The 72089-nt window shown below is 43.9% G+C and overlaps 1 protein-coding gene across 1 annotated transcript; it reads right to left on the bottom strand.

The window, feature by feature from the left end:
- Positions 1-17259: 17259 nt before the first annotated feature.
- LOC126185067 (uncharacterized) lies at positions 17260-45115 on the bottom strand. The gene is made up of 3 exons (XM_049927832.1): positions 45022-45115; positions 26729-27079; positions 17260-17597 (listed from the first exon to the last, which is right to left on the bottom strand). The coding sequence occupies exons 2-3, from the start codon at positions 27074-27076 to the stop codon at positions 17427-17429; spliced, it is 519 nt and encodes a 172-aa protein (XP_049783789.1). The 5' UTR covers positions 27077-27079; positions 45022-45115; the 3' UTR covers positions 17260-17426.
- Between the last annotated feature and the right edge of the window lie 26974 nt (positions 45116-72089).

Below are 72089 nucleotides of genomic sequence, written 5' to 3'. Positions count from 1 at the left end.
GTCGAGATTTTACTTTACCTTTCTCCTTATCTTTCGGTCCGCGTAGGGTAGCCGCGCGGTCTTGGGCGCCTTGTCACGGTCCTTGCGGCTGCTCCCGTCCGAGGTTCGAGTCCTTCCTCGAGCATGGGTGTGTGTGTTGTCCGTAGCGTAAGTTAGATTAAGTAGTGTGTAGTCTTAGGGACAGATGACCTCAGCAGTTTGGTCCCATAAAACGTTACCACAAATTTCCAATTTTTCTTTCGGTTGAAGTGGGATGCTGTGATGGTGTAGGAATTATTTGAGGGCATTATGGGTTTCCTCGGAATATATTAAGTCCCGTGTTCTCAGAGATTATACCTTTTTCAAAATCGTCACAGAAGAAGAGTGATGTGTGGTATGATGGCTGCTGAATTTTTTTTAGTTCTTCACTGTAAGTTTCTAATTCTGGGGAGTTGATGGCGACTGGATGATTTGTAATACATTCCTTAACTGTTTTATGCCTTCCTGTAGATGAGAATATACGTAACTTATGAAGTATGCTCTTCTATAACATGTGCCGGTTGTGTTATACCAAGACAACGATTGCAAGTGCATTTGAAGTTGCTAGTCATAGGGTGGCTGCTTATGATAAACCGTTTTCCTGAAACTAACGATTATGGTTATTTTCGAAAAGCGTGAATTATTTTTGCTTCTGACTGCAATATCTACCCATGGCTTTTATCTTCCGGGCCTTATTTTCGTCACTGAATACCAGACATTCAAAACTTCAGATAGCTAAGTTGCCCGGAAAAGTAATCGGAAAAGTAATTGCAAGTACAGGTTTCCCACATTTTCACCAAGGTAGTAGGTCTGTTGCACGCCTTGCTGTTATGTCCATAGTATTGTATGTATTGTATTGTGTGTTAACCGGGGACCTAGAAACGACAGAGAGGCTCCGTCCCCGCCGCAGCCGCAGTGGTCCACAACCCCACTACGACTACCACAGTCCACTCACCCCTCCGCTGCCCCACACCGAACCCAGGGTTATTGTGCGGTTCGGCCCCCGATGGACCGCCCAGGGAACGTCTCACACCAGACGAGTGTAACCCCTATGTTTGCGTGGTAGAATAGTGGTGGTGTACGCGTAGGTGGAGAACTTGTTTGCGCAGCAATCGCCGACATAGTGTAACTGAGGCGGAATAAGGGGAGCCAGTCCGCATTCGCCGAGGCAGATGGAAAATCGCCTAAAAACCATCCACAGACTGGTCGGTTCACCGGACCTCGACACATATCCGTCGGGCGGATTCGTGCCGGGGACCAGGCGCTCCTTCCCGCCCGGAAAGCCGTGCTTTAGACGCCACGGCCAACGGGAAGGGCCTATGTCCATAGTACTTCTACTCGGAAAATAGCTATTGAATTTGTAATGCATAGGCTTACTTTAAGCCAAATCAATACTGTCATTGAATTCTCGGGCAATCTTGGAGAGCTGAAGATCAGTACATAATATTTCTTCAATTTTTATACATAAATATGCAAGTATCTACATCAGTCAATAGCCATGGTAGAAGTGTTGATCTTGTCCGATTTGATCATAATTATTTAATCACTGCGAATTTTTGTTATTTATATATGTTCTGTTTTTTGTCATTATAAAAAATCCTTGAGACATTATGAGTTCTGAGAGGTCCACCGACAGTGGTGCACCCAACTACAGCACTGGACACAAGGTGTCGTCTTTTCAGACGAGTCCCGGTTCTGCATACCGCATCATGATGGACGTATCAATGTGTAGAGGCTCTGAGGAGAAACAACAAAGCAAGATTGTATTCGCTATCGTCATACACGTCTAGCACCTTGTGTGATGATATGGAGTGCTACTGGGTACACAATACGATCATCTGTGGTTCGCACAGCTAGTTGTTTGGACAGCAAGCATTACATTTCTAGCATGTTAAGGGCGGTGACTGCAGTCTATCTTGGATGTCTTCGTGACATAGTTCAACAAGATAACGCAAGACCTTGTGTTTCTTGTTCTGTCCTGACTTACCTCGATACAGAGGATGTTCAGCTGTTGTCCTTGCTAGCACGATCACTGACCCACTGAAAACATCTGGTCATTTGTTGCCGAGAGACTGACACGCCACCACTCACCAGAGACCACAGACGAACTCTTTCATAGATTTGACGCAGTATGGAATGATGTACCTGCATCTGTCATGCAAGCTTAGCTCGACTCTGTGCCCAGCCTGGTTAGAGCCATTGTTCCTTTCAGAGGTGGCAACTCTCTCTACTAAATATCGACCCTGTGGACCCCCAGATCACTTACACATTTAATCATGAATTCTTCCTAATATAGTGTGCGTTTGCCCCATGAAATACAGGCATTTCCGAAGTCGGATGGCTTTCGTGCCAGCCGTACCGCAGATATTTCCACAACGAAGGGGTATCTGTGCAGAGGCCAGATGCATGTGGTTCCTGAAAAGGGGCAGCAGCCTTTCCAATTGTTGGAGGGGCAACAGTCTGATTGATCTGGCCTAATAACATCAGCCAACATGACCTCGCTGTGTTGTTACTGCGAACGACTGAATGCAGGGGAAAACTGCAGCTTTACCGAGGACATGAAGCTCTGATTTATGCTTAAGTGATAATGGCATCCTCTTTGGAAAAATATTCCAGAGCTAAAATAGTTTCCTCATTCGGATACTCAGGAGTATGTCGTCATCAGAGAAACAAAACTAGCATTCTATAGGTCGGAGCATGGAATGTTAGATCCCTTAATTGGGCAGTTAGGCTAGAAAATTTAAAAAGAGGGAAATTGATAAGCTTAAGTTCCAAATAATGGGAATTAGCAAAGTTCGGTGTCGGTGGCAAGAGAAGCAGGGTTCCCCGTCAGGTGAGTACGGGATTATAAATACAAAATCAAGTAGCTGTAACGCAGGAGAACGTCCAGTGATGAATAAGAAAACAGGAATGCGGATAAACTCTTGTGGGCAGCATAGTGAACGCATTAGCGTAGCTAACATGGAGACAAGTTAATACTTCCCACAATAGTACAAGTTTGTATTTCAACTACAGGGGTGGAAAATAATATGGAAATGCATGCATGAACATTGTACTCAATGCGTTCCAAGTGTCAGTCGTGGCCAGAACACAGTTCAGTGTAGTTGTGAGTGCGTTATTCCGGAGCTCAATGCACGCGATCATAGGCAAATTGTTTATTGCTCGTATGGTGTGTGCTTCCGATAACCAAGACAACCGAAGTGTTTGATGTCTCAGGAGGTATCGTATCAAAGATTTATACTGCATACAGGGAAGGCAGAAAAAAATCATCCGCTAAGTCACAACGCGGACGAAAGATCGTGTTGAGAGATGGTGACAGACGGTCACTGAAAAAGATTAAGACGAAAAATAAGCGGACAACAGCTGCAGAAGTCATTGCAGAACTGAATGTCGCACTTGCGAACCCTGTCGTGGTAAAAATAATATGAAGGGAACTCCATATTCTGGGAATTGTAGGGTGAGCTGGAATTCCAAAATCATTCATTAGTGATAAATGACGGGAATTTGGTGGTGATTTGGGCAGCCATATTGTGGTATACCATGGACCACATTGTCACTCAGCAAGGTCGCATTACTGCCAAGGATTATGTGATCATTTTAGCTGATCAGGTCGCTCACATGTAAAATGTTTGTTCCCCAGTAGTGATGCTGAGTTGCAAGACGACAGAGGACCTGTTCACACAGCTCGCAACGTCGAAGACTGGTTTTATGAACACGAGGATGAATTGTCGCATCCCCCGGCAACCACAGCGACGTTACCTCAATATTATTGAACCTCTATGGTCTGCTATCCACCTTCATCATCGCTATGAGAACTTGCTACTATTTTGCAGAAAAATGACATAGGAGTCCCTTGAAAACTGTATAGGATCCTTATCTATCCAGTCAGAGACGACTGAAAGCTGTTTTGAAAGCTAACGGTTTTCCTTCACCATATTAGGCATGGTAATGCGTTGTGTTTTTCGTGTTCCCATATTTATGTCCACCCCTTTTAGCTCCGAAGATGATGAAGAGATTGAAAGAATGTATGATGAGATAAAAGAAATTATTCAAGCATTTGAGAGAGAGACAAAATTAATTGTGATGGGTTACTGGAATTCAGTGGGAGGAGGACGAAGAGAAGGAAAAGTAGTAGGTTAATATGGACTGAGGGGAAGAGATGAAAGAGAAAGTCGCCTGGGAGAATTTAGCAAAGACCATAAAGAATCATGAAAGACGGTTGTATACGTGGGAGAGACCTAGAGACACTGGGAGGTTTCAGAGTGAATATATAGTGGTAAAGCAGAATTTAGGAACCAGATTTTAAAATGTGAGACATTTCCAGCGTATGATGTGGCCTCTGATCATAATTTATTGGTTATCAACTGTAGATTAAAATTGAAGAACCAGCAAAAAGATAGAAAATTAAGAAACTGGGACCTGGATATGTAGAAGGAACCAGAAGTTTTTGAAAGTTTCAGAGGAATCATTAGGCAACGACTGAGCAAACAGGGAAAAGCAGTACAATAGAAGACAAATGGGTAGCATTGAGAGATGAAAAAGTGTAGACAGCAGTTGATCAAATAGGTAAAAAGACAAAGCTTAGGAGAAACCCGCATATATCACAGGATATAGTTAATTTAGTTGTTAAAAGGAGTATATATGCTAAAGAGCCAAAGAAACTGGTATACGTGCCTAATATCGCGTAGTGCCCCGCGAGCACGCAGAAGTGCCACAACACGACGTGGCATGGACTCGACTAATGTCTGAAGTAGTGCTGGAGGAAACTGACACCATGAATCGTGCAGCGTTGTCCATAAATCCGAGAGAACGACGGGGTGGAGATCTCTTCTGAACAGCACGTTGCAAGGCATCCCAGATATGCTCAATAATGTTCATTTGTGGGGAGTTTGGTGGCCAGCGGCAGTGTTTTAACTTAGAAGAGTGTTCCTGGAGCCACTATGTAGCACTTCTGAACGTGTGGGGTGTCGCATTGTCCTGCTGGAGTTGCCCAAGTCCGTCGGAATGTACAATTGACACGATTGGATGAGGGTGGTCAGACTGGATGTTTACACACGTGTCACCTGTCAGAGTCGTAGCTAGACATATCACGCTCCACACCATTACAGAGTCTCTACCAGCTTGAACAATCCCCTGCTGACATGCAGGGTCCATGGATTCGTGAGGTTGTCTCCATACCCGTACACGTCCATCCGCTCGAAACAATTTGACATGAGACTCTTCCGACCAGGCAACATGTTTCCAGTCATCAACAGTCCAATGACGGTGTTGACGGACCCAGTTCAGTCATCAACAGTCCAATGACGGTGTTGACGGGCCCAGGCGAGGCGTACAGCTTTGTGCCGTGCAGTCATCAAGAGTACACGAGTGGACCTTAAGCTCTGAAAGCCCATATCGATGATGTTTCGTTGAATGGTTGCCACGCTGATACTTGTTGATGGCTGGTTCAAATGGCTCTGAGCACTATGGGACTCAACTGCTGTGGTCATTAGTCCCCTAGAACTTAGAACTACTTAAACCTAACTAACCTAAGGACATCACACACACCCATGCCCGAGGCAGGATTCGAACCTGCGACTGTAGCAGCAGCGCGGCTCCGGACTGGAGCGCCTAGAACCGCACCGCCACCGCGGCCAGTACTTGTTGATGGTCCAACATTGAAATCTGCAGCAGTTTGAGGAAGGGTTTCACTTCTGTAACGTTGAATGATGGTCTTCAGTCGTCATTGCTCCCGTTCTTGCAGTATGTCGGAGATTTGATGTTTTACCGAATTTGTGATATTCACGGTACACTCATGAAATGGTCGTACGGGAAAATCCCTACTTCATCGCTACCTCGGAGATGCTGTGTCCCATCGCTGGTGCGCCAACTATACCACCACGTTCAAACTAACAATTGTTGATAATCTACCACTGTAGCAGGAGTAACCCATATAACAATTGCGTCAGACACTTGTTGTCTTATATAGACGTTGCCGACCGCAACGCCGTGTTCTGCCTGTTTACGTATCTCTATATTTGAATACGCATGCCTATACCAGTTTCTTTGGCGCTTCAGTTTATGAAAGTGCAGCAAAGGATGCAGGCGAAAGGGAATACGAAAGCCTAAAAAATGAGACTGACAAAGAGTGCAAAATGATAACACAGGGTTGGTTAGAGGACACATGTAAGTCTATAGAAGCATGTATAACTAGGAAAAACATAGATACCGCCTACAGGAAAATTAAAGTGGCCTTTGAGGCAAGGAGAAGCAGCTGTTTGAATACGAAGAGGTCAGATGGAAAGCCAGTACTAAGCAAAGAAGGGAAGATCAAAGGTGGAAGGAATGTGTAGTAGGGCTATACAAAGGAAATGAACTTGAAGGCAATATTATAGAAAAGGAAGATCAGGAAGATGAAGGTGAGATAGGAGATATGATAGTGCAAGAAGAATTTGTCAGAGAACTGATAGACCTACGACGAAACATGGCCCCTGAATAGAATACATTCCCTCAGAGGTGCTGATATCCTTGTGAGAGTCAGCCTAGACCAAACTATTCTACCTATTGTGCCAGATATGTGGTAAAAGGGAAATACCCATAGACTTAAGAAGAATGTAATAATAATTTAAGCTCAAAAGAAGGCGGGTGCTGAAAGGCGTGAATATTACCGAACTACCAGTTTAATAAGTCATGGTTACAAGATACTGACACGATTTATTTATAGAAGAATGGAAAAATTAGTAGACACCGATGTTGGGAAAGATTAGTTTTGAAAGGGAACGTGCGAGGCAGTACTTACCTTATGATTTCTCTTGGAAGATACAACCCTAAAGAGAACAACTGAAATGACTGTCGGAACGTCGGCATTTTTAGTTGTTTCAATGTTTCATAACTACCTGGCCTAATGCCCAAAATGATTTTATTTATTTATTTATTCAAATAGCCGTTTTACAGGCGCGGTAAACCAGTATTTCAGTTGGCGAAGAGTTCTCGGGCCTCCAGCCGGGTGGCTTCCTAGTCTCTTCCCGATTTCTTTTATTTCAAGCTCCATTTCTTCTGACCTTTCCCGCTTCTCTCCTCATAAACTGAATTTCTGTGGTAGTAATACCACTTGGGTGTTTGTCTTGTAATGCCAAACTTTCCATACCATACTCTGTAATTGGTCCCATAAATGAACTGTAAATTTGCATATTAGTTTTCATACCTACCTCTTTTTCCCTATTACTGTGTTATTCATCTAATAGTACACTGAGACTGATTTCTTAATTGTGTTTATAACCTCTTGTTCCATTACTCCATTATTACTTTGTATAAGAAAAGCTAAACGCCGCCCGAACAGGCCATGAAGGCCCAACGGTACCGATTGGCCGCCGTATCTTCCTGAGCCCACAGGCGTCACTGGATGCGGATATTGAGGGGCATGTGGTCAGCACATCGCTTTCCCGACCGTGTGTCAGTTTACGAGGCCGTATTACTTTGTATGGTGACAAGATATTAAAAATTTTCTACTTTTTATGAGATTATCGCTATTGAGTTCTTCTTCCTGCCTTGTTTTGAAACCCACCTCACTTGGTTTTTGTCTATATTCGCTGTCATTCCCTACCTCTTCGGTTCCTCATGCCGTTCCACTACAACCTGCTAAAACCTTTGTGGTGTCTAAGTCACTAATACTATATCATCTGAAGTGAGCAATGTTCGCAGGTAGACTGGTGTAGTCTATACATTCCTAGCTTGTTCTGTAGTTTTGACGCTTACACTTGTTTTTGTTGAGTTTTATAGAAAGATGTTAAAGATTAATGGGCTGAGGCTTTGTTCCTTTCTCCATTGTAAATTCTTCTGATTTTTCATCGTCAATACGAATCACTCCTGTCGGTCGTTCACACGCCCTCTTCACGGCTATCACCAATTTGATTGGTAACCTCTTTGCTACCAGTGCTTCCCACAGCTACTGCGTTGGCACAGAGTCATATGTAGCTTTAAGATCGAGAAACGCGAGATAAAGCTCCGGTTCATCGTCTATGGTCTTCTCCATGATGGTTCTTACAATGTAGATGTGGTCTTGCGATAAATTCTGTCTTAAGGAAAGAAATTTGTGAAACGATTGGCTCAAATGGTTCAAATGGCTCTGAGCACTATGCGACTTAACTTCTGAGGTCATGAGTCGCCTAGAACTTAGAACTAATTAAACCTAACTAACCTAAGGACATCACACACATCCATGCCCGAGGCAGGATTCGAACCTGCGACCGCAGCGGTCGCTCGGTTCCAGACTGCAGCGCCTAGAACCTCACGGCCACTCCGGCCGGCTATGTGAAACGATTATTCCTGTTCGCACAAGTAGTTTTCTGTCTGGATTTTGGTCTTTTTAGAGTGTCTGTTAACAAGACAATGTCATCTGCGAATGCCAGGCAGTCCACACAGATATCATCTTTTTGACTTCCCCATTTGATGTGTTTCTTGTTGGATTTTCTCCACAGTCCGACAACCTTTCGCAGGGGGCAGCTTAAAAGCAAAGGTGATAGTCCATCAGGCGAATTCTCCACGGAAGTTGACTTTAGAGGAAACATTTGTTAATGAGGCTTGACTAGTGTTTGTAATTTTTGGATCTAAAGTGTATTTTTTCATAAGATCGGCGCTGGATTTCCTGTTATGTAAATTGAAGGTGGAGGGGGCGAAAGGAATGGAAGGGGGTGGACTATTGATGTCAGCTGCATCGGGACTTCGTGTAGAATCAGGGCGACGATTGAGAATGTGTGTCGGACCGAGAGTCGAAACCGGAATCTCCTGTTTACTAGACAGTTGCGTTAATCACTGCCCCACCCGGACACGGTATTTACCGCAGCTGCGCGGACTATCTCGGCACACCTCTCGGCCGACCCACATTCCCTCCGAGCTGCTTGCTGCTTTGAGATTCCCGCAGGAGCTCGGACGTAATTGTGCATCCGCGCTGATAGTGGTGGATTCATTACCTATTGAAGAGAATTAATTATATTCTATTACCATTTTCTATTCTTTCGGATGTGTTTTGTTACACTGCCAGACAAAAAAATGAAGCACTCAGAAGAGAAGAGGAAACGAAATGAAACATCACAGCTTGAGTGAGTATGTGATGTTTTTTCAGTAATGACAAAATTCAAAACGGAGTCAAATTACAAAGAACTTGGCAGTATGAGCCCACTTACCAGTATAACGTTCCAGCCCCTCTGTTCTGGATGCAGGCACGGAGTCGGTTGACAAACGTTTTATAAAACTGTTGTACCCTCTCTTGAGACAAGCTGGCCCACAACTGTTGTAACTGGTCCTTGGTTTCATGTATACTGGCAGTGGGAAGGTGTTGATATCCGAACTGGTCCCAGACATGTTCTATAGGGGGCAGATCTGGGGATATTGTCGGCCACGGAAGTACCTCAGTAACACGCAGGCAGTTTATGAAGACATGTGAGACACGTCGACGAGCGTTGTCCTGTTGAAAAATGGCACCGCGATGCTGTCATACGAGAGAAGCCCATGAGGGCTAGGATGTCCGTGACATACTGTAATGCCGTCACTACCAGACGTGACATAAAGTCATACCCGATGGCTTCCCATACCATAACGGCCGGAGTAATATCTCTTTGTCTCTCTAAAACATTGGAGGAGTTGGACTTCTTTTCACGTAGGCGCTATACTCGCTGACAATAGCCACCCGGGGTAGCGCAGAACCGACAAAATGTTACGCCATTCACCAGCAGTCCATGAGTCCATGTTATCTAGTCATGGCACCACTCCAAACGCTGCCGTTTGTGTTGCGATGTCGTATGGAGTCCGTTACTTATTCTAGGATGGCAAGCGCAGATGTACCTGGTGCACAATACGACAATCCTCCCTTGTGGTGGTCATACGTGGTCGACCAGAACCTTGACTACGAGTATTCCTCTCATCACGTTCCCATGCAGTCCAACATCGGGCACTGTCACACCCGAATGCCCAACAAATCTGGATACTGTACGATTGAACAGCCGGCCAAATGAAGAACCACTATGAGGCCCCTTTCAAACTCAGTCAGGTCTCACACTAGTATGCCGTGTCTCAGTGTCCACCACAGTGACTGCCCAACATCTAACGCTGTTCACGCATCTTATATACAGTGTGGGGTAAATAAAAGTGTCCCGGACGTGTGGATATGATTTGACGTGAATTTGTGGCAGCGTTAACGGAGGAGGAAACGACCTACAATTACTTCCAACAGATTGGAGTAACTGCCCATACAGCCGGCCGAACCTGGAGAACATATTTACACAGTCTTCACGCCTGATAGAGTTATTAGCAGAGATCAGACTGGTCGTGGCCCTAGCTGGCCACCCAGGTCATCTGATCTGTCAGTGAGCGATTACTTTGTCTGGGGAGCCCTCAAGTCTAAGGTGTTGCGCAGCAACTCTCATAGTCTTCAAGAACTGCAGCATAACGTTCCGGATGAAATTGCAGCAATTCTAACATTTCAACTTTGATATGCCTCCAGCAACTTGCTGACCAGGGCTCAAAAGTGTCAACATATGAGATGTCGTCACTTTCAGCATGTACTAAGGTGAAGTTATTACTGTATTTTCCTTTCTCTGCCGTGTTTCTTTGTACCCTCGAACTCTGTTCTCCGGGTCATTTTTATTTGCCCTACTCTGTACCTTACCAGGTCTGGCGGTAACATTAGTGACATCCTAGTCACTTCGAGCCGTCGGGAATTCGGAACTGGACCGTAAAAGCCACTACATGTGAGCCCCCAAGTGCACCAGGTCCATGTTCTGTTCGGCTGCAGGAACGCAGATGATTTGCAGAGCAAAGACTCTCGTTTAAAACGGTTCTGGCAAATGGTCATGTCTGCTGCACATGGAGCTTGTAGGTACTGGGGAGACAAAAGAATGCCTCTAGCGGAAACGTTCTTGGTGTGGGTGTGATTCTTTTTAGTGTGGGAAAATTGCTTATTACAGAACTACTACGAAAGTAGTTTTTAAATAGTTCGACTCATGAGAAGAAGAATCTGTGCTGGTCGATCAGACGCATGAAATCAACCACAGAAAAACTTGTGTAGCGCTAGGGAGAAATCTACTTATTGTAGGGGGCTTAACTGATAATCTTCAGAAGAAAGATTTCGATGTGAGCTTCGCCACAGTTTGGAGGTCATCCTGTACTTTGGTTCTGAGTGCACTGACTCTTAGAGTAATAACCAGAAGCAATCTGCCCAGATATTTTCTTACGATAACTGCAGGCTACGAGTACATACTATAGTCTCATTGATTATTGTTCTTATTAAATGAAATCCAACTGTTTTAAATTACATTCAAATAATTTGTTCTTATCAAAACGCCGTAGTCTATGCGAGCTAGTTTCTATCAATTCCAAAGGTTGTAGGATGATTACTGTAGGATAATTATTAACTTGTGTTCGCACTACCCGGTCGCTGTAGACTGATATACGTTCATAATCTCTTCTTAGATGATTCTATAGCTTTCAATATTTTTTCCAACATTTGAGAATAGGAGCTCTCGAAACTATCCAGTTTTAAAGTATATGGCATATTGGTTGTTGTTTGGAGATATTTTATATAAAAATAGCCGAGTACTCAGTGCTTTCTTGGTATGTATTTATTCTAATCTTCTGTAAGTCCATTTCCTCCTTTCCCCTTTCTCTGTCCATCTCCTCCTCTGCATCTCTCACCGTCTCCTCCTCCCTCTTTCTCTTTTCGCCTACTCCACACCCATCATAATCTCAGTCTACCTCCTTCTGACGCTCACTCTGTCCATCTGCTACAGCCCCTCTCCCTGCCCATCGGTGCCTCCTTCGTCTCTCTGTCCACCTCCTCCTCCTTTCTATACATCTCTTCTTCCCCCTCTCTCTATCCATCGGTTCCTCCCCCAAGTTACTGTCCGTCTCCTTCTCCCTCTCTCTCTGTCCGTCTCCTCTGCTCTGTCTGTCTCCTCCTCCCTCTATCCATCTCCTCCTTTTCCCTTTTTCTATCTCCTCCTCCCCCTCTTTCTGTTCATCTCCTTCTCTTCCCTTTCTGTCCCCATTTCCTCCTCTCCCTCTCTCTACCCACATTCTCCTCCCCATATCTGTGTCCATCTCCTCCCCTTATCTCTCTACATCATTACGTTTTCAACCCCATCAACACAGCAAATTCGTCGTTCCTACCCCAACAATATTTCTTTCCAGATAGTAAGTAACATGTGTACCAACTTCGGTTGAAACGGATCCTCGAGTTTATGAGAAGCTTTTTACCAGCGGATTTTCCCGGGTTCGGAAATATCAAATATATTTGACCAATATTTGACATATTTCTCACATACTTCTACACGTATTTCACATGTAGCCCTGTTGAATTTCGCCGTGCAGTGTCGTTTTCAAGCAGCTCAGTTTTTATGGCGTCATATCTTCCGAACTGTATGTCGTACAATGATATAATTTGACAAGTACATTTAGTGGTATATGTAGATACTTCTTGGGAAATGTGTTGTGAATAGAGTCAGTAGCAAAAAAGTAATAAATGAAAAAGTCATGCCTGACGCGGCAGTATTACTACATGAACAGCGAAAATATAGTAAGCGGTAAACTTTTTTCCTTTAACCATTTTGTGAAGGGTGTCTGCGAGGATAGGTCTCTTGAGGGTTTGAAATTATGTATGAAGTTGTTTGCAAGTCACTAAGTGCTCTCGTTCCGAAATATTGGATGAATACATTCTGGCTATTTGCGCATCATGAGCTACGTTTCATTTTTACCCCATCCCTTTCAGCGATAGGTGGTTGTTGACCCCACAGTGATTCGTTAGAGACAGAAAGTGTTATATGTATCAAGTTTGGTTGAAATCGATCCAGTGGTTTGGGTGGAGATGTGGAACATAGATACATTTTTACAGTATGTTTGAATTTCCAAAGATCTGATTTTCCATAAACCAGAGTGAACATTGATATGTGGTGGCAAAAATATCACAAATTGCTTAATTTCTGACTGAATTATTCAATTTAAAAATAAAAAAATTGCGATTTCAAGGTTTCGGCATTTACTGGATGTAAGGTACATTGTATAAAGACTCTTCATTTCACTAGGAAGATGCGCCTCGAAATGATGGCAGTGCTATAGTCTCGGGAAAAGGAAGTAGTAGTATTCAGTTTATTAGTATGGTCTACTACCATGCATTCTTTCGAAATAGCGTATCTTAGAATGTTTCTTGCGTAAGCTCCATTTCTAATCGACACTAGTACTTGCTGGCAGCAGGTAAAAAGTGAGTGGGTTGCCTACCCCACTGGTGCCTAAAAATCGGTGGGTAGGAGTCTGTTCATAGCGATGTCTTTCAATTGCCCGACAAAGATGCGCAGGTGGCATCGATGGTGTTACCAGACTAGAGTTCTTTGAGGAATCCTTTGGCATTTTATTTGATAGCATGTCAGTGTTGCAACCACCTTCTTCGACAAACACTCTTTTCTGCTTGAGATCAAGTTCAGATTTTGTCGAATGGTTATGAACGGTCACTAGTGGTTCCATCCTGTATACCAGACCAACAACTGCCATCATGATACACTCGAAAGGGATGAGATCACATTCAGTGCGGCTCCAAGCGCATAATGTCCTTAGAGAAGAGTTGAATCGTCCAGGGGTGTCAGCAGTGTCAAAAGTTGTCAAGAACGTCGTCCTGTTGCACATCGCACGGCAAATTGTCGTTATCGATCGTGAAATGTGTGAAATCGAATACCCCAAGAGACACCTCCTCAGGCCTTCTCTTGTCGATTACGAGCAGCGGTGTGGCCGAAATATTTCCCTCGCCCACACATAAGAAAACCGCGTGATTTCGACGTTGGTCTGTATAGCAGAGGCTTCACGAGAAGGGGTAAAATGTAAGGAGAGGTGTGACCGCGTTTTGATGGTGTGACACGTCCACAGTTGTGTTGGTCAGAATTGTGGTGCCAATGTTATATCATTAACCCACTTCACACCTCACACGAACTTCTGATTTTTCCTTGCATGTGTTGACACCTTATTGTTTGAAGCGTCAACGAGCCCGTGTGTGACGTCGCAGGGCGTTTCGCCTCTACACCATTACAGAGGAAGGTTGGAGGCACCTTCGAGTTAAAGTTCAGGTTCATTGTAATCGGTAGGAGCACAGGACGAAGGAAGTGGAGACCGTTCGGTCTACACCTAACAGAAATATGAAGAAGGAAGCAAGCAGAGAATCGAGTGTGTAAGGAAGTGACTGCGACTTGTTTTAAGGGACCATAGGGACATTCAGCTGAAGTGACTTAAGGAAATCACAGGGAAACCGAAATCATGAGGGCTGCTCAGAGAATTAATTATCCTTCGAATTACGAGTATAGCAACTTAATCGCTATGTCACCCCACTCTTCAGCGGAGATGGTAACTGATAACTGAAGACCGGAAATGGGAAACGCAGAAAGTGACAAAACTAGATATTTTATCTGTAAATCCACTGACGGGCTATGGCTAGTAACTTGAGATACACACATCAAAAAACGTTTTGCATCGCCTCGGTTCCCAGAAATCATGAAGATAGACGTCGAATGTGGATATTTTATCACAGACACAGTTCCTTTGACTGTTCAGAGATGTCACTAACCACCCAAAGATGTAAACAACCATGCATGAGCAGCGCATATTAGACGGAGGGGGTCCGACAGCCGATCCGTGCCAGTCATTCCACCAGGAAGAAGGTACACGGCTCGTGTTGTCTATAGTTCAGCCATGCCTAGACGATCAATACCGCGGTGCAATCGCGTCCGCATTGTTACTTTGAGCCAGGAAGGGCTCTCCACAAGGGAAGTGTCCAAGCGTCTCGGAGTGACCCAAAGTGATGTTGTTCGGAAATGGAGGAGACACAGAGAGACAGGAACTGTTGATTACGTCCCTCGCTTAGGCCGCCCAAGGGCTAATACTGCAGTGTATGACCGCTACCTGCGCATTGTGGCTAGGAGGAACCCTGGCAGCAACGCCACCATGTTGAATAATGCTTTTCGTGCAGCCGTGTTACGACTCAAACTGTGCGCTATAGACTGCATGATGAGCAACTGCCCTCCCGACGTCCATGACGAGGTCCATTTTGGCAACCACGACACCGTGCAGAACTGTACACATGGGCCCAACAACATGCTGAATGGACCGCTCAGGATTGGCTCACGTTCTCTTCGCCGATGAGTGTCACATATGCCTTTGACCAGACAATCGTCGGAGGTGTGCTTGGAAGTAACCCGGCCAGGCTGAACTCTTTAGACACACTGTCCAGCGAGTGCAGCAAGGTGGAGGTTCTCTACTGTTTTGGGGTGTCATTATGTGGGGCCGATGTAAGCCGCTGGTGGTCATGGAAGGCGCCGTAGTGGCTGTATGATACATGAATTCCATACTCCGACCAATAGTGCAACATACTGGTGAGGCATCCGTGTACATGGATGACAATTCGCACCCCCATTGTGCACATCTTGTGAATGACTTCCTTCATGATAACGACATCGCTCGACTAGAGTGACCAGCATGTTATCAAGACATGAACCCTATCGAACATGCCTGTTATACATTGAAAAGGGCTGTTTATGGGTGACGTGACCCACCAACCACTCTCAGGGATCTACACCAAATCGCCGTTGAGGAGTGGGACAATCTGGACCAACAGTGCCTTGATTAACTTGTGGATAGTATGCCACAACGACTACAGGCATGCATCGATGCAAGAGGACGTGGTACTGGATATTAGAGGTACCGGTGTGTACAGCAACCTGGACCACCACTTCTGAAGGTCTCGCTGTATGGTGATACAACATGCAATGTGTGGTTTTCATGAGCAACAAAAAGGGCAGAAATGATGTTTATGTTAATCTCTGTTCCAATTTTCTGTACAGGTTTTGGAACTCTCGGTACCGAGGTGATGCAAAACTTTTTTGATGTGTGTATTTTGGAAGAACGAAAGAAACCTCCTTGTACTTCAAAACGCCAATACTAGATATAGCAGCATGTAAGTTCCTTTGTTCGTGATTTGGGGAACGCTGTTGTACTGAGCGTGTTTGACCGTGGCGACAAACATTTTATAGTCTGTTTTTCACTCGCTTTCCTACGAGCAACAAGCAGTAGTAAATTTTACTTCAGTTCAGTTATTTTCAACGTGAATCTTTAGACTCGAGTGCTTCACGATGGAAAGAAAAGGCAAGATTAGAAACTTAAAGAATATTGAGCTAAGAATTCTAGAAACCCTGTATGTAACAAGCAAAGAGACTGCTTATGCTCAGAAAGAACCACCCCAACGTGATGTAAGATGAAATCACCATAATTTAACGGCGTCTTGTGCAGCATAATGAAATCAAACAAAATTTCGTTTAATTTCTGAGTTCAAACTGCATACTCTTCCCATCCTAATAATATACCTCCCCTTATTGACCAATAAATTAAATGCTGAAAGAAAGAAGCAGCTATCAGTCATGTTCGATTATCTTAAAATGAAATACAAGGAATTTTATTTCTCGTTGTGTCAGTGATGTAAATGCTATATTTTTTGTTATTGTTCAGAAATAAGTAAGGCTATCGGTGTGCATTAAGTAATTCCTTGGGGGTGAAGCATGGCACTTACACCTTGCCTAGTTATTCGTTTATATTTTTCAATTATAAAATTATAACACTTTTGCTACAATTTTTGTGTCCGAAGTTACAAATGAGACGAAACTATCATAATTTGCATCCATTCGAATAAAATGGTTTTTAATGGGAATCTTTCATGCTTTTTTCCTGTTTTCTTAAAATTTCAAATTTCGCACTTTCAGCGTTTCCCATTCCCAGCCTAAAATTTCTGATCACTAGACTATTCGCCAATAACTTGGTTTAAATTACTGAATTCCCGCTGTACGTTCATCAAATGCGGAGTTGTGACGCTGATGATGACGACCCATCCGTAATGTTGGAACTTTAAGCTCTGCTCATAGTGTTCTTCAGGGGAGTATATTATGTGTCTGCAGCGGATTTGTTACGTCCCTTCATTTTTGTGTCCATAATCAGACATCGATACAGCTAAAATTTGAAATCGTCCTGTAGTGGACAGTGTTGCATTTTACAGACATTATATTCCTAAATAATTTTCTACGTGTCTGCGGTGAAGAGGAAATTTTGTATAGTCGTGTTGGTCATTCTTTGTACCATCTTCAACATGTTGAAGATCAACGAGGTAAAAATAAAAAGAACAGTAGTTGTATACATTCAGACTATAAAGCTGTATTAAAGAAATTTATTACAACTATGTCACTTCGAAGAACTTGGCTCATGTCAGTGAGATTACATTATTGTTAGAGGATCAAATATTACATCTATTGGTATTCACCATATTTTGTCCACTCATTGATCCGTTTTCTTGTGGAGCAAACTGATGAGACTTATGCCTCTAAACAATACGTAGCGAATAACTAAAGAGTTGAGATTTAGGGAATGATGTCGCAGCTGCAGGCGAGGCCGCCGTCCCCCTGCTTGCAGAGCACGTGGCACAGCGCGTCCCAGTCCTCCTCCGTCTCCGCCGCCTCAAACGTCGCCATTGACTTCGTCATTGTTCTCAGCACGGTGTCTTGCTTCTTACATTCGCTGCAGCCATAAACCTGAAACATTTTAACTGTTACATTTCTAAACTACGTGAAATTTCTTGAGAATTAATGAGTAAGCCATTCTAAGAATGGAGTTAAAAATGCACTGTACAAAAGAGTAGCTTAAAATTAAACGAAGAAAAAACTGACCAACTTCGACAAAAATTTGTATTTTGTATCAAATGTTACGGTGAACTTTTCCCATTATTTTTCTATGAAAATCCGAGCTTTCGATATGTCTACCACTGTCTTCGTCGAGAAGGCAACTGCCTGTCAAAGAAGCAACTGAATCACACAGATGTAAATTAAGTAGTAATAACCACTGCGAACAGAGACTACATTGGTGCCAGCGATGAAAAGATATCCAAAGCGGTTTTGTTGCCATCACGGGACGTATCTTGATTGGATCAACAAAAAATAGACAAAAGTTAATGTCTCTGAGCACTATGGGACTTAACTTCTAAGGTCATCAGTCCCCTAGAACTTAGAACTACTTAAACCTAACTAACCTAAGGGCATCACACACACCCATGACCGAGGCAGGATTCGAACCTGCGACCGTAACAGTCAAGCGGTTCCAGACTGTAGCGCTTAGAACCGCTGGGCCACACCGGCCGGCACAAAAGTTAAGATGGCGGTTTTAATGTTTCAGGTGTTATACGTTGTTTTTCTCCACTTAAGCAGAACGTAAAGAAGTTCATTCAACCATGTAAAACTATGAGAAAAGTCCTTCTCCGGGATGTTGTTTAAGAGAGAGGGGGGAGGAGACGTTCATGAAATTGACCGAAAATTCCAGTTTTGAATCTACAGTAAAGGAAACAAAACAAAAGTTCGGAGTAGGCATTAAAATCCATGGAGAAGAAATAAAAACTTTAAGGTTCGCCGATGGCATTGTAATTCTGTCAGAGGCTGCAAAGGACCTGGAAGAGCAGTTGAACGGGATAGACAGTGTCTTGAAAGGAGGATATAAGATGAACATCAACAAAACAAAACGAGGATAATGGAATGTAGTCGAATTAAGTCAGGTGATGCTGAGGGAATTAGATTAGGAAATGAGACACTTAAAGTAGTGAAGGAGTTTTGCTATTTGGGGAGCAAAATAACTGATGATGGTCGAAGTAGAGAGGATATAAAATGTAGACTGGCAATGGCAAGGAAAGCGTTTCTGAAGAAGAGAAATTTGTTAACATCGAGTATTGATTTAAGTGTCAGGAAGTCGTTTCTGAAAGGATTTGTATGGAGTGTAGCCATATATGGAAGTGAAACATGGATGATAAACAGTTTGACAAGAAGAGAATAGAAGCTTTCGAAATGTGGTGCTACAGAAGAATGCTGAAGATTAGATGGGTAGATCACATAACTAATGAGGAGGTATTGAACAGAATTGGAGAGAAGAGGAGTTTGTGGCACGACTTGACTAGAAGAAGGGATCGGTTGGTAGGACATGTTCTGAGGCATCAAGGGTTCACCAATTTAGTACTGGAGGGCAGCGTGGAGAGTAAAAATCATAGAGGGAGACCGAGAGATGTATACACTAAGCAGATTCAGAAGGATGTAGGCTGCAGTAGGTACTGGGAGATGAAGAAGCTTGCACAAGATAGAGTAGCATGGAGAGCTGCATCAAACCAGTCTCAGGACTGAAGACCACAACAACAATATCTACTTATTAGTAGAACTCATAGACAATAAGTTCCCATAGTTGCGGTGATGAAATCGTATCCGAAGTGCCTGAAAAATAATTAAATGTGTGACGCAATCTTGTTGCCACGCCTATTGTTTGAAGCAAAACTTCAGTACTGGCTCGGTTTACAACGATTCCGTGGACTACTTTTAAGCAAACCTGCGCAGGATACACCTAGAAGGCTGTGAATCCTGAACTTCTAAAAACGTGTGTTCATACAAATGAGCCTCTAAATTCACTCACATGGAAACTGTGCCCTTTTCATCCACTACTGTTGCAGAATTGCAATATATGATGTAGTTCTTGTATTTAATGATGGGAACATAGAGAGGATGAAGATGATAGAGACACTTGCTTTAATGTAGGAAATTTCACACAAGACATCTTTAGAGAAACAGATTTGCACATTTTCTACGCAGCTGAAAAGTCATTGAAGACCTGGCAAAGGAAAGAAGGTAGAAAACGAGAAACCAGAAGAGAAGCCTTGAAGAGAAAGAGGACCTTGAGTAAAAATCCGGGACCTTCTGAAGAGGTGGCACAATAAAAACATTAGATTGAATTTTAAATTGCATTCCCTCAAAGCTATGGTTTTTTAAGTTTATGTACCTTTTACTCAGAACCTATGAAGGCTATAACTACGAAATTTTGTGCACTTATTTCCAAAAACGCAATAAATGTTGTCTCAAGAGTAAATTTTGAAATTATGAGTCTAAGCTGAGACATGGGGTGAAGTGCTTGGAAATTTGCCTGCATTTTATATTACACTCACAGAATTGTAATTAAAAATTGTTAAAATTCTCCTATTTGATATATTCAAGAACGTCTTGGAAGATCTTACTATATGCAAAGAGATTGAACAAAGAAAATTTATAGAAATCTCTTGAATAGTTTCTGAGAAAAAGGTACATATATTATTTTCTGAAAATAAAATTTTTATATTACATAAAAAGTTAAATATATATAATCAAGGAAATTAACAGTAAATGTGTTAAATTTATGTTACGCATCTTACAAAGTTTCATTTCTGTATCTTCAAGTGAATTTGGTGCTTTCTTTAAGTGGTGTGTGTTTTTCATGAACGTCCCCTGAAGCGCCTAGAGCCGCTCGGCCACACTGGCCGGCAAAGAGGCTAAGGAAATTATAACGTGCATAACATGTTTAACATTAATACGACATATGCAGTCAGCAATATGTAGAAGTGAGCACTTAATACTGAGCCACTACCGAGGAGATAATCCCTTATCTATATTGTGATGGAAACAAAAGACGCAGCACTGGTTACAGTGCGTAGTACTACACATATACGATTCCGTTACTTATTTGTCAGTCAGTTGCTTTCCCGATGATGATAATGGTGGACACTATTGAATGCTTGAATTTTTGTACAGAATTAACGCGAAAAGTACCGTTTAATACAACAACTCTGTCATGAAATGCTCCATGAGTATATTAAATTAAGTATTAAATTAAAATTATTTCTTTTACTCTCTGTTTTGTGGAAAAAGGAGTGAATAGTGAGAAATTCTACGTCCTATTGAGATTAATTGTTGAAACTGAAGTGTAATCCCGTAAAAACGTTCAAGAAACATGCATCCTAAGCAAAGATGATAACTGCATCGACAAAATGGGATGGAGTGTTCGAAAAATCCAAAAATTTAATTAAAAATCAGAATTTTGTGCATAAATACACAAGGAATCTGATGTCTGGAAAGTGATACTTGCTAAAACGTCTGGTAGAAGCAATGGGAATGAAAAACAATTGTTGATGACAATTAAGATACATCAGCTCTGGTAAATTATCACAAGTGTTCTCTGCACTGTTCCTCCCGAGGCAATGCAAAACACCGAATTTGATGACCTTGACAGAGTGGAATTGAATAAAAAACTGACTGTAGGAAACAGATTTATCCAGAACCAAAGACTGTTGTAACGACTTAAGTCTACTAGCAAAATAATGAGAAGAGTGACAGAGACTGGCCAATGAATAATGGTTAGGGTATAATAAAGTACATTATATTTTGCCCACGCACTCGATTATTAGAGAAGGAACAAACAATGGTGTATTTAATGCCAATAAAGATCGCTCTGTGCATGTATGATAAAAAAGTAGTGTAAAAAAATTATCGACTGTTCTCGTACACTCAAACTGGAGAAATTAAGAAAGGCAATACAGTTTATTTTCGGAACTATTTTGTTAATCGTATAATATTAGTGTATTGACGCTTCTATTTATCAGCTGTTCCATTTGATTAGACAGGTGTTCTTCCTTTATATTGACGTTCTTCTTTATGCTACGTAACTAAAAAGTAATAAAGAAGAAAAGTTATTTGATTTACACACTGTAAGAAGAGTCGCATAAATCATATCTATAACTGAAATCAAATACTGATAAAATTCTAAAAAAAAAAATATTTGAGTGGAGGAAACGATCTAGTCCAATAAATTGAGAGTAGGAGTGTGAGTAAGACAGTTCGAGGTACCTGAGTGTTGCTATTATTTGGAAGGGCAAATGTTTTTGAGAGAGAGGCACAAAAAAGCTACAAAGGAGGTTCGCTTTGTTTCACAGGAAGTTTCTATTTTCTTAGAGAGAAAGAGAAGGCTGAAAAATAGTTAATAAATATATAGCGCAACCAATATTATTTGCTGCTGTGTTTTAAATAAACAAAAATATGAAACAGAGTATAACGGAAAGTCGAAGAGTTTCTAGCTGTCATAGTTCTTCTGCAGTCAAAGTGACTAACTTAAAGATATATCCTGTGCGAATAATCAGGTGAGGTACGTTTTTAGGAAATGTACGCCTGCTCGGAGTTTATGTAATGTAGGCAGGTTACAATAATGGAACGTTATTGCATGCAGTGATACTATTAACTGTTTAAAAATCATTAAACCCGAACTTGAAATAGTAAGGCAAATATAATCCAGATACACATTGAGATAAGATTCGTTTACAGTCTTTAAATGTGAAAAGACATTGTAATAAAGATGAGAGGTAACAAAACGAGAACTATTAGAACAACGCGGTAAGAATGCGGCCTATAGCCCCTGAAGTGAAATCCACAATTTGTGCAGGTGAAACGAAACTCGGTGAGTACAGTGACAAACAGTAACCGGCCTAATGGTCCACATTAATATTCTGGAGGAGACAGATTGTAATCAAGATACAGCTATATCTGAGTCACGTTTTCCCTAAAATTTTGGGTCGGTTCATTTCACAAATCCACGGTCAAGACACTTTCACCACAATTCTCGAACGGAGGTAGCTCATCATAGCCAATAGTCTCACTGCAGACCAGATTATGATAGTTGCATGTGACGTACCCTCACATGAATCAAAGTAATAGGAAATTTGTGGTTTGCTGAGGGAAAACAACATGGAAAATAATAGATTAGCTGAATGGAACAGCTGTACGTGAGAAAATTCAGTTTTCTCTTTTGAAAGTTACTGAGACTGTTTATTTGGCTGCAATGAATTTAGTCATGTAGTTATATTGAGGTCATTTAAAGTCTGTCTTACACTTCTGAAAAATTCTGTTAAATTTTGCCACAAACTATTCAAAATTACATTAGGATTTTCTTAACTAAAAAACTTGAAAATCAAAATACATGTTGATTTTCAAAATAATTTACTGATTCTACCTAGAATGATGATTCTACCGTTTGGTCATTAATACACTGATTGAAATGTTTCTGTTCCATTCATTCCAAGAAACACATTGTACTACTTCAACTAATCTTCGCTTCAGGATATAGTTTACTCACTTCACACCAAATTAATCATTATTATCCATTCTGTAAGAGCTCAACACGTCATGCTGACAAATGGCTGTACCTGGTCAGTACAGTAACACGAATGCTTGACACAAAACAAAAATTCCCTGCATTTTCTTCAGTGCAAGAAGCATTTGTTTGTTTTTAAACTTACGCTTAAGAAGAAATACCCCCTGAACCAGTAAGGAAGTTGCCACGGTGTCACATGTATACAACCACGGAAGAATTGAAATTACTTGGGTAGTTACTGACGTTGAACAATATACTGGATTTAAAGAGTGGTGAAATTTTGAAGAAATGTTTTGTAACGTAGCTGTGAAAGCAAGTTTACCTGCCCAATAAGTGTGCCGTGATACGCCTAATAAAAATTTTCTGGCCTTATGACAATATACACTTATGAGTAATTGAATTATAGACAGTTGCTATGTTAGAGAGAGGAAGCTTCTTCCCTCACGGTGAATGGATTAGTCTGACTTGTGAAGCGACTGAGATGTCTGCACGATGGTCGAGCTCATAAGAGGCAGGACGAACGATATGAGCCCATTAGTTGGCGATCAAATCATGGCTGCCCTGGAAAGGAGGGGGTGTATGCTTTGGACTGTTCGCGGGCCATCCTTCTTGAGTGTACTGGGGGTACTTCGATTCGGGAAAAACTGACGCCCATAGTCAGCTTTCGTGATCAACAGCACATGGATAATGAAGTTTCGCCGCCGACTGTCACAGATCATTTCAAGGGATTGACGGGACACATTGCAGCATATTACCCCCAAATTCAGCGCTGGATGCCAACAATCTGTGAGCAGCCAAATGATTGAGAGACACTTCCCCCTTATGACGTGCAGAAGTCACATCCCATTATTACACATCGGCTCCCCGCATATCACTGAGCACAGAGATTAAAATCGATTCTGGGACACGAAGCACGGAGAAAGTTCTCCCGTACGGATGAATCGCGTTACAAGCCGATGACAGGCTACGAGTACATCGGAAACCGCCTGAGGTGATGCCTGCTTACTGGTTAGACTGCTTATTGGTAAGACTGGTGACAAAACGAGGTGACGCAGTGGTTAAGACAATGTATTCGCATTCAAAAGGAGCATGTTTCATATCCCCATCAAGTCTTATAGAGCTATGTTTGCATAGTTTCTCTCTATTAACGTGAATCCTGGGATATTTAGTTTTAAACGGCCGATTTCTTTCCCCACTCTTGTCCCATTCAAACTTGTGGTCCGTCCTTTATCAACTCATCGTCGAAAAGACGCTAAACCTTGATATTCATACCCTTCTTCAGCAAGATGTGGAGGAGGAATTCTCGCGTGGAAGATGCTTACTTGGGAAGTTATGGGATACTTATTGACCTGCTATCGTCTCTTACAAGCGGGAGATGCAGAGACGTATTGTCCGATCAAGTGCTAGTATTTGTTCGCCTTCAGAAGCCGACCTGTACATTTAACAAAACTGTGTATCATTCCATAACTCCAGAGCTGTGTTAGAATGGGTTGAGGAATCCACTATGAATCTGAAAGCGCTTGTGTGGCGTCGTGATTATCACGAACGAACACAACACTTCAATACTAGTGCTAGATTGGTAATATCATTCCTTGTTTCAGGAATGTATGAATCGATTCTTTTTATGCTGTGTCGTACATAACAGTCGGAGTCCAAAGAAGAATTGACCGGGACTTGCGGAGATGCTAATCACTATAGCAAATCGCTGCCGACCTGCACGCACCGGGTAATGTGGTGTGATCCCATAACCGAGTTCCAAGAACAAAGGAACGCAAAGGAGCTGTAGCAGAAGAACATTTATAGACATACCGTCACAGGACGAAACCACTGTATATTGTGCTCCTTTCGGTGAGGGAGAATTAGACTTGCTTTTTCTGACTGTATCGATATGTGGTAGTTTGTGGACTATCTAGGCTTCTTGGCTCTAACTCATGTATATCAACAATCAATAAATGTATTACGACTCGATTTCAATGAAAGTTTCAATTTTTCTTCCTGAGGTTCAACCATGTATTAATATTCAGATAAATAAATTCTTTCAGATACCGTATTAAAACAGTGGAAGTATCCGTACGTATAAAGGAAGGGCAGATTAGTGTTAGATTTCCGTGCTTACAGCATTTCATGATTGACACATGGTTTTGGAACGTATCATGGAAGATACAGAACATGTTGATGGATTATCACAAGAGTAACGCCATTATCAGCGCAATACCAGGTGACTTTGTCATTTAGTGATATAGTACATTTCATAATTCCTAGTGTACCTTTTACGTTATTACTAACTTTTGCCACGAAAGTGTAGAAGGTGTTGAAGTCAAAAAATCGTAGAGATCAGTTGGAGTAAATGTGTGGCGTAGCTTGGAAGTCGTAGGCACTGAACTAAGTACTCATGGACACTTGCGTTGTAAAATATAGAGGAAGCTTGTTATATTAATATCAAAATCGTTGATTTAACATTTATACTCGTAAGACAGGGCACTGTTTCCTTAAAAAGAAGTGTGCGTAAAACACTTAAGTGATAAAAGCCATGGGATGGCGATATGCACATATACAGGTGGCGGTAGTATTGTGTACACAAGGTATAAAAGGGCAATACATTGGCAGAAATGTAGTTTGTATTCGGGTCATTATGGGAGCACGACGGAAATTAACAGATTCTGAACGCTGAATGGTAGTTGTATCTAGACGCTTGGGACATTCCATTTCGGACATCACTAGGGAATTCAATGTTCCGCGAGCCTCAGTGTCAAGAGTTTGTCGAGAATACCAAATTTCAGACATTACCTCACGCCAAGGACAACGCAGTGGCCGACGGGCTTCACTTAACTACCGAGGGCAGCGGCATTTGCGTAGAGTGGTCAGTGCCAACAGACAAGCAACACTGCGTGAAATAACTCCAGAAATAAATGTGAGACATACGAGGCACGTATCCATTAGGACAGTGCAGCGAAATTTGGCATTAATGGACTCCGACAACAGACGACCAACGCGAGTGCCTTTGCTAACAGCTCGACATCGTCTGCAATGCCTCTCCTGGGCTCTTGACCATTTCAATTAGACCTTAGAGTGGCACAGACCCCACGAACCCATGGATCGAGGTTGTTAACAAGTCCCTGTGCAAACTCGTGGTGGCTTCGTAATTGTGTGGGTTGTGTTCACATGGAATATACTGGATCCTTTGTTCCAACTGAACCGATCATTGACTGGAAATGGTTATGCTCGGTTACTTGGAGACCATTTGCAGACATTCATGGAGCTCATGTTCCCAAACAAAGATGAAATTTTTCTGGACGGCAATGAGTCATGTTACCGGGACACAATAGCTCGCGACTGGTTGAAGAACATTCTGGACAGTTCGAGCGAAAGATTTGGCCACAGATATCGCCCAACATGAATCCCACCGAACATTTATGGGACATAATCGTGCACTCACTCCTGCACCAGCAGGTCTTTCGCAATTATGGACGGCTATAGAGACAGCATGACTCAATATTTCTGCAGGTGACTTCCAACGACTAATCGAGTCCATGCCACATCGAGCTGCTGCACTACGAAGGATAAAAGGAGATCCGACACGGTATTAAAAGATATCCCATGACTTTTGTCACCTCAGTGTAAAGCGAACCATTAAGGCATACATCGGACTGGTTACAGTGTGGGAACTGGGTGAGTTGAATGAACTAACCGTGACATTCTGCAGTGAACAGAAGGCGTCACAGATGGCTGTCCAGTTGGCGGCGGGCCGCGGGAACAGCTGCCTGCAGCGACACAACGGGTAGCCCAACCCGTTTTGGCAGAGCGTGGGACACACAGTGTTGCGCGGCTTGACGCCACTCTGCTTGTCCGTGGCACTGTGCGTCAGGTTGGATGGCAAGGCAGCCTCGAAGAGAGAGACGCACGAGTCAGCGCCCAGCCCGTTGATGCAGAGGTCTACGTAGGTACGGCGCTCACTCAGCAGCTGCGGTGGCAGCGCCACTGCCGACAGCGCGCCCGCCGCCACCACCATGCATGTCAGCCTCAGTGCCGCCTGCATGCTCTGCAACAAACAGAAGTCATCACAGCTACACACTTCTGCATCTCTTTTGCAACCATCGTCGTCGTGGCAAATTGTTTGGTGTCCCCCGAAACATATATACCCACAACATTCGTGAGTATTGCTCATCAGTCTGGGACCCACCCGGATAGCTGTGCATCTTAAATCGCCCTCTTCTGAGACGTGAAGTTGGGGCGGACCAGGCCCGAATCTACTTGGTGGGTTAACGACGAGGCCCGATTTGCCGACAAGCTAAAAAAAAAAACAAAAAAAAGTTCAGATGTGTGTGAAATCTTATGGGACTTAACTGCTAAGGTCATCAGTCCCTAAACTTACACACTACTTAACCAAAATTCTAAATTATCCTAAGGACAAACACACACACCCATGCCCGAGGGAGGACTCCTCGAACCTCCGCTGGGACCAGCCGCACAGTCCATGACTGCAGCGCCAGAGACCGCTCGGTGCCGACAAGCCTGGAAGTGGTTTACGGGCAGTCCCAGACTGGGTGAATAACGAGCTTGTACCCATGTTACATCTTAGATAAACGCTACACAAACATTAGAAAACTCTCTCAAACTTGCACATGGACTTTACTCTACACGCAGAAAGATGGAGTACACTGATTGCGTCTTTGGGGAGGGGGCTGGGGGTGGTAGAAGGGGAAAATAGAAGACAGATGACCTTAAACCTTCTTGAACTGATAATCAGTATCAGTCTGAGACCCTTACCAGGTTAAATTAATAAAGGACATAGACAAGATCCACCGGAGAACGAAACAACGAAACGTTTCGTCACGGAATCGCTTAGTTGGTGCCTGAGCGTTACGGAGATGCTCAACAAACTCCAGCGGCAGACGCTACGAGAGAAGTGTCATGAATCATGGAGAGGTTCACTATTGAGTTTCCAAGAGAGTCCGTTCCGGGAAGATTCGGACAACATATTACTTCCACCCACGTACGTCTCGCGTAATAACCATACCGAGAAAATTCGAGAAATTAGAGTGGCAGGGGTAAAATACAGGAAGCGAAAGGCTATTTGCAATTTGTACAGAAACCAGATGGTAGTTATAAGAGTCGAGGGACATGAAAGGGAAGCAGTATTTGGGAAGGGAGTGAGACAGGCTTGTAGCCTATCCCTGATGTTATTCAAACTGTATATTGAGCAAGCAGTAAAGGAAACAAAAGAAAAATTCGGAGTTGGAACTAAAATCCATGGAAAAGAAATAAAAACTTTGAGGTTCGCCTTCCCGGGTTCGATTCCCGGCGGGGTCAGGGATTTTCTCTGCCTCGTGATGACTGGGTGTTGTGTGATGTCCTTAGGTTAGTTAGGTTAAAGTAGTTCTAAGTTCTAGGGGACTGATGACCATAGATGTTACGTCCCATAGTGCTCAGAGCCATTTGAACCATTTTTTGAGGTTCGCCGATGACATTGTAATTCTGTCAGAGACAGCAAAGGACCTGGAAGAGCAGCTGAACGGAATGCGCCATGTCTTGAAAGGAGGATATAAGATGAACATCAACAAAAGCAAAACGGGAATAATGGAATATAGTCGAATAAAATCGGGTGATGCTGTAGGAATTAGATTAGGAATTGAGACGCTTAAAGTGGTAAATGAGTTTCGCCATTTGGGGAGCAAAATACCTGATGATGGTCGAAGTAGAGAGGATATAAAATGTATGCTGGCAATGGCAAGGAAAGCGTTTCTGAAGAAAGAAATTTGTTAACATCGAGTATAGATTTAAGTGTCAGGTAGTCGTTTCTGAAAGTATTTGTATGGAGAGTAACCATGTATGGAAGTAAAACGTGGACGATAAATAGTTTGGACAAGAAGAGAGTAGAAGCTTTCGAAATGTGGTGCTACAGAAGAATGCTGAAGATTAGATGGGTAGATCACATAACTAATGAGGAGGTATTGAATAGAATCGGGGCGAAGAGGAATTTGTGGCACAACTTGACTAGAAGAAGGGATCGGTTGGTAGGACATGTTCTGAGGAATCAATGGATCACCAATTTAGTGTTGGAGGGCAGCGTGGAGTGTAAAAATCATAGAGGGAGACCAAGAGATGAATACACTAAGCAGATTCAGAAGGATGTAGGTTGCAGTAGGTACTGGGAGATGAAGAACCTTGCCCAGGATAGAGTAGCATGGACAGTTGCATCAAACCAGTCTCTGGACTGAAGACCACAACAACAACAACAGAGGTTTCGTGACAATCATCTTTCCCATACGTCATTCACGAATGGAACAGGGAAGGGAGGTCAGTGAGTGGTGCCAGAAGTACCCTTCACCACGCACCATTAGGTGACTTGCGAAGGATAGACGTAGATGTAGACGACGAGTACAGACTACTGTGAGAAAACCTATGAAGTCCTTTCCCTGCGTAGTCTATGCCGTGGCATCTATACCGAGGTTGGCAAGGAGTGTGTCGACGCGAGCCACTCTGAGAAAAGGTATCGTCACCGACATTTAACTAGCTAGGGAAAAGTAGGTTATGACGTACAGATGGTGACCATTCAACTATGCGTCCGTGTCCTGAGTTAAATGTTCCATATCAAGAGGCAGACTGGGATGTTGTTGATAGAGATTCATTCATAGGAAGGGAACGTTCAGCTTTTTCTATCCCCTTGCGATTATTCGTGTGTGCCACATCGGTATTTAACTTTTACCTGCAACAGGAGTATCAGGTGACAGAAGACTGCATAATTGGCAGTGATGTAGGATATGGACGTCTAATTTGCCTGAGAAGAAATTTATGGCACATGTGGACTGAAAAAAGGAATCAGTTGATAAGACACATCCTGATGCATCAAGAAAACTTCAGTTTGGTCACGGAGAGAAGTGGGTGCAATGGGGCAAGGCTCTAAAATTTATGGAGGGAGACCAAAGCACGATTCCACTAAGCAGGTTCCAATGGGTGAGGCCGCAGTAGTTACAGCAGAAGAAGAAGTTTGCACGGGATAGACTAGCGAGGAATAAAGACAACATTTTTTTTTTGTAACTCCGAGTATAAGTTCAGATTAAAAATCCAAAGCATTTGTTTTAATTTCCGGTTAGTCATGCGCGCACCTTTAACCACTTAAAGTTTGTATATTTGGAAAAAAATTAAAGTGGACTGTGATGAGTGTATCATCGCCAAATGGAGACACCGAAAAAGATGGCGCAGTGACAAAACACTACACTCATATTCTGGAGAAAGTCGGTTCAAACCCTCGTCCAACCATCCAGATTTCGGTTTTCTATGGCTTCCCTCAATCACTTAAAGCGAATGGTGGTATAGTTGTTTTGATAGGCCACGGACGATTTCCTTCCCGAAACTGAATCTATGCGTCGTCTCTAATGACATCGTGGTCGACGGGATGTCATACCCTAAGTCTCCTCCTTTCCTTCGATTGCGGCCATGAGTCACAACGCGAGACGGTGTTCAACTAACTTTCAACAGAATAAATACTTTGCTTGTTTTCAGAAAGACAACACCAGTTAACTATTTTCAGACCAATAGAAATACCGTTACTGACAGGCTTATGAAGCCACTATGACTGGCAATTATGCTATCTGAATTTGTGCTCTGAATCAGAGAAATAGCGGACATGATTTTGAGGTATTGCCTACCACTTTGCTAGAATTCCAACACACGCTAAAGTAATACTCACTTGGGATGGAGTGTAAGAGTTCATTTCTCAACCGTGGCTAGCTGATGCATTTTCAATAAACGACAGGTGTGATGCCATGTTAAAATACCAAGCAGTATTTGTGTGAAATTTTATTGGAGGATTTGTCTCAGCCGCCTTGAGAAATCGTAAGTACACGAAATTTAATGTAACTCATGTCGTCGATGATATTAAAATTTCTAGAGAAGGATTTGTGAGCTTTGAGCTTTCCCTAACCAACTTCTCAGATAAGTTCAATGCGGTTAATATTCAACGAATTTATGGAACACAGATCAAGTGAAATTCATTATGATTATTCTTAAGCGATATTAAAACACACCTGTGACCAATTGATTCACTATAAAATACCACGTCTGGAGAGAAGAAATGAACCATGATGTGGTGGATCTGGCCACCAGTAACACTGAAACATACTTTAGTTTTATGTAACAATAACAGAAACCAGGAAAGCTCAAGCCACTGTCCTCTTAAGAGAATAATTCCGCCATCGCCCTGTTTCTTATTTTTTATTTTTATTTACACACATTGAAAAGAGTTTTGCATCACCTCGTTTCCGAGAGTTCCGGAACCTATACAGAAAATTGGAATAGAGATCAACATAAACATCATTTCCATCCTTTTTATTGCTCATGAAAACTGCACATTGCATGTTGTACCACCCCACTGCAGTAGTAGCCCTTGGGCGGCCTGAGCGAGGCATGTCATCTACAGTACCTGTCTCTGTATCTCTTCCATGAACCAACAACATCGCTTTGGTTCACTCCGAGTCGCCTGGACACATCCCTTGTTGATAGCCCTTCCTGACACAAAGTAACAATGCGGACGCGATCGAACCGCGGTATTGACCGTCTAGGCATGGTTGAACTACTACAACCAACACGAGCCGTATGCCTCCTTCCTGGTGGAATGACTGGAACTGATCGGCTGTCAGACCCCCTCCGTCTTTACATCTTTTGGCGAGTTTAGTGACATCATTCAAAGAGACTGTGGCTGTGACACAATATACACAGTCAACGTCTGTCTTCAGGAGTTCTGGGAACAGGGGTGTTGCAGAACTTTTTGTGATGTGTTTATATCTTTCTGTGCGAGCTCTTGTTTCCTTTATTTTCTTATGAAGATCGTTTCTCCCTCCGTTGATCGGTGACAGCAAAATGTTTTCGCTTTCGGAGGAGAAAGTTGGTGGCTGAAATTTCGTGAGAAGATTCTGCCGCAACGAGAAGCGCATTTGTTTTGTTGATGTCCGTCCCAAATCCTGTATCATGTCCGTGACACTCTCTCCCCTCTTTCTTGACAACACAAAACGCGCTGCCCTTCTTTGAACTTTCTCGATGTACTCTGTTAATCCTATCTAATAAGGATCCCCGATCGCGCAGTAGTACTTCAATACAGAATGGACAAGCGTGGTATAGGCAGCCTCTTCAGTAAATCTTTTGCATCTTCTAAGTGTTCTGCCAGTAAAAGTAGTCTTTGTTTTGCCTTCCCCAGAACTTTTTCTATGTGTTCTGTCAAATTTAAGTTGTTCGTAAAAGTAATTACTAGATATTTAGCTGAATTAGATTTCACAGATTTATCGTGTGAGCGAAGTTTAACGGATTCCTTTTGACGCTCGTGTGGATGACGTCACACTTTTCATTATTTAGGGTCAAATGACAATTTTCACACCATACAGATATCTTATCTCAATCATTTGGCAATTGATTTTGATATTCTGATGAATTTACTAGACGATAAACGACAACATCATCTGCAGATAACCTAAGACTCCTGCTCATATTGTGTATTAAATCGTTCATATAGAGAAGGAACAACAGACGACCTATAATACTACCTTGGAGAAATTTCAGACAATAAAATTTCGCTTTAACAGGTGTTCCATCTCAAAGACTGTATGCATTCGATTTTTTTACAGTTAAGAGTTAATCTTCTCTGAAAGCCACATGCTACGCTGTTAGCTATGTCATTTACATTACTTTCCACATCTTTCACGATAATATTTATGTCATCTGCATAATATTTGTGCCATCTGTTATGGTTAGTGGCAAATTATTGATATATATCAAGCAAAGCAATGGACCCAGAACACTACGCTGTTGCACCTCCCACCTTACATGACTCCTGTCAGATTCAAATCTCTTCTCTGTTTCTTTACACTGGAGGACAGAATTGTGCTTCCCGCTTTCCAGGTATGAAGTGAAAGATTGTTGAGCTTTTTACCTAATCCCTTAGTGTTCTAACTTATTCAGATGCATTGCTTGGCCCACGCAGTCATGTTATTTTGTTAAATCAAAGAAAGTAGCTACTGTCCTCAACTTATTGTTTAGCTCTAATTGTACCTCACACATACAAGAATAACTTGTATTTTCTGTAGGTTCCTCTTTCCTGAAACATAACTGCGAGCCTGAGAGAAACTTATGGGTACCGAGATGTGCTATTACTCTCATGTACATTGCTTACTCAAAAACTTTTGGAAACACTCGTAACAACGAAACTGGTCGGTAATTATCTGCCTTCTCTCTATCACTTTTTTTACGAAATAGTTTAAATAAAGAGTATTTCTGTCTATCAACGAACAGACCCCACATAAAAGAAACATTTCACAAATGACTGAGTCTAGAACTAGTGTATGGTGCAGTGATCTGCATAATAGTACTTGAAATCTCATCACACCGTTAATGACATAATAATTTAATCATTTCCATCTTTGCTTGTTTCCTGCAGCTGTATGTTATGTAGCCTTTTCGGAACATCAGCTATAAAGTGCTCTGCATATTTACCGGTATCAGTCAAATTTTTATTTAATTTGTCGACTATCGACATAGATTGCTTAATAAATACCTTGCACAATTCTGTTAGATCACTAATAACTTCAGTCTCATACAAGAGTGATGTAATGTGTTGGGCACTACACTCTGCCCTGATACCTCTTTTACAGTTTGTCACATGGTTGTAGTTTTATTCTGAGAGCCGTTTAATCTCTTGGCGTAATGCGTCATTTTAGCCGGTCTCGTAACATTACACAGCACTTTGAGGTGAAAATGAAATGTTGTGTGGCGAGGGCCTTCCGGCGGGTACACCCGATCGCTCACTGCAAGTCTTTTGAGGTGACACCGCTTCGGCGACTTGCGCGTCGATGAGGATAAAATGATGATCATGAAGACGACACAAACACCGAGGCCCTGAGTGGAGAAAATCTGAAAGCCAGTCGGTAATCGAAACTGGGCCCCCCGATATGACAAGCCGGCGCCGTGACCACGTCTTTTTAATTATAAAAAAAATTGTGAAGAGTTGAGTGGTCAGTTCTGAGCTAGTGGAGACAGAGTGGGTAGGGGTGGAAAGCCGAGGCCTGGCTACGACGCCTTCCCCTTCCCATTCCTGAATCACTCCCCTCTAGTTTTTTTTTAACCGGGAACAGGGTATGTAAACAAAATATCTTTATTTGTACAATCATAAATACAACAGAAATGCCATCCTTCCGGCGGAATCATTACACTCTAACAAGGCGAGCAAAAGCCTTTGTTAACAAGGTGTCGGAAAAGACTTGCAGGCAACTGCCCGGCAAATGGAACGTGGAGGCAGAGTGTAATGTTGGGGGAATGACCAGCGTGCTCTGGGATAGAGCATAAAAGAAAGGAGGTGCGTGTCAGTGAGCCTACTCCACTATGGATTACGATACAGAAAGTAGCGCGGAGAGTCTCAGATGCCAGCAGGGAGAGAGGGAGGGGGGGAGGGGAGTATCGTCCGCGTATAGCAACATCCAGCTGAGCGGGGGTGATGCAAAGATCGCGTGTAGGTATTTGGCGAAGAAGTCGCGGTAGCGTGGCCCGTGCTCGACTTCACTGTGGGCGCCAGAAGTCAAGGTGTGACTTGTCGCCATTATTATACATGTAGGTGATCGTCCACCCCTTGACCCATACAATCGCATGATTTTTGGTGGCGGGAAAATAAGTATCCTCAGGATGGATAAAAGTCCATGGGTCAATCTAATCCGGCGGAACGCGGAGGTAACAGGCAACTAACTGTCGACCAAGTTTCCAGAGGTCACTGGTGGCCGCACAAGTCAGTTGGTGGACATCGTCATCCATGAGGTGGCAAATTGAACAAAGGCGGAAGTCTATTAGTCCGATGGCGCGAAGATGTTGATTTGTGGCGAATTTTCCACATGAGACGTGGTACCATGTTGCCCGGACGTTGGAGGGAAAGAAAAGCTGGTGGATATGACGCCAAACCGTGGGCCACCGCGTCGATGGATGTCTAAGTTCGATGTTGTTGCTGTATATGTAACGAAACAGTGGGGTGTAAAAATCTTCAGGTCGAGGAGAACGCGTGTTAAGTAAGTGTGTGTGAGCATAACTGAAGTCGACGATGAAGTCAGAAATGTGCGTCAGATGGTGCTTGATGTGTCCGACTGGTACTGGTGGCGTTATGGTAGCGGGAATAAGAATTTCCAGCAACCTGCGCGTAAGGGAGGGCCCCCCGTTCCACCGCATGTGCATGGTGGACAGTACAAGGACGCAGCCCCGAGTCACACATTCACAAGGCTGAGGCCTGCGGAGCGGTTGTAGTGTGAGCGTTTCGTAATGGACCTTAAATAGCGTACCGGCCATAAGAAAGTATCCGAAAGCAGCCTGGAGGCTGCCTGCGTCCAATAATTGATGGCAGCGGAAGTACCTGTGCGATGTGGACCATTCTGGACGCCACATGTTGTTTGAGGTATTGGATACATTGCAAAGAATCGAGACGGCGGAGGAGATTTTGCGGCACCGCCGTGCGGATAATGTGGAGAGCAAGCCGAAAATTGATGGCAGTGGAGCGGCGCACGGTGGAGGTGAAAATGATAACAAGGTATCGTAGCTTCTGTACACACGGGAGAGGTGCTAAGTCGTCATGTGAGAGACCGCGTCCAATAGATACTGCCGTGGATTTAGCCACGTTCATGTTACTGCCAGCTGCTGTTGCGAACGTTGATATCAAACCAATCACCGTTTGTGTTTCATTACGTGAGCGGACCGAGAGGAGGACGTAGTCCGCATACTCACGACACCGAAAACTGTGCTGTCGCAAAGTGAGACCAGAAAGGTGGCTCCTCAGATTCCCGATGAGTAGCTCCAGGTTTATGGCATAAAGTGGGGTCGAAAGTGGGCAACCTTGCCTTATGGAACGCCGGATCGGCACTGGTCCCGCCACACGGCCATTGACCTGAGTCAGCGGTTCGGCGGTGCCGTACAGGCGCCGCATGACATCGATAAAGGCGGGTGAAAAACTCATTCATCTCATTACTGAGAACAGAAAACGATGCCGCACCTTGTCGAATGCGCTGTCAAAATCAACGGCAACCACCGCGGCGCGGGGTCTGCACGCTGCCAGTGCAATTAAATCACGACATTCTCCTGTCGCCGTTTGTATATTAACTGAGCCACCCAGAGTTGTCTGTTCCGGGGATAGAATGCTAGGCAGGATCTTGTGGCATCGCGTCGCCAGTAGGAGTGTAAAAAATTTATAGTCTGCGTTAAGCAGAGTCAGGGGATGGTAATGTGCTGTAGTCATTCCCGGAGTCGGTTTGTGGATGGGTATAATAATTCCAGTGACGGCGGTACGGCTTTCCCCACTGTCATCAGTTCATAAAACATCGTCGTCCACCGTGACGCCATTAGAGCGAGGAAAGTGTGATAAAATTCAAACGGCAATCCGTCAACAGTGACTTATTCTGAGCACCTTTGTTGATTGCATCGTGAGCTTCGTTGCGCGTAACTGGCTCTATCAGCTCGTCCGCTTCGTCCTCAGCGCGGTTGTTAGTAGTCTTCTCCTGGTAAAATGTGCGGTAGTGGTCTACAAAGGTATTGGAGATTTCGGTCTGGCAACTTTCTGGGCACGACAAGTGCAGATCTCGGTGATGAGTCGTTGTCGTCGGTGTTTCCTGTCGGAGGTGATAAGATGCATGGTGTAATGTTCTTCTTCCGCCGAATCTTGACGTCGGGTCCGCACCACCGCCCCCTGCAGTCTACAGCGTGACAACGTTACAATTTGTGCCTTAATACTGCTGCGTTCCCTCTGGGTTTCAGGGGTGGGCGTCTGGGCGTCCAGGTCCCGGAGAACGGCGAAGAAATAGTCGGTAGTGTGCCGGCGCCACGCAGCTACTTCCGTGCCATACTGAATCAAGGTACGTCGAATGGCAGGTTTGGCACATTCCAGCCACCAAGTCAAGATTGTGCAGTAATTGGGTAAGCGACGTTCTCAGGTAGCTTATGTCTCGGTAACACGTTGAAGACATTCGGGATCATGAAGATGGGAGGTGTTTAGCTTCCACGGTGCACGACTACGCCATACCACTTGCTGTGGAAGGAGAATGTTGCATATGTAGGCACAGTGGTCCGAAAAGGCCAAGGGCCAAAGTTCTGCACCTTGGACTGCAGGTGTGAGTTCCCGAGAGACGTAAATCCTATAAAGGGGGCTCGCGGAGTGACTCTTCTGGTGAGGATGTCCAGGTGCGTCGCCGTGCCGAACTTCCGAAGTGGCGCGGAGTGACAGATCACGGACGACAAGGTGCAGTTCTTGATCCTTAGGGTGCGGAACATAATTAAAATCACCCCAAAGCAAGTAAAGGTCACAGCGTCCAAGAAACATAGGGGTGGTTTCTTCTGAATAGAAGTGTGTTCTGTGGCGTCTGCGGGAGGAGCCTGACGGAGCTGATGTTGACAACACGCGTCCCCACGACGGTGACGGCCATGCCTCTGGCCGATAGAAGGTATGTGATATCAGCCACAGGAATGCCTTCTCGGGCGCAGATGGCTATGCCACGTCCCAGGTGGTCACAAGGAGAAGGATAAGTCTTATATCCCGCGACGTCTGAAAGTGTGGCCAAGTGTACTTTCTGTAGTACTGCGATATCGACGTCCGATGCCCATATCATCTCTCGCAACAGTTGAATTTTCATGGGGGAGCTAATGGTGTTAGTGTTGAGCATCGCTACTCGGTAGGTTTGGAGTCGTACCCCGCCGTGGGGGGAACTCCATCAGCGGAGGGTGAAGAGGAGAGAGGCAACGGCGAGTCATGATGTACGCCACCTGACTGTGTTTCAGCTTCGTAACTAGGCTTCTGTCTGAGGTAACTCCGTCCCCAGCGTGTGGTTCGGGCCTTCGTCGACGTCCTCACTCTACGCCATTGAAGACGTTGTGATGTTCTTACGTTCCACTTCGTTCGTAGGAGCGGAGGACGTCTCGGCGGCAGTCGCAACGGCGGAGTCCATTAGTTCAGGAGCACCTGGGCGAGCCAGCAGAGTGGGCACCGGACCAGCCACAGCCACAGCCGGCGTCATGTTGTCGTCATTCGTGTCGTCATGCAGGTTCTCCAAGGCCTCGTCGGGCCGGACGGTCCCTGGAGCCTCAGGGAGGTGATCTGTCTCGCTCCGTACGGCGCCTCCGCTGATGGAGTTCCCCTCCACTTGCGCCTTTTAGGTGAACGTTGCTTGCGTGTTCGTCCCTCTGTGTCGGACGACGGGAGGGAGTCGCGGCGGTCAGGGAGGAAGGGTCACCGATACATGGTCCGACGGTCGGTGGCCGGCGGGAGGAGAAGAGAGCCCGGATAAAACCGTCGTCGGAGTCGGAGGCGCCACGGTAGCGCCTGGCAATTGGGTGAGTCGTCGCTGAAGTCACTCAGACCTGAGATGGCCTTCTTTTTCGCACCCGAAACAGGTCTTTGATTGGCCGTCGTATATGACGACCGCGCGGCACCCGCTGATTTGCAGGTAAGATGGCGCGTGGCGATGGAGATCGATGGTGATTTGTCGTACACCGTTAAGAACGGGGTACGTTTGGAATTGCGCCCAGCGTTCGGCAGTGTGGCCATGTACAGTGCCATAGGGGCGGAAAAAAATGGTTCAAATGGCTCTGAGCACTATGGGACTTAACATCTGTGGACGTCAGTCCCCTAGCACTTAGAACTACTTAAACCTAACTAATCTAAGGACACCACACACATCCATGCCCGAGGCAGGATTCGAACCTGCGACCGTAGCGGTCACCCGGTTCCAGACTGAAGCGCCTAGAACCGCACGGCCACACCGGCCGGCATAGGGGCGGAAAGCCGCGATAATGTCTTCCACCGGGAGCTCCAACGGGAGTTGGAAAACTCATATAGTGCGCATTCCCAAGCATGCGTGGTCGACAGTGACCGCAACGACATTTCCGTCGGCGTGGTAAAAGCGTAGTCCGTGTTTTGTGTCGCGAAGTATTCTTTCGCACACCGCGTCACTGACGACTTTGACGTACACCTTACTGCTTAATATGGACAAATGGATGCCCAAGATGTCGGAAGCTGGGATCTTAGCGACGTCGCGTAGGAAACGTTCCACTTCCAAGGCCTTCCGTAGTGTGTAGTCGTTGCAGAAGCTCAATCGTAGAGTTGATTTTCTAGAACGGTTGGTCATGGTTCCACTACACTTGAGTGACGGCCGCTGAAAAGTAAACAACAGCGAGCGCGCGCGCTCCACAGGCAAAAACAACAGCACGTCCGCACTGCACGGCTGCGAAAGCCGGACTGACTCAGCTACGGTGCGGACAGTTTGAGGTATTGTTTGTAGTAAAATGCTGGTACTGGACTCTAACTGTCGTTCATATTCTGATACTGCTCCCGTTGCATCCTACGTGACATTCTAATGCCATTAGTCATCCAAGCCGGTTGATTATTAGTACTGCATGTATACCTGCAATTTTTGACGGGAAAGAGTTATAAAAAAGTGATAAAAGTTTTGAAGAAATGTATTCTTTTGTTCACTACTTTGGGATATGACTCTGATTTCGTTTCAGAGTACTCGTACTATCTATACAGCTTGATCTGACACGTCATTGTCAATTTATCCTCACGCTGTTCTCTTCAAATAGAGAACAATCAATGAAGGTATTGTGTATGATCGTACCGCTGTTTTCCTGAACTCTAATTGCCAAGTAATCTGTCTGTACCAGGATGTAAGATACAAGTACAGTTAGTGAATTTTCCATATTTCGTACATTCTCATTTCTTACGCAATAAATAAATAACTTTCTGCAGTGAGTAGCCGGCCGCTGGTGGCCGGGCGGTTCTAGGCGCTTCAGTCTGGAACCGCGCGACCGCTACGGTCGCAGGTTCGAATCTTGCCTCAGGCATGGCTGTGTGTTATGTCCTTAGGTTAGTTAGGTTTAAGTAGTTCTAAGTGCTAGGGGACTGATGACCACAGATGTTAAGTCCCATAGTGCTCAGAGCCATTTGAACCATTTTGTAGTGAGTAGATTTGGAAAACAACATTATACGGCGTGCGCTTGTAGCTACTTTTCATAAATGTACTTTGCTCTGATTGGACAAGAACGGCAGACGGCACGATATTGGAATTTGACAGCTTTTGTACACGTGTTTGTAGTTGATTTGTTAACAATGTTGCACTAGTTATATGGGTTGGGGGCATAAGTTTGGTTCTAGTAACTGAGTACATTTATAGGTGCAAGCACACTTACTATTTAACAACAATGAAACTATGCAGAGTGCCAAAAATGTATTCCATATTTTGAAAGGTGATAGTACGGACGAAGGCAAGTCCAGTGAACACGGATTCTAAAATGTATACTTTAAGAGCTATTAGCACTGTTTCATCTTTGCTACTGTTAAACACAACCTTTCTACTGCAGGCTCTTTGCTATTGCCAACGACCTACAGAACGTAATAAACAAATGAGGACACATTCCTTTGTTATCGTCCGTGGATACAGCATGCAAAAAACACGTTTTAGCGTTGTTACTGTAAACCATATTCACAGTTCTGGGTAAGGGCAGCAGGTACCTTAGTTCTAATGGAACCAGTTTGTGTTTTGATAAGTTTGTGGAATACTTTTACATTGTTGTTTTATCTGTGCACTTACCAGCATAATGAAAGCCTATTATTCCGAAAGAGAAGGTCAGACATGATCGTCTGTTATAGTCTGCCAAATGGAAGTAACCTTCGAGCCCGTGTCCTACACACAGAACAATATCCAGAACAGAAGGTACCATCTGTACAATTATTCAGCTGTCTTTTCCTGTGACTATCAGACTGTGGCTCTGTAGCCCCAGCAGCAGTGGCTCGAGGCAGACCTCTCACTATTCGCACTGTATTATGAAGCGGCGACTATTGCAACGAATGGAAGAAGATCTTGGAATCAGCGTTTGTACTATTCTAGCATCTATCGAGGTTAGTCATCCTCTAGCCTGGGCGATCCTGCATACACAGTTACAGTGTCGATATCATTTTCAGCGTGTCCAAGACTTCGGACGAGAGATAAGCCTCTCAGAAAGCAATTATACCAATGTCTGTTCTAAGTCGTGATCGTGTTAGATAAGTGATGAACCCCATTACTTATGCCAGAGAACATTCAAGTATTGTGGCTAACAGTGGTCGCTCATACATAGCTGCAGATACTGCTGGTACTGAGCAGCCTCAGCTCATGAACCATAGGTTCTCCAAACCTTCATCCAACTAAGATGGGGCACGTTTTCTGAGTTGCTCGCCGTTTGCCACGATCCAGTGGACACGGACACAGTTAGCATAAATCCTTCCCAACCTCCACCCCCCCCCCCCCCATGCACACACACCTTCCCTTCTTCCTGCAACAGGTGATGATGTTAGTTCGGATGTCAAATTTGTGATAGGGGAGAGATATGCCTGGGATTCAGCTTTGGACGTCACGTCGCCATTATATACGCCTCTGCCACACCCTCGGTTTAAGATACGGGCCCGGTCACACCACACTTTTACGTCCACAGGCGATGGACGTCCCATGACATCCATGCAAAGACTACTGTATGTCTCGGGAATAAAACTTCTCGGCGTCCGGCGACCGGTCTCTACGGCTGAGAAATGTGGAAGGGGAACTGACTCAAACACCTAGTAAAACTAGAGATGGGAAGATGTGCGCTGTTTCGCGAGATGGAGGGACGCATGCTATAAAACCCTTTTAACGTCAGTTTGTAGCGTCCTGCAGCGAGAATTATGTAAGTGATAGCATACCCAACATATTTTGAAGATGGAAAAAAGGAGGCGTAGAAACAGAAGAGTAGTAGGTTGTAAATGCACGAATCGAAAGGGTATAGAACGTCAATTGTTGACTGCGGACATGAAGCTGGACTGGTGAGGGAAAGCAGTTCGAGAACATCGTGCATGTGTGGGCGGTACGAAAGGTTTAACATGCATGTTAATAACCTGATTGTCCAGAAGAAAATCGCCCTGGAAGGGCATTTGTCGTCGAGATGGGAAGGAAGAAACTTGCCATCGAGACGGAAAAGGAGAACACTTCCTAGTCGGCGGCTTAGTGTCAGCTGCGTCTGCTCCGCCGGACACCCAGCGACCCGTGCCACCTGCTACCTCCGCGCCGCCCGAGCACGCGGGCAGGGGCATCCGAACTCACAGCGTCTGCCCACTACCTTCACGCTGCCAAGAGACACCGCTAGACGACTCCAGCGCGGCTTTGGCTTCGCCGCCAGCAAATTGTCAATTGTTCTCCCATCCAAGTCCGCCTGCTAGTTCATTTTGTCTCTTAGCAACCACGTTTGAAAACAATGATAGCGACCCCGAGAAACTTGTTATTTCCATTTCAGTTATATTAGCAATCAGTAAATTGTACAAAATGGCTCTGAGCACTATGGGACTTAACTTCTGAGGTCATCAGTCCCCTAGAACTTAGAACTACTTAAACCTAACTAACCTAAGGACATCACACACAGGCATGCCCGAGGCAGGATTCGAACCTGCGAACGTAGCGGTCGCTAAATTGTACATGTAAAGCCGTTTTCTAGAAGCACTTTTCTTTAGAAGAATAAGTGTTCGTGATTAACCTGCTTTACATTCTTTCCGGCCGCGGTGGCCGAGCGGTTCTAGGCGCTTCAGTCCGGAACCGCGCGACTGCTACGGTCGCAAGTTCGAACCCTGCCTCGGGCATGGATGTGTGTGATATCCTTAGGTTAGTTAGGTTTAAGTAGTTCTAAGTTCTAGGGGACTGATGACCTCAGATGTTAAGTCCCATAGTGCTCAGAGCCATTTGAGCCATTTTACATTCTTGCGGCTGCTCCCCTAATCCATTCATACAAATTATAAAAATGGGTGTACGTATGTATGTATCTATGCATGCATGTCCACCCCGATAGCTTGTGGTTAGCGTGACGAATTGCCATCCAACGGGCCCGGGTTCGATTCCCGGCTGGGTCGGAGATTTTCGCCGCTCAGGGACTGGGTGTTGTGTTGTCTTCGTCATCATTTCATCCTCATGTGGCGTCGAATGTAATAAGACCTGCGCCAAGGTGGCCGGACCTGACCCGCAAGGGGCCTCCTGGCCAATGACGCCAATCGCTCATTTCCATTATGCATGCATGCATGCATGCATGTATGTATGTATATTCCACATATCCTGCTAAACCATTGGACCGGTTTCAACCAAACTTGGTACACGTATCACTTACAGTCTGGAAAGAATCGCTGTGTGACACCCTACACAAAATGAAGAAAGAAAAAAGTTTATCGCTTGCTACATTTTCACTTTTCATGTAGCAAACAGCCGCATCAGGTATGACATTTTAATTTATTGCTTCTTTACTGCTAACTGTAGTTTTGATACATTTTGCAGCCAGTATTCACGTATAGCACTGAATGTACCTCCAAAATAGTATCATTATGGGCCACAGAGTTCAGGAGATATGATGTCATAAACAGTGAATGCGTGAATACCTACCGCAAGATCCAAAACTTTTGAATTTATTACCTCGTTGCTACTAACTCTATTCGCAACATGTTTCGCAGACAGTACTCATATTAGCCGGTGAATGTACCTACAAAATTATATCATTGCGCAAGTCATAGCTAGTGAGATATGACATCATGAAAACGAAACTACAGACCGAAATTCGCTGTAGAGTCAGGGAAATATGTGTACAAATGTGTGCAAGATATGTTAAAGATATTTGAAATAAATATGGAAAGCGTATAGGTAGGCAAATCCGCAGATAAAAAACTCTTGCGAAGCAGATGGATTGGTTTCAAACAAACTTGGTACACATATTATTTATTATCTGCATGGAAAGACTGTGGTGGTAGGAACCAACAACTGGCAACTAGAGTGTGGGTGATAACGTGGAGAAAGAATGTGTGGAGGAAGAGATGGACAGACAGAGAGGGGGGAGGAAGCGATGGACATAGATATGGGGGAGGAAATGAACAGTGAGAGGGAGAGGGGGAAATGGCCAGAGAAAGGAAGGAAGAGGAGATGGACAGAGAAGATGGACAGAGAGATGGAAGGAGATGGACAGAGAGATGGGGAGGAGGAAATGGACAGAGAGAAGAGGAGGAGGAGAGGAACAGAGAGAGGAGGAGGAGGAGGAGGAGGAGGAGGAAGAGATGACGAGAGAAAAGGCGAAGATGAGATAGAAAGGGTGATGAGGAGATAGAGGGGATAGGAGAAGTTGGAGAGACGGGGAGCTGGAGAAGATGGACTTAGGGGGGAGGAGTAAATGGAAAGAGGGAGAAGGAGCAGATGGATGGAGAGATGGGGTAGTAACAGACAGACAGAGAGAGGGGCAGGTGGAGATGGACACAGAGAAGGCGGTGGAGGAGGTAGACAGAGAGGTGGGGGAGAAGGAGAGAGAGAGGGGCGAGAAGGGAATGGACTGAGAGGGGAGGGGAGCGGAGGAGACGGGCAGAGAGAGGGGGAACGAGGAGGTGGACTTTAGAAATGGAGTAAATACAAACTCGGGCAATGCCGGGTACTCAACTACTCCATTTGTACGATTTGCAAATGTCACATTCATGTGCTGTGTAAGATGCTGTGATTCCTCTTATTTAATACGAAAATGCCGCACCCAAGTGCCATTTACGATATCGTAATTCCCTTTATTTGCCGCAAAAATGCCACACTCAAGAGTAATTTAATACACTACAACTTCCATAATTGCTCTTCCATACACGGCATACAGTAGCATTCATTTTAGTCATGCACGCGGCACAGTGATACATTTGATATATTTTCAGTGGAAACATGAATTAAATGACACTCTGCAATCTCAGGACTCTGAGATTTTCGTCTCTCTTCTCATCAAATTCGTCGTTTCGCTAGTTGAAACTCTAATGTTGTGCCATAATATAGACAATCTCAATGGTTGTATATTAAAGACTCCTTAATTCAACACTCCTTGCCCAACGACGTTTTTAATAACAGAAATTTGTTTGAGGCATAACCTAAAGATATGAACTAATGACTACATTCGCTCAGTATAGTAGAAAATACTTACCTCTAAGTTATAAAAGCCGGAAGAAGAACGTTATCACACCTCGAACAGGGGCCTTTACTCGCCAATCAATTCTCGGAAATCCCTTGTTACTTCTTACCTGAAACAAAAACAATCTTTCTATTACCCGTGTAACAAAAGCTGTATACTGATTTTGTATTCACTTGTCCCAGATGTACCTGAAAATCTCGGTGAATGGTCTGAGAAAATAAAGGAAACAATAATTAAAAAGAAAACATCTTTAACGGTCTTCAGAGCAATTACCATTAGGTACGAAACAATTCTGAAATCGGTTGTAATGCTGTTGGCAACGGTCAGCAAAGGTTTCTTGTGTAACCACCCGAAGCACCGTGGTTACGCATTGTTGGATATCCACATCTTTACAGGAGATGAGACCTGGTGCTACCAATACGATCCTGAGACTAAGCGACAGTTGATGATATCGTGTTCATCGTCTTCCCGCCTCCAAAAAGATTTTGTTGGCAAAATCCAAGATTAAGATGATGCCGTTTTCGACAGCAAAGACTTGATCCATCATGAATATCTACTCGAGTGAGGAGGGGAGGACGATGAACATCATGCCATGCCATACTTAGTATCTGGATGGTATTGGTAGCACCAGGTCTCATCTGCTGTAATGATGCGGATGTCCAACGTGTGACCACGGCGATTCGAATGATTCCACAGTAAGCGTTTTCTACAGTTTCCAACACCTTTAAAACCTATGTCAGAAGCGTGTTGTAGCTGAAGGTGATTACTTGAAGGCCAGTAAGGGTATGCTGTGTGTAACGCTTGTTTCCATTATTTTTGGGACCTTTCACCGAACATTTCAGACGCATCTTGTACATGTATACTTTTCGTCAGACATAATATGGTGAGGGTGTTAAATACGTTGCAAGATTTATTGACATAAGATTGACTTGGTAAGTAATGCATGTACGAGACAAAATCTCGCGGTATGAAAACCTCATTTCTAGGAATACGCTCATACTCTCTTCTCCGCACATGCTTATACCGTTTTTATTATTTAATAAGAAAACTTCGACCACACAAACAGGTGCTTCATTTCACATTTCCACAACGTATAACGGTTCTTCTTCGGCTGGATTTGGCGAAAGACAGACTTTTCTCGTTCTTGGTGGAACAAGAGAGAGAAAGATGTCGAAGAGTCTACATCTACACCATCTCTGCCATCTTAGTCACTTATTGCTTGTATACTACTCTACTTATCCTTCATTATGGCTATTTCGTCTGGTAGGTGCAATTTACACAAAAGTCAGTGGAGGGAAATAAACTGTTTAAATCTGCCTGCTCACAGTTTACGCATCAGGGAGCCGTTGACATCTTTCTAGGGAAGCCCATCAAATAGGCAGGTGCCACATATACGATATGTGTTCAATAAGTAATGCAGTACATTTTTTTTCTCGACCCGTTACGGCTGAAAAACGCGGAATTTGTTGAGTGGCGTCCTGGAATATTCTCACTTTAGCCCCTTTAGTTTCACGAAGTTCCGCTAGGTGGCAACGCTATACATAGCTTTGAAAGTGGCGTCCGTAAGGGAGATGCGTTCCAAGCAGAGAACAGACATTTAGTTCCTTTTGGCACAAAACCAGAGCATCGAAGATATTCATAAGCCTTTGCAGGATGTCTATGGAGATCTGATAGTGAACAAAAGCTCAGTGAGTCGTCGAGTGGGTCGTCTGCCGTCATCGAAACAAGGTGGCGCAAACCTGTCCCATCTCCCTCGTGCGGGCCGGCCGCACTCAACCTAAGGAAACTGAAGAAACGACTTCGGTGAGTTTGTCGTCACTAAAGTGCAAACAACGCAAGGCCTCACACAAGTCAGCACACCCGAGTGGAGCTCACAAAACTTCCTCAACCGCCCTACAGCACCTTCCGACTGCCATCTGTTTGGCCCAACGAAGAATTCATGGCCCAATGAAGGATTCCGCAGGAAGCAGTACGTGGATTATAGGAACGTTATGGATGCAGCGAGGCTTTGCCTCTGACGTCGACAACTACAGTGGGAGACCATGGGGGCATACAAGCCCTCCCATTATGGTGGCAGAAGGCCATCGCACTGAACGGAAATTATGTTGAAAGCTTTTTAGCCAGAAGAGCGCGGAATAATATGGTTTATGGGAACTTTGAATAAAACTAATGTGCTTTCAGGAAAAAAAATTGTGTTGCATTACTTACTGAACGTCCCTCGTATTTACTCTGCAAATTAAAATACGTGCACCAAAGATATTAGATATTTGTTACTGAAAAATATTTGTAGAGACCATGTTGAAAACCTGGTCTTGTAGTTAAATTGGGTTTCGTGATATATCAAACGCGATTGGTCAAGTGTTATCCAGATAAGATTTTGCGGAATTTGTTGCATTTACCCGAGTGTCAAACATATTTATGTCTTTTCGTTCTGCGCTTCATTTATCCACTCGATGTCCACTGTGAGGTGCATCCAATGACTAGTGCACTTTCGAAGCCACTAAGCTCTCTTGAAACGACCATTCTGCTGTTCTCGCTTCTCTACTGAAAACAAAATACTCCCCGCCTTCTTTTATACTGGCGATTTGGCGTTTTTTAATATCTAGTGGTTAATTTCGCATCACATTGGCGTCTCCGGGTACTTCTGAGCAGATAGAGTGTTTACTATTTTTGGGTATGCAGTATTTTGGGTCCTAGCTGCCTCATCCTGAACGAAATAACTAATTTTATTTACGTCTCATTAATCTTATAGTCAAAAGACACTAGATTTTAATGTTTAATGATTTCCACATCTTTACTTTTGTTCCGTATTTGCAAATCTTTGTAACGTCCTATTGCCTCCAGATGTTAATGGTGGTTGGTTGTTTGGGGAAGGAGACCAGACAGCGTGGTCATCGGTCTCATCGAATTAGGGAAGGATGGGGAAGGAAGTCGGCCGTGCCCTTTTAGAGGAACCATCCCAGCATTTGCCTGGAGTGATTTAGGGAAATCACGGAAAACCTAAATCAGGATGGCCGGACCCGGGATTGAACCGTCGTCCTCCCGAATGCGAGTCCAGTGTCTACCCGCTGCCAGATGTTAATGGCTTTAGTATAGACTTCCAGTAGGAAGTATCATTTAACTGAATATCTGTTTCCATATATAACATCCAGCTGTACTTCTCGTAAAAATCCTGATTATAGAATAATAAAGAAGGAAGGATAACTAGGGTTAAACATTCCGTCGACATCCAAGCCACTGAAGACAGAGCAGTAGCTAACTTGCACAAGAATTGATGACGAGATTGTCCATAGCCCTGTAGAAGGAACGAGCCTGACATTCGTCCAAAGTGATTTAGGGAAACCACGAGAAATTTAATTCACGTCTGTCATGTGGGATTTGAAGTCAGTTCCTTACTAATGTGGGGCCAATTTCCTGAACTGAGCCACATTGATATACACTCCTGGAAATTGAAATAAGAACACCGTGAATTCATTGTCACAGGAAGGAGAAACTTTATTGACACATTCCTGGGGTCAGATACATCACATGATCACACTGACAGAACCACAGGCACATAGACACAGGCAACAGAGCATGCACAATGTCGGCACTAGTACAGTGTATATCCACCTTTCGCAGCAATGCAGGCTGCTATTCTCCCATGGAGACGATCGTAGAGATGCTGGATGTAGTCCTGTGGAACGGCTTGCCATGCCATTTCCACCTGGCGCCTCAGTTGGACCAGCGTTCGTGCTGGACGTGCAGACCGCGTGAGACGACGCTTCATCCAGTCCCAAACATGCTCAATGGGGGACAGATCCGGAGATCTTGCTGGCCAGGGTAGTTGACTTACACCTTCTAGAGCACGTTGGGTGGCACGGGATACATGCGGACGTGCATTGTCCTGTTGGAACAGCAAGTTCCCTTGCCGGTCTAGGAATGGTAGAACGATGGGTTCGATGACGGTTTGGATGTACCGTGCACTATTCAGTGTCCCCTCGACGATCACCAGTGGTGTACGGCCAGTGTAGGAGATCGCTCCCCACACCATGATGCCGGGTGTTGGCCCTGTGTGTCTCGGTCGTATGCAGTCCTGATTGTGGCGCTCACCTGCACGGCGCCAAACACGCATATGACCATCATTAGCACCAAGGCAGAGGCGACTCTCATCGCTGAAGACGACACGTCTCCATTCGTCCCTCCATTCACGCCTGTCGCGACACCACTGGAGGCGGGCTGCACGATGTTGGGGCGTGAGCGGAAGACGGCCTAACGGTGTGCGGGACCGTAGCCCAGCTTCATGGAGACGGTTGCAAATGGTCCTCGCCGATACCCCAGGAGCAACAGTGTCCCTAATTTGCTGGGAAGTGGCGGTGCGGTCCCCTACGGCACTGCGTAGGATCCTACGGTCTTGGCGTGCATCCGTGCGTCGCTGCGGTCCGGTCCCAGGTCGACGGGCACGTGCACCTTCCGCCGACCACTGGCGACAACATCGATGTACTGTGGAGACCTCACGCCTCACGTGTTGAGCAATTCGGCGGTACGTCCACCCGGCCTCCCGCATGCCCACTATACGCCCTCGCTCAAAGTCCGTCAACTGCACATACGGTTCACGTCCACGCTGTCGCGGCATGCTACCAGTGTTAAAGACTGCGATGGAGCTCCGTATGCCACGGCAAACTGGCTGACACTGACGGCGGCGGTACACAAATGCTGCGCAGCTAGCGCCATTCGACGGCCAAAACCGCGGTTCCTGGTGTGTCCGCTGTGCCGTGCGTGTGATCATTGCTTGTACAGCCCACTCGCAGTGTCCGGAGCAAGTATGGTGGGTCTGACACACCGGTGTCAATGTGTTCTTTTTTCCATTTCCAGGAGTGTAGATGACGTCTAGATTTAAGACGGTCAGTTGAAGAGACAAGTACCAACGGCAACAATGGGCGAATTCACGACTGAAAGTAGTTCAGAGTCTCACCTACGAGAGTTTAGACTTGACCAAAGTCATGGTCGCTCTTATGCACTTGACCCAGCTACATGGTTACAAAACTTCTCGAGAAACACTCCACCGCTAATTACTGTCTCGAGAGCCTTTCTCCCATCAGGAGTTTTGTGGTATTTATGACACTCGTTGCAAAATATGCGTTACACACAGACGCTGGAACTAGCGTCCAGTCATCGTAGGCCGTTTTGTTCGGCACAGATCTTAATTAAAAAGTAAGCGATCGTTAGAGCTATGTATTGTGCGCGGTGGCAGCTGCGCACACAATGGGCGCAAGTTTTTTCATTAGTGGGCGGTACCGCCTCCCCTCGCCGCCCATAAAACGCGACCCGCATCGCGTTCGGTAATCACAGCAGCGGCATCAACTGCGCCCGGCCGTATCTCCCGCGCCCTTGCCTGCCTCTCCATGTATCACTCCCTCGCTGTACGTCTGTTTTTGCAGAGGAGGTTACTGACGCAATTCAGCCACAAGCATTTCCTAACACGGACATGCACTTCAGTCTGAGAATCATCTACCTAACCCGTCACCGATTCTGATCATCTTTCGCACGACTGTGGCAGATACTTAGAGCTAACAAATGCTGCTCTAGTCAATGCCCTTCTCAGATTTCTACGTTGAACAGAGGTTGAAAGTTTTACAAAACACGTGCCAGAAGAAGTCGCACCAATTTGTATAAAAAATTATTTTTAACGCTTTCCTCAGGAGGCCACACGAAGTGTAAGTGGTTGCAATAACATACTAGACCGCTTGGGAACAAACGATCCTGAGCAATTAAAGACAGTTATGGCGGATACAGGGATTAGTGGCCACTATATCGTTATAGCGAGACTGAATATCGTAACATCGAAATCTACCAAAAACAAAAGCAAAATATGTGTATTTAAAGAATCAGATACAAATTCGCTGACGGTTTTCTGAGAGACAGTCCCCTTTCTCTCCAAACCAAGTATGTAAACATAGAGCTGATGTGGCCTACATTCAAAGAAATAGTAGTGACGGAAATTGATTAATATCAAGCAAAGCAAACCAATAAGAGGCGGGACAGATCAAGCGTGATACATAAAACAGGTCAGGACACAGTTGCAGAAGCAACAAAAAAAGCATTCCAAGTTTAAAATCATGCAAAATCTCCAATATTGACGATGTTTTGCAAAAGCTCGAAATTGAGCGTGTGGCGGTTCAATGCGAGACGCTTTTAATAGCTTTCACAATTATACTCTCTCTCAAAATATGTCAGAAAATCCAGAGATATTTTGGTTATTTGTAAAATACACCATTAAAAACGCACAATTATTATCTTCACTGAGCGATAGCAATGGTAAGGTTACCATTGACAACGCCACTAAAGCGGAGTTACTAAACACGGTTTTCGGAAATTGGTTCACCAAAGAAGATGCAGTAAACGTTCCAGAATTCAAATCAAGGACAACTGCTGGCTTTATTAACTTGGAAGTAGATATTCCGTTGTAGCGAAGCAACTAAAGTCACTTAATAAAGGTAAGTCTTCCGGTCCAATTGAGTACCAATTCTGTTCCATTCGGAGTGTGCTGATAAAATAACTCCATATTTAACAATATATGAGTATATAACCGCTCTCTCAACGAAACATCCGTACCTAAGCACTGTAAAGTTGCACAGATCACACCAATGCACTCCCGCCGGAGGTTCGAGTCCTCCCTCGGACATGAGTGTGTGTATTGTCTTTAGCGTAAGTTTAAGTAGTGTGTAAGTCTAGGGACCGATGACCTCAGCAGTTTGGTCCCATAGGAATTCATACACAGCAATGCGCAACAAAGTAAATAGAAGTAGTCTACTGAATTATAGATTCATATCACTGACTGCAATTTGAAAGAAGATATTGGAGCATATACCGTGTACAGACATTATGAATTACCTCGAACAAAACTGTCTATTGACACATAGTCAGTACGGATTCAGATAATATCGTTCTTGAGAAACATAAGTAGACCTTTATTCACACGAAATAATGAGTGCTTTCAACAAGGGATTTCAAGTTGATTCTATATATCTAGATTTCCAGAAGGTTTATGACAACGTTCCTCGCAAGCGGCTTATAATCAAATTGCTTGCCTACGGTGTACCGGATCAGTTGGGAGATGGATTCGTTTTCTGTCAGAAGGGACACAGGTCACAGTAATGTGTGAAAAGTCATCAAGTGAAACAGTAATGATATCTGGCGTTTTCCAAGAAAGTGGTATAATTTATATAAACTATTTGACAGATAGTGTGAACAGTCCTCTTACATTGTTTATAGATGATGTCATTTACAATCTAGTAAAGTCATCAGAACATTAATACTATTTAAGAAATGATTTAGACAAGGTATCTGTGTGTTTGCAATTGTGGCAATTGACCCTGAACAATAAAAGATCTGAAGTCCTCCACATGAGTGCTAAAAGGAATCCGTTAAATTTGGGTCACACGATAAATCACACAAATTTAAAGGCTGTAGATTCAGCTAAACACCTAGGGATTACAATTTCGAAAAACTTAAATTGGAACCAACACGTAGAATATGTTTCGGAAAGAGCGAACCAATGACTGCGGTTTAGAAGATACAACAAATCTACTAAAGAGATACCCAACATTACGCTTGTCCGTTGTGTGCTAGAATGATACTTACTAGATGATACTGACGGAAGACAACGTAAATGTTCAAAGAAGGACAGCTCGTTTTTCATTATCACGAAATAGGGGAGAGAATGTCACGGATTTGACACGCGATCTGGAAAGGCAATCATTAAAACAGTGGCGTTTATCGCAGCGGAGAGATGTTTTCACAAAACTTGAATCATAATTTTCCTCCTACGAATGAGAAAATATTCCTTGACTCCCATCTACAAAGGGAGAAATGACAACCGTAATAAAATAAGAGAAATCAGAGCTCGCACGGAAAGATTTAGGGGTTCATTTTCCCCACGTGCTATTCGATAGTCGATATAGTCGGTTGAGAAATAGTCTGAAAGTGATTCTGGGAACCCTCTGCCAAGCACCTGGATGTGAACTGCAGAGTAGTCATATAGATGTAGATATCAGTTTGGGCCGATGCTACAGCATGAACTGCAGATATTGTCCTCTTACCACCGTAACGATGAGACTGTTGATTTTTTCCTATGAAACTTCGCTATTTGTGTTGCGCATGATCACATATTTCTTCTCTTTTACCACACCCCTCACCCGTCTGGAGACGAATATCTCGTGGCGTGAAAATAGTAACAACTTGAATACCGTAAATGTGTGCCAGACGTCGAGAAGCGACGCTAGCGCAAGCTGTTAAGGTGACTTACTATTCATCTGTTGGTTAGTTGATTTGGGGAAGGGTAGCAAACAGCGAGGTCATCGGTCCCATAGGATTAGGGAAGAATGGGGAAGGAAATCGGCCATGCCTTCTCAAAGGAACCACTCCCGCGTTTGCCTGAAGCGATTTAGGGAAATCACGGAAAACCTAAATCAGGATGGCCGGACTCAGGTTTGAACTATCGTCGTTCCGAACGCGAGTCCCCTGTGCTAACCACTGTGCCACCTCGCTCGGTGCTACACATCTGTCCCTACAGTGATCAAGCCTTATCATTTATTACTTTCTTGTAATTTTCCACCAAATACTACAACAAATCATATTTCATCGCAAAGTAAGAGTAAAAAATGACAAAATTACAAAACAGAACTTCAGCCGCGTACGGGCATTGAAATAATTCAGTGGGCAATGTTGAAAATTTGTGCTTGACCGGGACTGGAACCCGGATGCTCCACTTCTCTAGAACGGTTATCTTAGTCGCCTATGCCGCCTGCAAACACTTCATGGCCCACCAGACAGAATAGATAGCACACACATATATGTATGAAAGAAGAAGACTCTTTGTACTTTCAGAGCGGATGCACAATAATATCGAACCTCTGCGGGACTTCACGAGTGCAGCTAGCAGTTGGGCAACGGAAGTGGGCACTACTTGCGCGTGACAGGTCGAGAATTTGGATCGGACCGTGAAGCGTTTCCGGATGGCCGAGGTAGTTGGGGCCGGGGGCATATGCTGAATTACACTCCTGGAAAAAAAATCGTTGTAATGCTAAGAGCTTTTGAGATTAATCAATGAAATTTGGTACACCCACTTAAAAACGTGTTCTTTATGGGCGACACAATTTTCAAAGATCTCCATCTTACACTTCTTTTTACTAGAGTTTACATTTTCCGATAATGTGTACTTTTTCAGTGTACCGTTTTTTCTTACAGGTTTGTCATGATGTACTTGTAAAGTATGTATCTCTTTGTCAATAGGCCTATTAGGACCGCCAAGGTACTTATCATCTTACAGTTTCTGACCCTTGAGTTCTTTTTTTAATTCCAAAAGCCTGCCACCCAACCTCTTTTGAATGTGCCCAGTACATTCCAGTTTCTCAATCTTACGATCAGCTCTGTAAGGGTTACTATCAGAAATAGTTTTAAAGGAACTACAATCACCATCACCAAGATACGTGACATAGAGAACCCCGTATCTTTCAACACTTTTTTGAAACATAAATTTCATACCAGTTGCTTCCATCCCACCACTATACCCCAAACATTTCCTACAGCACGCTTTTTAATTTTCACTCTGCCATTTATTCTCTTCTCCTGTTCTGTCACATTTCTTCCTAAGAGCACAAAAACTACAGGACTTGCTCATCAACTGAAGTCAGTCAGTCAGTTAGTTAGTTAGTTAAATGTTCCATGGATGATTTTGCACTATAGATCTTTAATATGTGGAACCAGTCATTTTACATTCATATCGCAAATTACTTTGTACCTGTGGTTACATTCCGAACATTTCTAAGACCTTTTTTTTACAAAAAGGAAAAAGAGGCATACATATGTGATTTGGTAATTCCTACCCACCATCTTTGACACTTTTCAATAATAGAAATTCCTCAACGGAATAGAAGGAGTTGTCAAAGAGGGACTTTCTCCGTTTCTTATCAAATTTTAATTTGCTATCTGTCTGACATTTTATATCACCGGGTAAGTGATCAAAAATTTTTGTTACAGCGTTCTGTACCCCTTTTTATGCTGAAGACAACTTTAATGTGGAGTAATGAAGATCATTTTTCCTTCTGGTATTGTAGTTATATACCTCATTGTTCCTTTTGAACTGTAGTGAATTATTTACAACAAACTTCCTGAGGGAATACATACACTGTGAAGCAGTAGCCGGAGTGCCCAACTCCTTAAACAGATGTCTACAAGATGATCGTGGATGAGTACCACATATTATTCTTACGTGTTTGTCGAATGAAGACTTTCTTTCTTAAAGATGAGTTACCCCAGAATATTACTCTGCACGACATTATTGAATGAAAATATGCAAAATATGTCAACTTACTGATTTGTCTCTCCCCAAGATTTTCAATGATTCTACTAGCAAATGTTGCTGAAGAAGTTGTTTTAGGAGTTCTAAAATGGGTTTTTCCCGATTATTCTTATCAATATGGACCCCTAAGAATATTGAAATTTCCATCCTATAAATTATTTGCTTGCCATATGTTACACTTATCATTGATGTAGTACCTCTATATGTGCAGGACTCTTTAAAATTGAGGATGTGACCATCCGGAGAAAACCAGTCAATGATACTTTCAAAAACTTTGGTTATCATTTCTTCTGTTACTGTGGGTATGCTTGGACTGATTACAATACTAGTGTCATCTGCAAAAACAACTAGTTCTGCTCGTATATTAAACTGAAGATCGTTTACACATGTAAGGAACACTAGTGGACCTAAGATTGCCCCATGGGCAACCCCATACGTGATGTCTTCACAGTCCGAATTATGTCCCTTGACTATCTTGCTTGAATTTCTAAGTACGATTTTCTGCATTCTTTTGATTAGACATGACATTATCCATTGGCTGCCTATACCACCAGTCCCGTAAAATTTCAATTTATCTAGGAGAATGCTGATTCACACAGTCAAATGCCTTAGAGAGGTCGCAGAAAACACCAACCGGTAATATTTTATTTTTTAATGGTTGTAAAATCTGGTGAGTGAACGTGTAAATGCCATTCTCAGTAGGCCAACCCTTCTGAAACCCGAACTGTGATTTACTAATGACACTTATTGCTAAGGTGAGATACTATTATAGAATACATCACCTTCTCAAAAATTTTGAAAAATGATGTCATCAGTGAAAGAGGTCGGTAATTATTACATCTCTCTTATCACCTTTAAAGGGAGGTTTACCAACGGCATATTTCACTCTCTCTGGAAAAATGCCCTGAGTCAGTTATATTTCAGATAAAACTGGGATTTTTACATGGGAACAAATTCTTAGTGCTCTATTGGAAGCACTTACAAAACGAGATAAGCTTTTATTTGTGAGAGGATGAATAATTTTCATAAATTCAGAAGGAGAAGTTCATATGCATGAATTTTGTGAAAGTTTCATTTTCAACGTATTGCTGTGATTTTGCTCTTGAACTGTTTGTCCTTGTACTTCGAAAATTTGTGGTAAGTTCTTATGGGGCCAAACTGCTGAGGTCATCAGTCCCTAGGCTTACATACTACTTAATCTAACTTCAACTAACTTACGCTAAGGACGACACACACACACCCATGCCCGAGGGACGACTCGAACCTACGACGGGGGGCGCCGCGTGAACTGTGGCAAGGCGCCTAAGACCACGCAGCTATCCCGCGCGGCTCCCTGTACTTTCTGCTCTATTTAAGGAGTGATGATTAAATGCATTTGCTGTCTATAACTCATCGTTTATAGCCCTTCCATTCAGTTCAATAGTAATGTTGTCTTGTTCTTTGGCTGGTTGTCCTGTCTCTTGCTTCACTACGTTCCATGTAGCCTTAAGTCTGTTGTCGGAAGTACTGATATCTGGTGTTATGTGCATATTCTTTTTTTAATAATTTTTAGTAGTTTTTTAATGTGCAACTACTGCAAGATTCTTACTCGTATTTGCCAAAAAATACATTTTCCTTTTTCTTTCACAAGGTATTTAAACGCCTGTAGTGATCCACCGTTTTTTGCCTGGCTGTTAATTTCCTTTTTGATTAGTCTATGAAGATTATGATGTTTCTTGTCAGTATCAGTACAGATGACACTCCATAGAATGAAATGTGATCACACTTCAAACATGTGTCATCACAGGAAACGCATAAACCAGTACTGGGCACATTATATTTATCTGTCTGTAGGTCACTATTTAGTATCACAGTTTCCTGCACTACATAAGTAAGATTTCGTTTAAATTCCTCCTCTAAAACATGCAGAAGTTCTATTTTTGTGTAACTGTTCCTTACGGCAGGGGATGGCATGTTTATAATTCCATAAAACAAGTCCGTACATTCCGTGCCAACACCCAAGCACCTCATCCCACAACACAGTCTCAGGTTTCTTCATATGTCCAGTTATTCACTTCAGCAGTTTTGAAACTAACATCGGGCTGTCAGCTGTCACAAAATAAATGCAAAGTATAGGCTGTGATATAAATTCAAAGCATGGACACCACAGTTAGCACAAACACAAGGAGATTGAATTACTTTTGACAGAATGCTGAAATTTATAAGTCTAAATCCACTTGACATTTCATCTTCTGCCTTGAAATCGTAGCGAGCAGTGCCTCAGCCAACTTTTTTGCTTGAAGCACTTCGTTTATTCGACATACAATCTTGTTTCATAATCCAATAAATACGACAAAAATCTTGTACCTAGTACGAGGGTTGCTAGAAGGGCACACATATTGTGTGCCCAGCATGGAGGCCATTTGCATCATCACTCGGGTTCATTCTATTCCTTCAGTTTCCTATCCTCATAAACTATATTTACTTTTAAGACACAACGCCTTCTCAGTGCCCAGAGGAGGTTGCGACTGAAGCTAACCTTACCAATTCAGACAGCTGAAGTCCTAACTGGTTAGCGCATACAACAATTACATACATTGTGGCTAGTTGTTTAACAGTGAACGCTGTTCTTTATTTTCATGTATATTTGTGGAACATTCTCAGAAATTCGCCGGGGCGTGGTGGTGGTGGTAGTGGTGGTGGTGGGGGGGGGGGGGCAATTTATGTTATTACCGTGGCGTGTCTAGTTTTTTATATGAATGACAGTTATGAGTGCCTGTCCAGTGTTGGTATGGATGACTATCGAATAGGAAAAAAGGAGAAAAGTGGAAACTTGCTGCCAGCCAAAGTCTATTCCTCTCAAATACTAAGATGGGTGTCGTTGTGGTAATCGACCACATTCAAGGGACGGAAAACCATAGAAAATATCACAAATACTCAATCCATGACTCCATCGACACTCTGACAATACAGCCACAAAGATAATTAGTTAGTTAGTTAGTTATCTAGCTAGTTAAATATTCCACTTCCATATCATTCTTCTACCGAGCGAGGTGGCGCAGTGGTTAGCACACTGGACTCGCATTCGGGAGGACGACGGTTCAATCCCGTCTCCAGCCATCCTGATTTAGGTTTTCCGTGATTTCCCTGAATCGCTTCAGGCAAATGCCGGGATGGTTCCTTTGAAAGGGCACGGCCGATTTCCTTCCCAATCCTTCCCTAACCCGAGCATGAGCTCCGTCTCTAATGACCTCGTTGTCGACGGGACGTTAAACACTAACCACCACCACCACCATCCATATCATTCTATCCCTCAGTTCAGTTTAATATAACATTTTCGTAGTGATTCTTTCACTGGATGATGATGTTAGACTCCTGTTCCTTCCCCTGTCTCCTCCCCTTCCTTACTTGGTACCAACACTCAGCAAACCCACAGAGTTTTCCTCGCGCCCAACAGTTACATTTATTGAAATCATTTGGAACGCGTCAGTTTACAGGATACAAGTCCTGCTCATGCAACTACACTTAAAAACAAGGGTTTTTTCCCTGCAGGCTATCAGATTTATGTAAAAATTCATTCATGGAACAGAAGGAGTTGTCCAGGAGAATAAAATTTAGATTAGATTTGCTATCTGTAAATCATTTTATGTTAATGGGCAACTGACCAAAGATTTTTGTTGCTGCATATTGAAATCCTTTGTGAGTCATTGGCAGTGGGTAATAAAGGTCATTTTTCCTTCCAGTGTCGTTTGTATGGGCCTTAATGTTCTTCTCAAATTGTGATGGATATTTTATGACAAGATTCATTCACGCACTTATTTACTGAGACGACGCAGTTAAAATGCCTAGTTCCTTGAAGAGCTACCTGAATTACATCAAAGAGTGCACGCTACGAAGTATCCTTAGCATATGTTCTTTTGTGCAGTCAGTAAACTCTTTCTAAGTGATTTCTAAGTAATTGTGTAGGAAATCGAAATACTCTATAATTAACTACTAAAGAGGATTTTTATATAGCGTGATTCAGCTGCCCCTATCCATGGGTTTTATGTACCCCACAACGCCCTCAAATACCACCTGCAAGATTTCCATATTCTCTCGCTCGCTATACGTGAACTTTTAGTCCTACAGAAATTATAAACAGGATCTTTTCATAGGAAATTTAATATTACATTTCGTACTAGATACGTTTCCGCTAGAGACCACAAGTTTTCGAATTGTTCAAGAAAAACGCAGAAAAGTGACCTTCAAATGCGTTTTTCTTGAGTAACTCGAAAATTGTGGTTATCAACGATAACATATCCCAGTACAAAATTTAACTACATTAAATTTCCTGCAAAGAGGACCTGTTCATTTTTCTGTAAGGCTACTAGTTTGCGTTTAATGTGCGAGAAAATATGTAACGCTTGTATGTGATTTTGGAAGTCATTGTGGGTTGCATAAAACCTATTGGTAGGGGCAGCTGATGGCTCTGAGCACTATGGGACTTAACATCTGAGGTCATCAGTCCCCTAGAACGTAGAACTACATAAGCCTAACTGACCTACGGACATCACACGCATCTATTCGTTTTCATCGAAAGTATTACTTATATATATATGACTGTTGTATGGAGAGAACCGTAAACTCACCGATTTTGCCTTGCGCCCACTAGGTTAATGTTTTCTGCGCGATGTCACAGACGAAACTGTGTGGGCCGTTTTTCTTCTGTGAGAAGGCTGTGATGGTTACCTGTTACCGCGATATGTTGCTGTTATCGTTGTTTTCATGATCGACTGCTGGTTCAGAGAATTTAATTATCCAACAAGGCAGGGCTCACCCTCACTGACATCGATGTTCGTCGCTACCGAAAAGACAAACTTCCACATCGCTAAGTTGGGCGTAGTTGTGAAGATGGTGTGGCTCTATTGCCTTGGGTTCCCAGGCTCCCAGCTCGCCTTACCTAACACATTGTGACTTTTTCTTTTGGGGGTACATTAAGGACCCCGTTTACGTACCGCCACTGCCAAGAAAACGGGAACAGCTCAGAGAACGCATCAGTGCTGGTCTGATAACCAGCGACAGGATGTTGCTGCATAAGGTATGGATCAAGTTGACTACCATTTGTATCTGTGTCATGCGACCAGAGGGCCAATCATAGAACATTTGTAGCGTGTAAATTGCAAACTTGTTGAGGTTACCATTCTGTTCATGTATCAATCATATTTTTACATGTAATATTTTGAAAAATTTAGAGCTTTCAAAACGAATGAATAATTTATTGTAGTCGTCATATTCCGAAGAAATGGCTTAGCCACAACCTAGAGGATTGTTTTCAGATTGAATATTTTGCTCTTCTGTGGAGTGCTCGCTATTTTGAAACTTCATGGGAGTTTCAAACCGTTTATCCAACCGGGACGTGTTGAAGGTAGAAGAGAAGTACTGGTGGAAGTGAAGCTTTAAGGGCGGGTCGCGAGTCGTGGCTAACTGGCTAGGTCGCCAAGAACACTGCCCTCGAAAAGGAAGGGTCCGAGTTCGAGTTACAGTCTGGTACACAGTTTTAATCTGCCAGGTAGTTACATGGGAAAAGATATTTACAGTTAAGGGGTCCAAGCGGCGGCAGCAGCAATGTCCATGCTACACTGAATATAACTTGCATTCAACATGGGCATGGTTAGTCCTCCGGTTTTCATCACGGTAAGCAAACGCTCGTTGCGGGTAAGGAATGATGTAACATACAACAAGAAATCCGTTATAGCTCATGTACGAGGGGACTTTTAAAAAGTAAGTCCCACGCTAAAACCACTGCGCATCAAGAATGGCGCATTGTCGGGAAAAAGTATAAGGGGCGATCAAAAAGTTTCCGTTTGAGGGCATTGCTGCAGCGTATATGCAACTTAGCGCGACTACAATGCGGGTATATAAGCACCGACATGTAGGCAGGGGATTAGTGTGACACGTTTCTCCGAAGTGTGTGCGGTAAATGCGGCAACGTGAACGATGACGACCTTGTTACCAAATGCCTCCAAACAGGACCAACGTACTGTTATGCTTTTCTTGAATGCCAAAGGACAAACACCGGTAGACATCCATCAGCCGGCCGCGGTGGTCTAGCGGTTCTGGCGCTGCACTCCGGAACCGCGGGACTGCTACGGTCGCAGGTTCGAATCCTGCCTCGGGTATGGGTGTGTGTGATGTCCTTAGGTTAGTTAGGTTTAAGTAGTTCTAAGTTCTAGGGGACTTATGACCTAAGATGTTGAGTCCCATAGTGCTCAGAGCAATTTGAACCGGTAGACATCCATCGGAGAATGGAGAATGTGTAAGGGGCAGCATGTCTGTCGAAAACCCCAGTTGTGGAATGGTGCGCAAAGTTCCGAGCTGTTTCATATCGCAAATGTTGCAAAGCAAAAGCTGCGCCAACTAAAATGGGAGACACTCGAGCACCAGCTCTACAGTAGTGATCTCTTCCCATGCGATTATCACGCCATCGGTCCCCTACAAAAGCCTTTGAAGAATCGACAATTCCTGCCGGAAGAGGATGTGCAGCAGGCAGTTAGAGCAGCAGGATATCTTCAACTTGGTGCATCGGTGGGATGATTGCCTCAGTGCTCACGGCTTTTTTGCCTGATTAGTATGTCTATTCTGGACAGCTTGGCCTTCGAACGGAAAATTTTTGATCGCCCCTCATACATGTTCCGCGTGTGCTGCCGATACACTTCTGCTGCGGTACAGTTATCAGATGCACCGTAGTGGGCAAATTAAATGGCACGGCAACTGTTGGAAAGTTATTCCAAAACTAAAGTGTACAGGACAGTACGATTCTTGTAAGCGGAGGCTTCTGTGGCCTTTGTCACTGTCAATAAATTTATTTTATTCATATTGACAATGCGGTCAACAGCTCAGAAGAATTTTATTGACAGTACGATTCTAGTGGGCAAAAGTGTAAACTTCACACAGACTCTTCGGGAAATTCTGTCATTATATGGACAGATAAAATGTTGCAACCAGCCGTACTGAAATGGTACCAACAAACTGAGCAAGACTGCACTGACGTGGCTGATGCTTTTCGAGAAGTAAGGCGCTTTACATCGACCACGGACGACAATTTTCAGGGAATAAAGGAACTGACACGCAGCAATTTCAGATTTTCCAACGATGAGGACGTTCACACAGCTGTTCTTGAATATCTCCATGACCAAGGAGTGGGTTTCTATCGTCGTAGAATTGAACGACTGGTATAACGTTCGAGCCATGTTTTACAGAGGCTTGGTGACAGTGTTGAAAAATAGTATCATGTAACGGTGTCGCTTTGAAGTTTAGTGCGTCATTCAATAAAAGTTGCTAGACCTGACAAAATAACGTGTAACTTCCTTTTTGTATGACGATGGTTCTTACCCGCGTCCAGCCATCCTGATTTAGGTTTTCTGTGATTTCACTAAATCGCTTCAGGCAAATACCGGGATGGTTCCTTTGAAACCGACTGGTTCCGGCCCACTTCGTTCCCCATCCTGCCCTAATCCGATGGGACCGATGACCTCACTGTTTGGTCCCCTGCCCAAAATCAGCCAGTAGATCTGAGCAAAACTCGCAGTATTACTGTCAAGGCAAATGTGCAGCAGCAGCAGCTACAACGTTAACAGCTGTAGCAGCAGTATCTCGAATTATAATCTTTATGAAGCAGACACAAGAAGCATAGCAGACTACATCTATGACCTTGGGTCAAGTAATTTGTTTTCTGTTAAATCTAGATTAGTAGTAAGATTCTAAATACAAAAATTATCAGAAGAATAGACTTAAGATAGATGTTTCGACTCTAAAAGCAGCAAACGGTCTCATACTTCGTTCTAAACGGCTCTAAACCTATATTCCACCCAAAAAGTTTTAGGCAAAGTATTATTCGCATTGTCGATACGGATTTTACAGACCACGACCTATAGGGAGTTAGACGGAGGACTAAGCGGAGACACTACAATAACAGTTACTTTGAACATAAGCGGAAGGGGTTTCTCTCGGGACAAATTCCTTCGCTGGAGAGTGGCAGTTGGTTGAAATTCCGGCGGGAGACGAGGGATGAGACATGAAGATTCACGAAACGTGAACGTGGATAAAGTGACGCTGCAGGGTACCTGATCTGGTGATCAGTGGGTGGTGTTGTGTCCGTCGATGTAACGAGGTGGATGAATCCTCTAGAAGATATCAAATACCATATAATGATTTAAACATAAATGTATTTATTTACCATATATGTACAGTACTGAGTGTTATGTAACTTGGTCTCTTGTAGTCTCTCTGCAGTCTCTCTCTCTGTTCCACTAGTAATGGTTATCAATATTCGCTAGCAGTCGTAATAACAATAACGACGAGCTAAGCTGGTTAATGTCCTAACTGGAGTCGTGATAGGTTCCTAATATCTCACTGCACTGTCGTCAGTACGTACAACGTAATCTGAGAGTAGTCTGATGATAATATGAGGACAACCTGGGGCAGAGTTCTGAATGCGGCGGCTTAAAAATACGCGACGACCAATCGCATTTGTAGGTAGTGAGGTGATGCGAATTTGGCGTCTTCTGCTGGCGCGTGTGGCGCCACCTGGCGGCGTCTGGCAAGTCCTCTCTAGCAGTGGCTCGCGACAACTTTGTTTAATGTGTCTTCTGTAGAGACGTGAGCGGCTCCGACACGCCATATGCGGTCGACGAAGACACCGTCGCTACCGCAGGAGGGCTACTGGGCGCTGCGACTGGGCTTTGCGAATAATGTTTTGGATCGGAAGATCTTCTAAGAAGAGGAGAATGCGTGGGACGTCGATGAATCGATGAGGCGGAGTACTTGTCTTTCCTGGATTTCAAGGGACTTGCAGAATTTAGGGGAGGCAGAGATCCAGGCAACGATAGCGTAGTTGAGGATGTGGCGCATGTCTGATATGTAGGTGAGGACAATGGTAGAACAATGTGGACACCAGGTGTGGCCTGCTAATAGTTTTAGTCGTTTAGGTGAATTGTGTTGGATGGTAAGTGGGTGTGCATTCCAGCTTACTTTTCTGTGGAAGTTTGACCTAATTACTTTACTATGTTAGTCAGACAGATGGGATGGCAGTAGATGGGGAGATGGAAATCTGGAAGACGAAAACGCAGAGTGGTACGATCACTGACGGTGACTTGGCTTATTTATGAATTTACTTGAAGTTCCAAGTATTACAACACTCGACCAGGAGATTCAAGTGGCGTTGCAGGGAAGGAAGGAAGAAGGCTTGGGTTTAACGGCCCGTCGAAATCGAGCTCATTAGAGACGGAGCACAAGCTCGGATTGTTTCAATGATGGGGAAAGGAATCGGCCGTGCCCTTTCAAAGGAACCATGCCGCCATTTGCCTGGAGTGATTTAGGGAAATCACAGAAAACCTAAATCTGGATGACTGAAAGCGGGTTTGTATCGTCGTCCTCCCGAATGCAAGTCCAGTGTTCTAACCACTGCGCCACCTCTCTCGGCGTTACTGGAAGGTATGGAAGAGTCGAAGGGTGTGATGAGTGTCTAGGAAGGGGTATTGAAGGAGTTAGGTGGGGGGGGGGTGTTTTGGGAATGTCTATATATGACTGACTGTGGCATATGTAGGTCGGACGTGAAGGAAGGATGCTATAAGGTGGACATAGTTTACTGGCAGTGCATACGTTTCTAGCTTGTAGACTAGTCCAGAGTGCCATACCCGGTCGAAGGGTTTCTAAGTATCAAGGGAGACAAATATGATGGATTTCTGTTTATTTAGTTCATGGGAGCCAAGTCGGATAAGGTAAAGATCTTGGTCGGTGATGGAATTTTTGGGACTAAAGCTTCTTTGAGTGTTGGGGATGGTTAGCTGAGTTACAAGGCGCTTATGGATGCGTTGGGTGAGGATGGTATCAAACATTTTGCTGAAAATTACGTGGTAGGTCAATAGGACGCTGTCTGTGAATGTAGTTTATCAGTATTCTGAAGTAAGAGGATTTCAGATGTTTCTGCTACTCTGGGTAACGACATGTGTAGAGAATGGTACTGTAAATGATGTAAGGGTTTCGTTATACTCTGGGGTATTCCTTGAGGTGGCGGTAGGTAATAGTATCGCAAACAGGTGTAGTGTTTCGCTTTTTAGCGAGTGATTGTGTAATGTCTTCAGCTGTTATTGGTGTGTTTAGTCCTGTTCCTGTTCGTGGAGTTAGCAGCTGTCGCTCCTGTACCGGCACCGCTTGTGGTTTATTGGCGTATGTCTGGAGACACGACCCGTCAGTGGCGCCGCTTCCTCCAGGTTTCGGTGTCTAGCAGCGCCTAACATATCGTTAGCGTAGCTAGACTACCCATTGCTGTTTCCGTCGGAAACAACAGCATCTCCATTGCACACTGAGAAACATTTAGATTGTGAACAGTGTTCGCGCTTAAAGTGCATATTTTACTACCATGAGTAAAAACTGAATTTATACGCGTTTGTAACCGTTTCGTTTGAGGCACATCGGAGCGTACTTCTGAAAACATGAGCTAGTTCACCAAAAGCGAACGAGGCCACATTAACTCTGATTTTATTACTTTTTGTTTCCGTTCACCCATTTTCTTCAACTGTCCTTATGATAAGAGCCAATGAACGGGTTGTATGATTTCAGTGTCAAAATACACTCTCTGAAATTCTGAAGTCATTAAAGTTGTCATGGACAAAATGTAGATAGGAAAATGTTACTTGTAACGAGACTGTAGTTCTAAAAGCCAAAGAACATGAAAGAAAGCTAATATTAGTGAAAACGTAAGACATAATTGCATTATATCGCAACGTTATTAAGTCTATACACGGAGCAAGCAGTAACGTAAACTAAGGAGAAAGTTGAAAAAGAAATTAAAGTTAAAAATAAAAAGTTGAAGTTTACCGACGGCATTGGAAAATCAATTGAAACGAATAGATATTGTCTTGAAAAGCGGTTGTAAGAGTAGCATTACCAAGATAAAACCAGGATAATTAAGTGTTGCAGAATTAAATGAGTTGGCGTTGAGAGAATTACAGTATAAGAAAAGACACGAGGTACCACGAAGAAATTATGCGAATGGGACGGAAATTGGTAGTTGTGATGTACATGCACAAACAGAAAATGGCTCTGAGCACTATGGGACTTGGCATCTGAGGTCATCAGTCCCCTAGAACTTAGAACTACTTAAACCTAACTAACCTGAGGACATCTCACACAACCATGCCCGAGGCAGGATTCGAACCTGCGATCGTAGCGGTCGCGCGGTTCCGGACTGTAGCGCCTAGAACACCTCGGCCACTCCGACCGGCGCACAAACATATGTTTACAATTGGGGAGTGATCCGGCAATCCTACTGGCCAAGGTAGGGTTTGGCAAGCACGAAGACAAGCAGTAGAAACTCTCGCTCTGGGCGGGCGGATATTATCTTGCTGAAATATAAGCCCAGGACGGTTTGGCATCGAGGGCAACAAACCGGGCGCAGAATATCATCGACGTACCTCTGTGCTCTAAGAGTGCCGCGGATGACAACGAAAGGGGTCCTGCTATGAAATGAAATGCCATCCCAGACCATCACTCCTGGTTCTCGGGCCGTGCGGTGGGCGACAGACAGGTTGTGTACCAACACTGTCCGGGTGTCTGTAAACACGTCTCCGGCCTCGAATCTCATTGACTGGAGTAGAACTGTCTTCAGTGATGAGTCGCGCTTCGATCTGAGCCCGCATGACCAGCGAAGATGTGTCTGGAGACGCCCCAGACAGTGGTGGGATACAACCCTGGGTGTCGCTCACCGTATGGCCTGACAACCAGGTCTGTGGTGTCATATTTTTCATAGCAGGATCCTTTGGTTGTCATCAGTGGCGACCTTACAGCACAGCGGTACATCGACGATATCCTACGCACCGTTTGGTTGCTTTTCATAAGCCATTCTAGGCTTGCATTTCAGCAAGATAATGTCCGTCAGCACAGGGCGAGAGTTTCTATTGCTTGTCTTGGTGATTGCCAAACTCTACTTTGGCCAGCAAAGTCGCCAGATCTCTCTCCACTTGAGAACGTTTGGAGCACTGTGGGTAGAGTCGCTCCACCAGCTCGGAATTTTGACAATCTAACTCCCCAATTGACAGAATTTGGCATGATATCCCTTATGAGAAAATCCATCAACTCTATTGAATTGCCTAATTTGTGAAGCTCTTTTTCTTGAATAAATCATCCAATTTTTCCGAAATTGTAATCATTTGTTTGTCTGTGCATGTACATCACAACTGCCTGTTTCCGTCTCATTCGGATAATTCCTTCGTGCCGTGTCGTTATTTCATCTTTGTTTGCATTAGTGAGTGTTAGCAAATGAGACGCTAAGAAAAAGTAGACGAGTTTCGCTACCTGAGTAAAAAAAAAAGAAAAAAAACTAATGATGGGAGAAGAAACAATGACATAAAAGCCAGGCTGGCAATAGTAAGAAAAGGTTTCTTAAAGACAGAAAGACGCTAATATCTGATAGACAGGTAAATGTTAGAAAGTGTTTTCTGAAGGCACTTGTTTGGAATTTATACGTGCATGGAAGAGAGACGTCGACGATATACGGTACAGACAAGAAGAGCATAGAAGCTTCTGAACCGTTATATCACCGACGAATGCTGGGGATTAGATGGCTAGATAAGGCAACTAATGAAGAGTACTGAATCAGATCGGGGAGAAAAGAAGTTTATGGTACAATTTGACTAAAAGCGGGGATAAGTTGATTGAGCAAGTTCTAAGGTTTCGGTGGATAGTTAATTTGGTAATGGAGGGAAGTTTGAGAGGTCAAACTTGTAGAGGGAGACCAAGGTTCGACTACACTCTTCTTCTTCCTTGACTGTTCCCGTTATCTTCGGGATAGGCGTTATTATATGGCTTGAAGCAATGTTAATGATATAGTTGGTGGTAGATGGCGTCGTGCCCTTCCTGACTTCACCACTCCTCCTGGGACGGATTGCACCTCTGCAACCTGCGTCTAGGGCAAATCACATATACAAGTGCTATAGCGATTATTAAATGTTTGTATATCGAGTGTATAAGGGGGACCGTCGGTACCAGCCGGGTATTCACTTATGTGAAAATGGGGAAGCGCCTAAAAACCACGTCCACGTTCACCAGCTCACCAGCCATCGTTATTAATCAGCGAGATGGTTTCGACACTTTCCCGAATCTCGGAAGTGAAGTAGGTTAAGCTATAGGTCAAAGTCTTTCCTCAGACGTAGAAAGTTCGAAGTCAAAGTGCAATAACCACTCACAGATGACAGTGGCAGCATTAGCAGTGGAGGGTATGTAAAATGTGTCTGGGATACGTGGAAAACAGGGCAGTCATTGTCATAATGTAAAAACAGAGCGATTTATCTGACGATCAAAAGAGCATAATCATTAGCTTTTGGGCCAATGGTGGAAGCATTTCCAAAACGGCTAAACTTTTAAACTTCTCTCTTGCCGCCATTGTTAAAGTATGTTGTGCATGCCAAACCGACGCTATCCGAAACCAGCGTCGAGGCAGCTGAGGTGCACCAGATAACAAGGGTGAACGGTGACTGCAGAGATATGAATGGGTGAATAGACGTGCAGATGTTGAGCAACTGACCACCCAAATCAACCAAGACGCTACCAACAGTGTCTTCTCAACGACAGTTCAGCGAACGCCACTGCGTATGGGGCTCCACATCAGCCGCTAGGTTCATGCACCCATGCTGACTACTGTTCATCGGCATGGTGGCTGGAACTTGCACGCCAGTACCACAACTGGACATACACTCTCAGATGAATCACTTTTTATGCCCCATTGAACAGACAACTGTTGGCGTGTATGGTGTAAAACGTCTGAAAGCAGACACCCAGCAATCAGGAGGGAAGGTTATGGTCTGGAGAATGTTTTTTTTTTCTTTTTTTTTTTGGCAGTCCCTGGGTGATCTAGCCATTCTGGAAGGCACAAGGGATCAAGACAAGTAAGAGGACCATGTCCACTCCTGCATGCATTTTGTTCTTCCTCGGCAGTAGAGCATCTACCAGCAGGGTGATGCAAAGTGTTACACAGTTCGCAGTGCACGTGCATGGCTGAAAGATTACCAGGATGCGTTCATCGAACTGATCTGGGCACAAAACTCCTCGGATTTAAATCCAATCGAGAATCTGTGGGACCATTTCAGTTTGGTTGTTCTTGCCATGTATCCTCAACCGAGAAACCTAGCACTGAAATTGGCATGGCTCCACATCCCGGTTGGTACCTTCCAGAACGTCATTGACTCTCTTCCTGCACGTCCTGTTCTGAAAAGGTGGTTATTCAGGCTTTTGACACATGATCATATCACTATACACCAGGAGAGGGCAGTAAATACATGTGTGTGAGTTGTGCATATATGAATGTGAATGTATGTTTTTCTACGTCTCAGGAAGGACGACTGTTTTTTCATTGTTTTTTATATGTGCCTGTCTGCCGCTCAGAGACTTCTCTTTGTCGTGAGTTACAATTTATCTTGTTTTACTGTTGCCATAGTAAAATGTATATTAGTTTCTTTTCTTAGAAATGAAATTTGTGTATAATTTGATTTAGTTTATATTTTAGGTATTAAGTAATTCACATTTATGTTGTTTGTGGAATATTCATTTCAATTATTTAATTGAAAGCACATTATGTTTGATTTCATTCATGGAAACAATGCTGGTTGAATTAGTCCTTCATTCCATAACAATTACAGAAGTGAAGGTGGAGCTAGAGAGGCACTGAATTGTGTATATGATGTAGGTAGCCCGGTGTAGCATGCGAGAGTAAACAGTAGCCCAGCAGAAGGACGGTACACTGCATGTTCAATAGGGCGATGGTGGTGGCTGCCGAGGAGCCACAGCTGCTGGCTTGCTCCTGATGATCGCAGAAAACAGAGCATGACAGGTGGATTCAAAATGCACCTTTCAATATGACTGATGACGATGGCATGGGCCGGCAGTTGGACTGTGATAGCGTTTGCTTGTACAAGGCGATAGTGACTAGGCAAATAGATGGCTCAGAAGTGAATCGTAGTCCACCAGGAAGGTGAGCAGGTGTAGATGACACTCACCAAACAGGTGATCCACCAATGGAGAGACACCAGCTTGACAGTATTTGGACTCAGCTCAGGCATTGGCCTACAGCTACTGGCAGCAGAGTCCAGCAGTGGCAGCTGGCTGGTGCATTTTGATGCATAGACCAGGGTGGATTTCCCCTCAGCTAACAGCTGGTGATGACTCAGAATGAGTGACTAAACTTGATGGTATTTTTGTTAACCAGGCCTGCTGTCCTGTCTGCAATAGCAGCAGTTTTACCCTCTAAGCCAAGGCATGAGGTCATCTACTGAGTAACCATGACATCATGATCCAATTCTTCCAACAAGTTCACTGTCCTGGGGTACTGTGAAGGTGTCGCAACTTCTCCTTTCAGAAGCCCTGACCAGCGATTTCTACATTGTCAGCTTGCTGAATCGTGGTTATTGTGTACTGAATGCCTGTTTTTGTGACATGGTACCTAATTACAGAGGTGGCCTGTGATGCACTCCTTATGATTTCGTTTGGCTGTGTCATCACAAGAGCCTCTACTTCCACCAGGTGAAACCATGGCGTAACACTCCTCTCTCCTAAGAGTAATCTGGTCCACAGGTTTGCCAATCGTTATTATTTCTCGAAAATCCTCACAACACATTTCACGGTTTGACTGATAAGTCAAATATTTTCCAATTTTCCTTACTCACCGTGAACCACAGTTTTCATTGGTTGCTCATTAAATTAATCACTCTCTTCTAGTACTAGCCAGTCTTTGGGCAGTTGATGCACTGGGAGCTCAAGCGATCGGGTGGTTGTCTTCCAAAAATAGATACAAACTGCACAAAGTAGAGTCTGAAAGATAACAGCACAAAGAAACCGAGACACTTATTGTCATGACTTCACCACGTCGTTCGTTACAGCATTGCTGTAAGTAGAATGAAATTTTCACTCTACAGCGGAGTGTGCGCTGGCACACAGTTTTAATCTGCCAGGAAGTTCCATTGCTGTAAGTGCTGAAGCACCTATTCCTCCACAATGAATCTCACTTCTCTTTGTTATTAGTTCATCCAGCGAATGGAGGTCAGGTTCCAAGGTGCTGTTTCTTTTTTTTTTTTTTTTTTTTTTTAACGTTAGGTTCTGAGTGGGAATTTCCTTCTCTGGTTTATTAGGCCAGCACAGCGACGGCTGTTTCACATTTATGATAGTGGCCCCAATGATAGCTGAGAGAGGAAAAGCTGCTCCTGAGATATCATAAGTTGTCCCATTAACCAGTAACCCACTAACTTTGGGTTTGAACATGGAGAACATTCGATGCATATCAGCCCTTTGGAAGTTAAAGCTCGGTGGTAAGATATCCGTGCGCATCCTTCTCCTTGTGTCAGTCTGAACCACTGGGGTCAGACATTTCGTGAACTGCTTTCTACACTACTGGCCATTAAAACTGCTAAACCCATGAAGATGACTTGCTACAGACGGGAAATTTAACCGACAGGAAGAAGATGCTGCGATATGCAAATGATTAGCTTTTCAGAGCATTCACACAAGGTTGGCGCCGTTGGCGACACTTACAACGTCCTGTCATGAGGAAAGTTTCCAACCGATTTCTCATACACAAACAGCACTTGACCGGCGTTGCCTGGTGAAACGTTGTTGTGATGCCTCGTGTAAGGAGCAGAAATGCCTACCATCACGTTTCCGACTTTAATTAAGGTCGGATTATACCCTATCGCGATTGCGGTTTATCGTACCGCGACATTGCAGCTCGCGTTGG

Source organism: Schistocerca cancellata, chromosome 4, assembly GCF_023864275.1.
Source record: "Schistocerca cancellata isolate TAMUIC-IGC-003103 chromosome 4, iqSchCanc2.1, whole genome shotgun sequence".
NCBI lineage: Eukaryota > Metazoa > Arthropoda > Insecta > Orthoptera > Acrididae > Schistocerca > Schistocerca cancellata.
This window is presented reverse-complemented; position numbering and strand designations above follow the sequence as displayed.

Excerpts from the sequence above, each read along its gene's own strand:
- LOC126185067 (XM_049927832.1), bottom strand. The coding sequence starts at position 27,076 with ATGCAGGCGGCACTGAGGCTGACATGCATGGTGGTGGCGGCGGGCGCG. Across the intron at positions 17,598-26,728 it reads GTTCACTGCAGAATGTCACG|GTTTATGGCTGCAGCGAATG; the intron begins GTTAGTTCATTC and ends AAAATGTTTCAG.